The following is a 72,089-nucleotide window of genomic DNA, read 5'->3' as shown; positions in this document are numbered from 1 at the left end:
AAACGTGTAATAGACGTTTTATAAATTGTACAGAAAGCGTTCAAAATAAATTTCCCTATGACTGTAGCTTCGCGTTGATGATCGATATAAAGGGGTTTCGAATAAATCTGGAAGATATATTTTAAGCTACAAGATCAGAATTTTAATAGAGTTTCAACTTGGTAGACCCGTAAGTAAGCTCTTTACTTATAAAATGGAATCTTTTGTTTTCATACTGTTAAAATAAATATCGGTTTTGTTTCAAATGGAAAATAGACTCACTAAATAGACTTTACTTCCTTGTTATATTGAGATTGCGTAAGATAAACTTTGCTTCTGTAAAAAGGATATTTAATAAAAGCTTTACATCAATTTAAGAAAAATGAACTCTTGCTGGACGTTCATTGAAATGCGCTTTACATTTGGATGATGGCCAACTGAAACTTCGTAATTATAAATAAACTTGCACTTTAGTGATTTTATTTTTTCTGATATGAGATTTATAATGCATAAGCCAACCAACCAAGGTTTAAAAACTTAAAGCCCTTGTTAAGAAACCCAAAAACTATTTTGACCTTTTTCACTAGCCAAAATATTTTATTTCATCAATTTGCTTAGTAAGTTTTGTCCAAAACCATAAATGTTCGCTTAGATAATTTTGGTAAAAATGTGTATTTGAGAGGATACATGTAGTCCGTGTTGGTTCAATTGGTTATTTCAAAAAGTGATATGGGTGGGCGAATTTCGTTGAAATTTTGTACAAATGGTACAATACCAAGATTAACTTTCAACATAAAGTAATTTATAGGAGGTAAGTTTTTTTTATTAAAAACTGATTAAAGATCTGATTTTATGTTTATTTAATCTTATTTTCCGTAGGACTCCAAAGTTTCAAACCTGATAGAATCATTTTAGTTTTACCTTTCATACTTTTATCAATGTATGTATATGTATGTTTATTGAGAACGCTCCCTTATCTATTTTGATATTATTCAAAAATAACCTTTTAATATAGCTTTGATGGGGTGTTATTTTGGTTGATTTGTTATTGGATGTGTTATTGAGAAACCGTTGTATATCATTATATGATATTTCACAGGGTAAAAGCCGGAGTGATAAGGATTATTCTTAATGCACACGTTGGTAAAACGCGCCACAGTTGGTAACATTAGTCATCTTCGTTGGCAAAAGTTTTATTTGCGTATTAAGATAATGTAATATTTTTTTAATAGTCAGTGTGATTAAGAAAGCCATAAATATTTGTTTTATGGAAAAGCTACTCTACAGTTAATAATTCTTCGGGCACTAATTTTATTTAAAGGACATTCTGATTGAATACTTGTTTAGGGTGGTGGAGATAGCTCGGGGATTGTGTGTACTTAAATGCTCACGGAATCTTGTTGAGCTAAAGCTTGGGTCAATTGCTTAATAGTATTAATGGACGTGGCTACGAAATCTTAGGATCTGCAATAAGGATAATTGAACATGAATCTGTACGTGTTAGTTACAATCAATAGATTATAATGAATAAAGTAATTTCAGAAAATATTATACACTAAATATAATAATAATATAATATAATATTTTATAATTTTATTATAAGTTATTCAAACTCTTTGTCTTAAAACACTCATGCTCAATAATTAGACAGAAAAATATTGGAAATTTCGGACACACTAGATAGCCACCTAATGCTACTTTGGCTTATTAGGATTTGTGATGATACTTTTTTGTTGAACACTATTGTTGGAATGATTATTTTTATTTCTTTAATGGTACTTCTACCGATGAGTTCACGACTTGAACAGATATTTAAATGACTCAGTCTCAAACTGTCACTAAATTTTACTTCAGAAAAAGAGGCCTTTAGCTTTATTATAAATGTCCAAAACTAGCAGCGATTTACTTTAACAAACTGGCACAATTTCCGACACATTTTGATATTTTTAGCGATAATTTAAAAATATACTTTCGTAACTTTAACGATCATACATTTTGAAACTTTGTTTTTGTAGCTTGAACAAACAAAATATTCTTCAATTTGAAATATGAAATATTATTAAAATCAAAACGCTGTCTGTCTGGTTTTGAACTAAAATTGTTTTACAACTCCGTAATAAAATAAGGATCTACTGGACGTCCAAAATTCAAAATTAGTGTAGGTTGTGTGGGTCATAGTATCTTTCATTATTAAAATAAATTATTTAAATCGATTTAGTAGCCATGTCACCCTTAATTTAAGCTATTATGCACTGAGTAAATAAATAATTTAAATATTTTTTCTTAAATTTGTTTAGCGAATTAAGAGGCAATTGCCTACGGAAGCAAACCTTTGGAGATAATTTTAGGCTATTTTAATGTGAACCAGATACTACTAACTCCGGTGGCTGTGACGTAGAAAATATTTATAAGTTTTTACATTAAAATAATTCTTTACAATTAATTTATATCATTAAAACAGTTTAAATTTTAGTATATGTTTTAGGAGAAGATGCGATCGTAATATTAAACTAGATAAATAAAAAAAGGAATTTCAAAATGGATTTAAGAGTCGGAGTTATTCAAGTAAATATATTTTAAGAAATTTTATTTTCCCAAAAAGGAAGTACACTTGCATTTATTTTTCATGACACGAAATAGGTATTTAAAAAGCCAATTTAACTTACCAAACAAATAACGAATAAAAACAAATAAACAAGAAATATATTATCGTGAGTCAAAAGGCTAAGCCAATTACGTGATCATTGAACGATGACGGATATTTTGGATCAATTACGGAATGATTACGTATTGACTACCTTCAACATTTGGTTCGGAGTGTACACTAATTACAGCAAGTGGTCAGCTTGCGTTAATCGAGTATGATAACAGAGAGTATAAAGATTATGAGAGGCGTCTCTCTTTCAAAAAACCGCACTAATTTTTTTTCCCCAAAAATGTCCACTACTACCGTAAGAGCGAAGGCGCCACCAGTTGGGTTTAAAAGAGACGCAAAAACTTTCCAGATTGTTAATGCTAGTTTTACAAGGTTTTTAAATAGTTTAATATGCCTGGGGTATATTGTTCCGTTTTAAATTGTCAAACATCGAAAACAAGAAATCCTCGTTTATATTTTTTTAAATTTCCAAATATAAAAGACCGGTAAATTCGCATTTCCATTAGATAGGCTTATTGGTATATTAACTTATTATAAATTTTAATTCCATTTTGTGGCTGAAAAATGTAAATAATGATGGGCTTACAAATTAAACTACGGAATATTTACACGCTGACCATCGAATTTGCGCGAATCATTTCATTGATGAGACTTTTATGAATATTAGAACTAAAAATAGGCTCACACCATCCGCTGTTCCAACAATTTTCAGTCTTAATGAAAATAGTAATTCAAAAGATACTTTGTATCCCTGATAGCTATCAGATTTTAATCAGAAAAACATTACAACGCCTACAGTGAATCAAAATGGAAAAAGAACTTTGGATTTAAACCCGGATTTTACAGAGACAGCTAAACGCGTACAACTAGATCACATTTATAGAGTTTTGTCATCTGAAACCGTGCGACGTCACCATTGTAATTTGCCTATTGATAAAAAACGGCGACTGTCATGGCGGCCACTATTAACACTACAGCTGTGACGTTACAAGTTTTCAAAATCGTATCAGACGACAACACTCTTTAGCTTTAGCAATCCAACCGAAACAAGTGATCCAACAAAAACAATCAATACAAACAACACCTACGTAATAAATAACCACAATAAATATGGTATGATACATATAATTTTTAAATTTAGGGTAATTAATTAAGGGCTTTTCAAATTAGTTACAGCACATCTAAATACGCTACTAGATACTTTTCCAAACTGTAAATTTAAATAATCCAATAAATCGGATAGTATTGTATTAAAATTGTATTAATGGAATTATTTAAAATAGGACTCAAAATAAATGTTTTTTAAATTATATAATTAATTGAGTTTCAGTGAAGCAAAGCAATGATCAGGCTGTCCAAGAAAAAGGATTGCAAACAAAAAGAAAGTCAAGACTTATTAGAAAAAAATTAAGCAGGACCGGATGAAGATTTATCCAATTTTGAAAATCTTGTAGTCTTGCAAGGCCAGGGGCAATGTTCGATGAAGACTTAGAATTTTGTAATTCTATTGAAAGTCCAAACCGGCTAAAACAAAATGTTGTTAGCTACATTTCAGGATATCTAATTTACCGCTGCTACTCAACAAAGACAATCCAATTGTTGACCCAACAAATCTGCTCTCTTACTTTAAAGCGTTCAAAACATCAAAGAATTCTTCTTTCGGCAGCCTCATCGTACCAACTGATAGTTTCCTCAAATTTGTAACGGAGACAAATGAAGTATTTGACACCAGTTTTAAGCTTTTATCTCACATGACAAATATTAAAGGACGTTTGGAGAGATTCATCACCCAAAGAATTGACAAGAAAGCTACCGAAGATCCTCCAACTTGTGCATGTGCAACTGCATTCCAAAACATGATATCTTTTTTTCAAAGAATTCTGGATACATAGTTTCATTAAAAAACAAGATCTTGACCTTACGCTCTCAAAACCTTGTACGAAATTTTTACGTTATGGGAACAGGAAGAGACGCCTCTCCTAATCTTTACACTCTCTGATGATAAACACGTATTAAAATGAGGAAAATCATAAAATATTAAAAATTAATAATAGCAAATTAGATAAAAAAGTCGATTTTAATATATATTTTAAAATTATTTCTAGCAAGCATTGTATATCGAAGCAGGACAAATATATAAGGACTCTAAGAAATACATTGAAGAGTCAATGCATTTAAAGTATGTCGTAAGAAACAACTAAAAACATTCTGCATGTATTTAATTCATAAATTGGTTCTAGCGCAACCTACGTCATGTTAGCAGTCGAAGATATAACAAAATTCACAGGAAACACTATTTTCCCTAAGGTGTATACTTTTATATCAACTTACAATTATAATTGTTATCATGCTGTTTGGACGGAAAAGCTTTGGTATTGTTTAATATGGATTCAACTGGCGATATAATAACTCTTTGGAAATTAACATTCATGTTTAATGGACACGAATTGCACAGGGTTTATTTTACTTCGTAAACAATACTGGTAAGACAGATGGCAACAACATTTAGTCTTAGGCAGCGATAGTTTCAGTTACGATGCAGGGAATTGTTGACCAACGAGGGTGCATTCGGGGGAAAATGTTGCTCCTCCCTTGAAAACGTTTATTTTTCTCTTTCTCCTACTGCGCAGTCGCGAGTGACGTCTCTGGAGTTCGTGTTTTCGGGAGATCGAAGTAGAGGGGGTTTATAGTTTACTTCCATTTGTCTGTCGTTTCTTTTTTCTTTTTAAATATTCCCAAACGATACCTTGAAGTAAAAGTCGCTCAATTTTAAATTAGATAAACCAGCAATTTTCAATTTCAGTTAAATTTAATTTAATTTATATCCTTTCACTTTTCATTATTTTTTGTAATCTATTATATTATAATAGCATTATTTATGTAACACGGTTTCTCAGAAACTACTCCACCTATTGTAATGAAACTTCACACACACAAAGATCTCAACAGCCTCTGTGTCCTAACGAAGCCCGAATTTAGAATTTTTTTGATCAATTAATTATATAATTTAAAAAACATTTATTTTGAGTCCTATTTTAAATAATTCCATTAATACAATTTTAATACAATACTATCCGATTTATTGGATTATTTAAATTTACCGTTTGGAAAAGTATCTAGTAGCGTATCTAAGGATCCGCAGACCCCGTGAGGGTGGGGGGGGGGGCATGAATTTTTAACTAAATAGGGGCCCTTTCGTTTTAAGTATTAATTTTTAAATATATTTAAAAATTAATCTTCAATTATTGGTAAATATGTAGAAATCTGGCAACTACACCCAATATTTTCGGAGAAATTGTGCTCAACCTCACTTAATATCCTACTGCGGGGGGCCCAAATTTGGTCGTTACGCCACTGAAAGTATCTTGTATTGGAATTTTGATCAGTTTCTTAAACAGTCAAACTAAACGGTCTAAGCCTGGGACAAAAATTATACAAAAAATCGTCTTTACTCTGTATTCATTAAAATGTTCATGAATATTTCGACGTATTAAGTGACTAGCTAAAATAGAGAAGGGGCAGCTGGGGCCAATCATTTCATTTGAGGGAGAAGGTTTTTTAGGAGGCAGGCTACGGGCCTGATCACGATTAAATTTATTTCAAATAGATCTACCATGGATCCACTAATAGAGAAAATTATCAATACCTCAAAATTGTTATTAGGAAAATTAATACTCACAAAAACATCAATTATTTCTTGAACAATATATTTCGTTTGGTTTTTTTTTTATTTCCTAACGGCAACAATTTACATTTGCCGTTGTTTTTTATCGCGACCAGTTAGAAGAAAAGCCTAAAAGGGAGTGTTTTTTTTTCGTTTCTCAACTTTCTTCGGTCTTCACAATAAAGCACGATTCTTTCTCTAAATTTCAATACACGGTTAGCGTTTGCGGTAGTAAATCTTACTGTCAGGTGACTTAAGCTAGAGGTATCCTAACCGGATAATAGATAGTAAGCGCGGTGTGCCTTCATTCCTTACTGAATAAACAAGTGAAACAAAATAAAACTCCAGCGACTCCATTCGGGTTTGCGCAGTGAGATAAATTTTTATACTCGATTCTCACGACAAAAGGGAGAGCGACGACTTGTTGCCTGACATCCAGTGACGTGTTTTTAGGGGGGAAACCGGATATCTTTCCCCGTTTGTTTTAACGGGAGTGTTTGGTTTTTTTTGTATGAAAAGAGCCTGTATGTGCCAACCTATATAAGAGATTTATCTAGGAACCTTGATTGTTGACCAGTCGCCCTTTTTTCACCTCTGAGACTAAAACTTTAGGAACTTTTTGGTTTTCAAGTTTTTATTTTTGGATAATGTAAAAGTAGTTGTATCTTTAATTATTGTCCCTGTAATTAATTAAAAAATATTATTTTACTTAAGTATTTAGCTTTTTGGGAACTTTATGAATGTGTTATAAACGTACCTATAAAATATTTATACACGAAAGGTTCAAATTGCTATTTAAACTTTAAACCGTGTAAATAGAACCGCGTCATTTACCAAAGTGAGTAAATTTTTAAATTATATTTAAATCTTGCGCCAGGTACTACTCTCCCTGGGCTTGCATCTTATCTGAGAACAACTAAAGCTCTAAAAAGTTTTCCCTCCGTAAGAGAGAAAAAAATACACCTTCTAATAGTGTCCAACGCTAACAATTCCAAGAAATTTGGCCCAGTAAAATTAGTAAACAATGAGTAATGAAAGTGATTATATCGTGTGTAGAATTATAAAGGAAGAAAAATAATGTATTCCTTACTGTCGAAGAAAAAGAGCAATGAAGATATTTTTTATCAACGAAATCTTATCTTTCCGTTATCTCCTTTAGATATAAGATTTCGATCGTATATAAAACTGGCTGGCATTTGACTAAGGTGTGTCATATAGCTTATGCAGTAATATCGCTACAGTACTAATCTAGTAATATTCGTTAATTGTATATAATTTGTAAATATTCTTTTAAATCCTTTATTAATAAATTACTAGTTAGTTATATAAAACCCTCAAGCAGCTATGCCCCGCGTGCGCGTTGTAAACTTCAACACTAATAAAATCTAACATTTAACAAGGGACGTCCTATCATGACATTAGCATTCGCAACTCCCATAGACGCCTCCCAAAGTTGAAAACCACTTTTAGATCAATTATCACTTGCCTAAATGAATTCAATTTTTAATTCTTCTCAAAAACTGCTATATTATTAATAAATTTAACTTTGTCTTATACTTCTCCATCTAAATATTGTAGCCACTAGACTTGCTTTTAGTGCCAATCGTAACCGAGAGCAAACTCTTCTCGAGAGAGTTCCATCACACTGCTGTCGTTGGAACAATACACGAAATAATTGTCAGTGGCCCACCGAAGTCCACGTCAAGAATATCCATCGATAACATGATCAATATGGATGAATTGGTAAGCGATGGGTTTTCCGAATTTAAGAGCTTTAAGTAGGACATTTTAGATTCGAAGGTTCACGGCCTCCAAATCAGAGTACGCTTCCTCAAAATACAAACGTTGGGCCTCTTTAATGTACGTGTGATTTTGTTTAACCTGAATATAATACTATACAAAATAAAAATAAATATCAACGTTTCTTACTCCGCCAATCTTGCAAACTCAAACGTTCATTTTTTCTGCGCTGAAACTGCTCTTTGAATAATATACATTCAAATTAATTTTCTTTAAATATGATAACATCAAAATCTCTATCAACATCAATTCAAAATAGGACTCGCGAAGGGGTAAGCCAATATAACTCGCTCGCGGATTTTTCGTCAAAATGTGTGGCTTTCTTTATTTTCATTCCGCTATCTCGGTAAATTTCGTTTGTCGAAAGCCTTAACCTTCATTTTAATGTATAGAACTTCTTTAGCGGTCCATTTGTTTTGTGATTATCGTGTCTCTACTGTTTCTCACAGCGTGGCTTTACAGCCTTGGCCACTCTTTCTTTAGATTTTGTTGTCCCCTGTGGTACGTGCGGCTTCGCGACGCGTTGCTTTAGTGTTGGTCACAATTGAAACTTTCGTCAACTTTAGAGAACTGTCCGTGCCCACGGTCCCTTTCTGTTTTGGGCAATACTACTCTTTTTCTTCGTTATGCCTTTGCAGCCAGTCTCCACGACTTGCCTCCAGTGCGGTAGTTCCTATAGGCGAATTAATTATCATTACAGCCGCAATTCTTCTAACTGCGTCAAATTGTCGGAAGGGCAAGATCCATATGATCGTCCTAACTCATCTTCAGATAACAACCCGAGCTTCATCGCGCAATTGCTGGGCATTTTAAAATCAACTCGTCGCGTTCTCCGTCGTGTTCCGAAGGTGCCTCGAATTCGGCTGCCAGTTGCCTTTCGTCTATTGTACGTACGGTCGTCCGCGAAAACTCGGCCGCTTCATGGAACGTTTTCTTTTGCTTTTCCGCAGCTTGTCTACAAGTTCTCGCAGCCGCCGAAGGGAAATCAGTATCCCTTGCTTGCTACACGGGTTAAAGCCAATGTCAACCAGTTTCGCGACGGTCTGGTCCTTCCTTCAAGATCGAAACCTTCCAATTCTTCCAAAAAGAAGCCACTAGCCCGGAATATCGGTAAGATCTCTGACGGGGATATCACCGGTGCCGTCCGCGTGATCTGTTCGAATGATACTTTTGCTCCCAACAGCCCAGCCACGCTTGAGACCCTACTATCTAAGCATCCCTCTGGGGCTGGTCACAACGACTTCTCCTTTGAGTCCGCCGCGGATCGGTCACTACCGCATTTAACTGTCAATGAGTGGGATGTCCGTAAAGCATTGGCATCTTTTCCAGCAGCCGCCGCCGGTGGCCTCGATTGTTTGTCGCCCCAACAAATGAAAGACCTCACGGGCCCTGGTTCCGGCGACTCAGGTGATTGCGTGCTGAAATCACTCACGTCCCTTTGTCACCTGATGCTGGGTGGTCTTGTTCCTCAAGATATTTGGTGCCTCCGTTTGCGCTCTCAAGAAAAATGACGGTGGGATTAGGCCAATCACTGTCGGAAATACCATTCGTCGCCTGGTTGCCAAGTTGGCCTGCTCTCATATAGGTTTCGGTACCGATGGAGGAGCTGAAGCCGCAGCACACGCCGCCCGCCGGTTCATCAGTCATCCACATCAAGATTCAATGGTCCTATTTTAGGTCGACTTTCTCAATGCTTTTAACATGGTTCGTAGAGACCGCCTCCTCGCATGCGTTCGCAACGAAATACCAGACCTCTACCTCTACTTGCGCCAATGCTATGAAGTCAACACCCATCTCTCGTACGGTGAATCGCTGGTATCTTCGGAACGGGGTGTTCAGCAAGGAGACCCGTTGGGCCCCGTACTCTTCTGTCTCACTGCTCAAAAGGTGGCTTCCCGCATGGAATCGGAGTTCAACGTCTGGTATTTGGATGATTCCTCATTGGGCGATGACCCAGACATAGTCCTTGGTGATCTGCTTCTTCTCCAAGAACTTTCCGCGGATATCGGCCTCCAACTGAACGCCTCCAAATGTGAGTTGTTGGTTCTCAATAAGGGTGGACTTGACGAGGCGCACTGTCTCAGCCTTTTCTCCGCGGTGGCTCCGGGTATTACAATTATTGATCGCGCAAACTACATTCTCCTTGGAGCTCCCCACTCAGCCGAAGCTACCTCCGTGTGCCTTTCCAGCAAAATCGACGAGAAAAAACTATGGCTGGATTACCTGTGTACACACGGGTTGAGTTGCAAGAAAAGTTCGGGTCGTCTATCGCGTCACGGAGCCGTCAACGACATCTAGAAACGCGCCCTTGTGTCCGCCGGTGTCACTTTCATCCTGGAGCCGCCGGGTTTATCACGCGATGATGGAAAACGGCCACACGGCCTGTCCCTTGTCCCGTGGTCCGGCGGAAAGTCCGTCGTGTGGGACTTTACTTGCACCGATCTCTTGGCACTATTCTATGTGGCTTCCTATTCCTCAGCCCCTCTCTGGTTAGCTACCCAGGCTGAAATAAAGGAGAATGCTAAATACGCCGGCCTTGCAAACCGTTACATGTTTAAAACTGTGGCCATCGAAACTTTGGGCTCAATCGGCCGGAGAATTCGAGAGGTATCCGGAGAGCCTCGTTCTGCCGAGTATCTCCTGCAGCGGATCGCAATCGCCGTCCAAAGAGGAAATGCGGCCTCGGTACTGAACACGTTTCCGCCGGGTGCCTCATTAGTCGACTCCCTTTCGACCTTACCTCATTAATTTTTTTCATAGCCATTTTGTTATAAAGTCATTTATTTAATATTTAGAGCTAATTAAATTTAACTAAGGTAACTTAAAAACTTAAGTTCAATTCAATATTAAGAAGAGATAATTTACAAAGTTTCTCAACTGAAACCACTACAAAATATATGTATTAAAATTGAAAGTTAAGCCATCGAAGGTTCTTTTCTAAAAATAGTAAAATGTTACTCTTTTGATGATTTTGAGGTGTTTAAAAAACGTTTAAATACTTAGATGGTAAAAAAAAATACGCCGTAAAATTAACTTTACAAAACAAGTAGAAAAATAGTTGTCCCTTCTTAAACAGACACTTCAATTAAAATTACAATTTGTTTCGAAGATTTAATAAAAGCCAATACGCGAAAGCAACCCTTTTTATATGTTACTGATAAGTGCTGGTTTTCAAATGGCTATAAACGCCACGTACCCTAAATTCTAAATCACAATCTCGAGCGTAGTCGACAGCCTTTACCCACTTGCTTCCAGAACTCTGACAAAAAATCATTTCATAAGCGCACTAGAGCAGCCAATGGAGATCGATTTTTTAAGGTGGTGGACGGTATGTGGGCCGTGACTAAATCGCTAATCAGAAAATGTGCTTTAGAATCTAGAAAACGATGCTTAATAATAATAATCTGCTAGGCTAATAACCAAAGCACCACCTTAGGCCTAAGTCATCGAGTGACTTTTAAAGCCTTTAATTCAAGTGGCGTAGGAGGGTGGTGGCAAGCCACGCGAGCCAACAGCTCCCTACACTAACTATTACCGTTATCCTCTACCTATATCAGTCGCAATGGAGATTTTCAGCTAAAAATGACTTTTTTTATTATTAAATAGCCTATTGTGCTTTCTAAACCCTTCCTGGAGGCGTTTATATGCGTGTTTTTTTTTAATTCTTTAACAATGTGTATTAAAACTACAGTAAAGTATATATGAAATTCAATCTTTAGCAAATAAGAGATATTGCCTAAAGTCATATAAAATATTTTTCAAACTAATATTTTGGGTCTAATTTTGGCATTCTGATATAAATGTGTTGAAATCGGTTCAGTAGTTGACAAAACTATTTTGCACTCGACAGCAATGAAACTTTCGTTAAAGTAGATATTTAAAAAGCACAAAATTTATTCAATTTACCTTTCTCTTCATATTTTAGATTATTCCTTGCTTATTTTTAATATCAGTATTTGTTTTCTGGTTGAATAAAATATTTATAAATAACAAAACTAAGGTTATAAATCAAGTTGAAAATAGTGAAATAAAATATAGAGAATCCTCAAAGAAAGCTTCGGTTTATGTGTGGCCACATTATTTTAAAGGAGGTTTTGCAAATCTTTTGCCACTCATCAGACAGCGTGAGTATTTTAGGAATTTTCATAATTCATTATCATTTCAAGCAATGTACAGTAGTGATAATTTGGGTTAACAGTGAATTTTTCGTTTTCAAAATCTTTTATATCTTTTATAAATATATATTTACCTACATACATTTCTAATTAATCAAGAAGTAAAAATACTAATAATTATTTTTAAAGCCCAATTGAATTGAATTATGAGCCCCAAATTGAAAGTACGTAATCTATTTATATGGTTAAATGTTGTTCTAAAGTCCTCAGATATAAAATTGGTTTTTTAAACAAAAGCAAGAAATTTTAATCTTGTTAAGTTTTACTAAGAAAATCTTTTAATTCGCAAAGTAAAATAAATTATTAATTTGAATAGCAGCACATAAAAAACCCAAGTTAAATTATAAAAAGCATTTACGAAACCGACAGTGCAACTTTTTTTGTCATTTCGCCTCTATAGGTATTTGCCGAAAAAGGTATTAATTTCACCTTGGATAAATAATAGTAGTTCCTACTCTATAGTTCCGCGTGCATTTGCTAAGTGTTTGTTACGGGAGTTTCGGAAATTCTCCGTTAACTTCGCCAAAGCGGCGCTGCTGTCGCAAAAGCCATTTGCTGGTTAGGTTTTTTTTTCAAGTGATATTTCGAGGTAGGAACTACTATTTATCCAAGATTTCACTTTATAAATCTTTTCTTTAAAATCTGTAGCAATCCCAGAGTTCTTCGTGGGTGAATCGACTTCAGCGAGAATAAATTTGTGTTGCTGGCTCTTAAGTCTCAATTATCTGTTTTTTCTGATCTCGTGTTACTTCAAAGCCGGTGCTTCAGTGTCAGAATACAGCGAAGTGAATTATATTCCTGATATACTAAAGTACCCAGGTTGTGTTCCTAAAATTCTTCATCATGGATTAAGTCATAGATGGATCAGCGAAAAGGTAAAGTGTTTGTGATATAAAATCAATTATTTCCTCATCATGGAACAAGAGTTCAAGATTAAATATTTTTTAAATAAAGTTAGAATGTGTGATTTCACTGAGTGATACTTTTCAAAAATTATCTTCTGAATTATTCGTTTACCAGTACCTGTCCTGGAACAAAGACATCACAGTAGAACACCAACAGATCCTGTTGGATAAATTGTCATAAAAACACAATGGGCGTATAAATGTCATGGCTGACATGAACGCGTTACAACTGCAGGAAAAATAGGGCTTAAAGAAGAAACTGCCAGGATTACTTAAGTTTAAAGCAAGTTAAAAAAATCATATTCACTAAACTTTAATTTAAGCATAAGGACGTACGCCAGGTCCTTATGTAGTTTGATTCCGATTTTGATGTACCGCCTCAGACCACGGCTCCTATTTTAATGGGTGGATTTAGAAAGCAAATTAAAAAAATTACGAGAGTATATTGTCGCGCCAGTGGACAGACAACGAGAATACCGACAATAGAAGCCTCCATGCGAGAAAGGGAGAAAACTCGAGCATCACTAATGAACAAAGGGACCCTGGGGTATAAAAGGTGGCCCAGTCGCGGGCAACGCAGAGTTTTATCATCAGACTTAGTGGGACTATCAATGCAGCAAAGGCGCAGCCTACCATCTAGGAGCAACAAACACAACACCCCACACAAGGAGAACGCAAAACGTCAAAAGTCGTGGATTTTCTTGTGTACATTTTTCATTGGCTAGACGCTTTAGCGCCTGCTGCCGTCGGAAGGGGAAAATTCGGAAATTGTCTTCCCCTCCACCCGTAAAACGTTCAGCGTAAAGGCTCGTGACGCTCGTCCAATGAAATACTTACACAACCCTTCGTTAGCGTGTTTAAAGGCTAGCTGCGTTCTCCTTGTGTTTGTTGCTCCTAGCTACCATGATCCGCTAGAAACCCGGGACGCATTAAGCTGATAAATCTTGCCTCAGGTTGACAGCGTTTCCTTCGTGAGGAACCAATCAAGACTACGTTGTGCCTAAACTAGTCGGGTTTTAATTATTAAAAACGTACGCAATAATTTCGAGAAGTTTGTTTTTATTACCGAGGGGACAAAGTCCCTTAGGAGGGGTTATACAATCACCATGTCTGTCTGTCTGTCAGGCCTGCGAACGCGTTCGCATTTTCGGGGCAAAGGGTAATCACTGCGTACGCAATTTCTCGAAGGGTTGGAAAAACTACCGTGTGACGGTGAGCGTTAACGGATTGATTTGCGGTTGGGTTTGGTTGGTCTTTTTTCGTCAACGCTCACCGGATATTTCGTTATTGTTATGTTGTAGGTCGTGAATGTTGAGTTCGTGTTGTGACTGTTGTGGGTGTTGAGTTCGTGTTTAGACGGTTGTGTTTGTTTTATGATGGTTATGGATGTTGAGTCTGTTGTGTTTGAATGGGCGTTTTCTCTCCAACTTCTTCTTAATGACTTTGGGACGGACCGAGTGCTGAGTGTAATGCTACCTCTCAACGTCCAAAGGCAGGGTTTCCACCAGTTGCACACGGTATTCGTCTTAGTATAAATTTGTGAATTTTAGGCGCCGGCCGGGAATCGAACCCGGGTCTGCCTCGCGTAAGAGATGTACTCTAACCACTCAGCCACCAACGCTTGTTAAGTTACGGTGTTTTTTTTTTAAAAGAGCTTTGGCGAATGTCCTTTACAAAGTTATAACGTTAGGTACTATAATTTATTCTACATCATTTTAAATATTTATCAATTAAATTAATCTTATATTTAATTAAATATTTATAAATTATATTAATCTTAAATTTAATTAAATATTTATAAATTATATTAATCTTATATTTAATTAAATATTTATAGATTATATTAATATTATATTTAATTAAATATTTTAGTATATTAATGTAAAATGTGATCACGATCAGGAATTGAACTCGGGTCGCATTGTTACAATGCGGAGAGTTCACCGCCGAGCCATTGACTTCCTTAGGGAAAATATTCAAGTAAAGGAACAATTATGATTATGAACTAAACGGATTAATACAATATCTGTATATATTGTTTATTGAATGATAATTATTCAAAACTCCCACGGAAACTATATCAAAGTAATAATATAGCGCCACCGTGTGGAGAACTATCAAACAAACCGGGTAAAAAATATAATCTCTTTAATTTTTCGAACTTTAGTCAAATCTTGACGGGTCTAAAAAACGCCAAATTAACGTATATAAAGCCGTTGCCGTCAATAAAGAAAATTGTCTTTCTGAGTTCTTGGCTGTCAGACGAACTACTACAGGACGGGGTCCTGGTGTCGGTCTAAAGTTATGAGGTGACTTTGCGGGTTTAATTAGTATGTTCAGTCTTCGGTCAAGAAAAGAGTTAAATTGTGTTTCGCGTTTGGAACGTGAGTGAATGGACTTAAGTGTATGAACAGTGCGTGTTTAAGACTGAAAGTGTTAAAGTAATTGTGAACTAACTCAAGTCAGCTGTAAGAAAAAATTTATTGTTTTTATTTTTTGAATTGGAATAACCTAATTATACCCTTGAAATTATCAACTCAACCTGTGATGCTAATTAAGTAGATTGGAAGTAATTAGTAGCGAACAGCTCTCAGCTGTTAATTAAGACAAGAGTTTATAGTAACGTAGTTTGAATTTAGTTAAAATTACTCAGTATAATTTATGATATTTACTTAAGTGTAAGTATGTTTTGGTTTATTTTTCAATCACGATGAACTAAAACAAATCTAGTCTTAGACACTTGAGTACGAGTTCTGTACAATTACGTAGAAGTGATATATATTGTTGGGTTATTGATGAAAGTTAAATCTAGAACGTTCCATAGACTGTTCTGAATAAAAATAAACATTTATAATTTTGCATAATTCTGGTTGCCATTTTATTTTCTAATCACTCGCCCACAACATTACAGTTCTGGCAATCCCGAATCAACTAAATTTTCGATATAACGGCGACGGGAAATAATTATCGTAAATTTATCGCGCGGCCTTAGGGAATATTCTTTTAACAAAATTTCGATAAACTATCGTTTAATTAAAATCGGCCTGATTCCGTTAAAATTTTAAACCAAAAAGCGAACGGTCGTTATAATACCCTCTGTAGATATTTCTTTCATTAAAATTTGCTTTGTGGGTCATTCCATGACAAAACGACCTAGTTTTTTTTAATTTTAACACCCGACCCCTTTCGATTTCGCCAAAATTTTGTATACAAGGTTTTTTGGGCCTAGGAAAACGATTTTGACAGTTTCATAACGATCGGTTCAGCCGTTTACGAGATACAGCATACGCGTTTTTTCAAAAGTTCGCCTTGACCCCCTAAATGTTTTCTAGTATATCTTATGACATAATTATCGCAAAATCACATGTAATACCTCATTTTAAAGACAATGCGCACCCTAATATGAATATTTAATCAGAGTTGTCATTTGACGTAAATGTCATTAAAATCTGGGCCTTTAAATAATTTGACCTTTGACCTTGCCCAGACACCTCAGTCGTAGGTCAACGATTTTAGCATTTTTAAAATTCCCACTATCGAATACATAATAATCACTCAAAATCTCAAAGTAATATTTGTAGTTTTCGAGATATTAATTTTTGAAATTTACCCCACCACACACAAAATGAAATACCAAAACCATTTATTTTTATAGTTTACACACCAATTAATTTTTTATTTACACAAAACAGCTTAAACTTCTTTATACATGGAAAAGGCTTTGGTAATTTTATTTTTATCGTGTTCTTTGATTTGATAGCCTTTCGAATTTGGTAAACCTACAAGAATTTCAATTGCACATAGAACATTTTCACTTGACACCCAACTGCTATCGATCCTTCTGGGCCATGTGTATTTGTCCGAAATACCAGGGGGACGCAAAAAGTTTACAAAGAAGTCTCCAAACTCTTCTGATACTTCCTCAATTAATCCAACGTAAAGTTGGCCTTTGTAGACGCTGGCTACCAAATTTCCCACTTTAAAGTTTTCAGCCTCTTGATTTCGAGTATCTGACAATTCTAAAGTCGAAACCTTAACTGTGGTTAGCGAATCGTCATTAGATAACTGATAAACCATGATTTCATTTAACGATTTCGGAACGAATTTATGAAACCCTCGAGTTCCTTTTACTGTTATGGCTTTAGAAAACCTTTCTTTTAAAAGTTCCTTTTGTCGCTCAATTTCTTCGTTTTTAACATAGATGAACTTGATATTTTCGAAGTTTGATAGGCAGAAATTAAACATATCTGTTGGAGTCAAAATCTGTCCAGTCACTGGTCGCTGAAGACTGACTCTTGCTGTTTTACGCTTCACTGTTCCGCCAATTCCGTCACAAGGTCCCTTGCCATGAGATGTGGCAAAAAAATGCCATTCAGCGTCCAAACCAAAATCTTGTTTGTGGCAACAGAGATTAGAAAAGTTGTATTTCTTTTTATACTGTCCAGCACATCCATCCGTAAAATAAATTAGCTTTCTAACATTAGGAACATGTGTTTTTATATTTGGAATTAGATAAGTTAAAAAACTGTGAACAGTATTGGTTGTATGTGTTCTGGTATCCAGGGGCGGCTCAAGGGCCGGGCAACCCGGGCAACCGCCCGGGGCGCAGGTTTGAGAGGGGCGCCGAAATTGAGTTGTGCGCCTTTTTGGTTTACCATGAATTGGATTGTTTATAAAATTTTTTAATGAAAGCGTAACGTAATTTGAAAAATATTTATCTAATTAGAAATACAAATCGTTTTCCCAACCAAAATGTCCAACATCGTCGATGAACGTTTTTTTGCGACTAATTTATTTTACAATAGTAAATAAACCATAAAATTACGGTGCATAGTTCTGACTGATGAAGCATTTTCCAGGTATTTTCATTATAAACCAGGGTATATAATATGAAGAAGAAAAAGTGGTCGGGCGACACTACAAAAATAGAAGTGTGCCAGAATTTCTAGCCCGGTGTACCTAGCAACAGGGGCGATACCACTGGGGCCTATCATAATAGTGCCCTACGCCAGCGTCCCAAAGCTCGGACAGCTGGCACCGTAGATCCCGGTGTTTTCCAAAAGGCCGGGAAACAGGACCACCGTGCCCTCATACGGAGGCCCGCCACCCCACAGCAGGCTACTCAATCCGCCAAGGTGGCCAGTTTGCACGGACCCTCTCCATTAGCCTGAGCCGAAGCTCAGTTTCCAGTGCGCCACCACCCTTATGGGTTACAACAGACGGACACCAACTCCCCGGTAAAACCACCAATTATTGCACACTCTAACCCATTTAGGCCCACAAGAATAGAAGAAAGCCCAAAGTAATACAGTACTTCAATGAACTTGCTTGCTATTTCGTTGTCGTTTATCCATCTTTATGATAAATAAACTAGCAGACCATCTTCAAGAATTATATTTGTTTCTTAGGCTATTATGAAACTACATTTAATATTCTAAAATGCATTTAAATCGTTTTCGATGGCTAGATGTTTTAATAATATTGTTAAAGCAATTAATGTAAGGAATAAAAGAATTAAGTTTACTAAGAACAACCCGTGAGTTAAAACTAAAAATATCCATTATTTTTATCTTAAACTCACGGGTTCTTTGTAAACTTAATTCTTTTATTTCACATACAGTTTGTCTTAATTTGATCGGACCAGGCGTTTTTCATAAAAACTATAGTTGCTAGAAATGTGAAATTATCAGGATAGACTCTCTCGGGGAGGACCATTTTCTTTTGAAATTTTCAGAAAAATCGTAAAATATTTCACCGTTTTGAAGTTTTTATTTTTTGAACGATAGGTGGAAAACGAAAAGTTTCAAACAACAAGTTGTAGAGCGTACTCGAAAACCTTCAATGAAATTGGTTTGGTCAAAAACGGACAATATTTCATTGAAATAATACGTCATGAAAAACAAACAAGTTGTTACTACCCAAAAAGGTTTACGTCTCATGAAGAAGAAAGAGAAACCTATCTAATTTGAAATGATCGTATGTTTGTAAAGATAAAAAAGGACTATTTTTTAAGCCAAATCATTTTAAATAATTTTTTAGAGAAAATACAATTTACATAGTAGAATTCCAGAATTCCCGCGTCTTATTTTAGATGAGGTTCAATAATTCCACCGTCCGCTGCAATACAAATCCGTGCGCGATGAAGCCTATTTTGAAATAACGCACGGACCATCTCGGGAGTTACGAGTTAAGCTTGTTTTCCACTTGCGCGCGTCATAATGTTATTTTCTTTAAGCGCGTAAAAACGTTTGAACGTTCAAAGCTGAAAATCGCGTCGTTGCGCGCGCTAGTGGAAAACAAGCTTTAAGCCCCATTTTCATGCTCGCTGGTAGCGGGTAAAAATCGACAAAATCCGCTTCCGCTACACACTTTTTCACTTTCCGCGTCGATCTGTTTCAAACAGATATTTTAGATTAATTTTCACGCTTGCGAGTGGCGGATGCGAATTTTGACGATTTTTATCCGCTACCAGCGAGCATGAAAATGGGCCTTTAGAACGCTGCGATGATTCTCTGTCGTAGATCTTCTTCGTTAGTGGCCTGCGTTTTATACACTTCCTCCTTGACGAATCCCCACAGGAAAAAGTCAGGCGGTGCGAAATCTGGGGACCTCGGAGGCCATCGTACTGGACCGTTCTTGCCTATTCATCGCCCAGGGAACACGTTGTTAAGGTAAAGCACGACGTGTCTTTCTTGGTGGGCAGGGGCACCGTCATGCTGGAGCGAAAGGCGTGGGACGTTGACTAATGGCACATCTTCCAACTCATTTGCGACTTTATTTTGTAGAAAGGCCAGGTAGTCGACGTGGAAGAAAAATGGCCCAATAACGCGATTTCCCAGAAGACCAGCCCAGACGTTTAAACGGAATTGTACCTGATTGTGGTGAGGAAATCCCCAGTGCGGATTTTCATCACTCCACATGTGGTTATTTTGGCTATTTAACGGGCCGTCTCTCCCAAAGGAGCACTCGTCGGGCACAAGAATCAAACGGAGGAAATCTTCGTTTCCGTCGGCCATAGTACAAAACCAGTTACAGAAATCCAGCCGAAGTCGCTGATCACCATCGTAAAGTGCTTGGTGGAGCGTGGCACGAAATGGGTGATAGTTATGACGGTCAAAGACACTCCAAACGTAGTGCTTTGACTAGTCCAAATCAGAGCAGGCCATTCTAATGCTTGCTTGAGGGTAGGCGACAAAGTAGGCGATGACTGTGTCATGGCCAGGTCCGCGGAATCTGCGATTCACGTTGCCTTCGTTTTCAAAGTCACGGACAGCACGGAGAACAGTGTGCTGATTTGGATGACTGTCAGGATACAACATCTGAAATAATCGATTAAATTCACGTGCATTTCTTTGACAATCTCCGTAGTATAATTCGACCATCCTAAACCGCTGTTCACAGGTATAACGAGGCATCTTTTTATTTTACTGGAGTGCGTTCAGTGAATGATTTTAAAACGAAGCTGTGTCTCTTTAAATACTAAAATGGAGCCACACTTTAAGCGACAGAGTAGTGCAAAATGAAAAACACGTGGGAAATTCAGTTGGCATAAATTAGACGGTTTCGTGGACTTCTTTCAACATTCTTGCCCCAAATAAGACGCGTGAAATCTGGAATTCAACTATGTAAATTGTATTTTCTCTAAAAATTATTTAAAATGATTTGGCTAAAAAAACAGTCCCTTTTTTATCTTAACAAACATACGATCATTTCAAATTAAAAGTAACCCTTTTTGGTTAGTACCAACTGGTTTTTTTAAATGACGTATTATTTCAATGAAAAATTGTCCGTTTTTGACCAAACCAATTTCATTAATGGTTTTCGAGTACGCTCTACAACTTGTTGATCGAAAATTTTCGTCTACCGCCTATCGTTCAAAAAACAAATTCAAAGCGGTGAAAAATTTATCGATTCTTCTAAAAATTCCAAAAGAAAAGCGTCCTCCGCGAGAGAGTATATCCTGATAATTTCACATTTCTAACAACTATAGTTTTTTGAGAAAAACGACTGGGCCGATCAAATTAGGACAACCTGTATATTAACCGTGATACTATTCAGTATGGACATAATAATTAATGTACTTAAGTTATACTATTCTTGCCACCTTACCTAGTGTTTCAAGCTCCATGTAAAATGACCATGTACCATAAAGAAGGTATTAAAATGTTTACAAAGTATTTAGAAAGTGATTAAAGGGATTATTTATTGTTATGAAAACGGTAAATTTATAACATGGACATGCTAATGTTTTTACGGGGGGGAGTAGTTTAATTTAGTCTCAAAATAAGAGGGGCGCCAAAAATCCCCCTTGCCCGGGTGAAAATATTTTCTTGAGCCGGCCCTGCTGGTATCACTGATAATACAAAAATTTAAGTTCTCTGTTTTCGACTACCCTGAAGTAGATTACGAAGGGATGCACTGTCGCTTGAGAATTGTCCCAATGGAACCCTTGTGCTTCGTCTTGAATTACGAAGGAATAGTTCTCCGCAAAATCACCGAGAACAATTACGTCACCAGGTTTTAGAGTTTTTTTGAGGTTTTTAAGATAATTAGATTGCGACTTAGATGTGTAATGATGACGCGTTAGTTCAAGTAGTTTAATGGCCAAAGAGTCGAAAAAGTTTTCAAAACTCTCGCTCAAGGTCATGAGCTTTGTGCTGTCAGTTGTCACCCATTGCATGAACTTTATATTTTCAAAATCTTCTAAAAGGTTCGTTAAATATTCATTTTCAAGTAGACCATTTTTCCCAGGACAGTCCTTGCACACCCTCATCATACAATTCCTGTTTTGAGTGTCACACACGGTGAGCGCCATGAAATCGATATCACATTTTAAAGGACAAGGAGACGGTAGAGCTGATATCATTAGCTTGACACTTTGGTGATAGGTGCAGACACACACTGAATGTGTACCTGACGAACCTGCTAATACACACCAAGGTGGTCGTAGATAACAAAATGACGAAAATCCTAACGTCAAATCATGCTCTTCCTTGAATTTGTTATAGAGCTCTCTCAGGTTCAGCAGTACAAGCCTCTTTTGATGATGTTCTTTTTGACCTGTCTCGTGGTTTCTAACTGACACACACTCCTTTTGTCCAGGTGTCATACGACTGTTATCGTCATTTTCGTAAAATTCAACGACCTTTGATTTAACGTCTTCTGTCAATATTAATCCCTTCGATTGTTTCTCTGGTAGCGAAAGAATTCCTTGACTAGATTTAAGATTCCTGCTTCGTTTGACCATGTATTCTGGTGCTCCAAATTCCTCCATTGTGCGTTGTATTCCAAATGGTGACAAGGTCAGGATCTGAAGCTTTTCGCCGTATGATGTCTTCGAGTTATTGAATTTCTCTCTCAGTTCGTTCAAAATATTATCATATAATCGCTGTTCTTCGAGCTTTCTAAAAACATCGTCCGTAACCATATTATCGTCTGTTTCATCAAGAGAAATTTCCATTGACTCTTCTAATTTGCGTTTCATTGAATTGTTCACAGCGTTTAACTTAGTCCTGCTTAGAATTGTTTTTTGGCGAGATGACAAACCTTCTGTACAAAAGTTAAAAAATATATGTATTTATATATGTATACATATATAAATTCTTTCAAATTGAATATATTTCTTACTTCTTTTAACAGGAGATTCTCCCAAGTTTATTAGAGTTTCGTTAACTGCCACTAAAGCTATAGCTTTGTCGTCTTGCGTCGCATCTCCCGATGAACAAGGTTGACTAAATGAAAAAGAATCGCTTTCTTGTGATTCTTGTGCAGTGTGAACTTCTGAAACGTCCAACTGTATTTGGAGTTCATCCTTTACTTTTTTTCCAGCAGACATAAAACACTGGATGCACAACTTATTTCCAGCGATAACTTCAATTCCTCGTAACTTTAATTTTTTGAACAAATCCAATGAAATAGTTTTTAGTCCACTCTTTTTTTCAGCGTCGTGAGTCCCAAAAGGATTCATACACTTCTTTTGACTCGTTGAATACCTTTTCATAAAAAGTTCTTCATGAAGTTCATGGTGACGACATATGTTTCTTATTTTGGACATAGGTATAGCTGTTCGGCTGCTAAGAACTAATTTGTCATCCTCGGACAGATGGTTGTTGATACCAACTGTTTTCGAAAGTGTTTGCAAATGACATTTACTACTGTCTCTTGTAACCCTTCAGGTTCATTTTCCCCCGTATACTTATTTTTTTTTTACTTTTTCTGTGTTTTATTTACTTTTGTTATTACGTTTTCCCCGCACTCTTGACCCTCTAAATTTACAGTTTTTGTTAAGTATTCGTAAAGCCCCATACGTCAAATATCTTAGAATTCCGAGCTCTATTTAATGAAACTAATCCCCGTGTTAAATATAAATTTAATTTAATGATAAACTAAAAACTTAAATAACTTTTGAACCATACATACAAATTAATTAGTGTTTATAAGCCTTATAGAACTCGATCAAACCCCACGATAAAATATAAAATTAAGATAATTAATTAAACCATTCTCTCAATATAAATTATAAACTAAATCCCTGCCTTCGGCAACGCTAAAATTAATCCCTCGCTAATTAAAGTGTTTTTATTTCGGTCACAAGACCATGGTGCAATACATTAAGCAAACTTTCCCAGCCCAGATTTCCCTAAAACTTTCCGAACTAAACCAGTAAAGCTCCCTCAGCTTACAGCGATCCCATGAAGTCATTTTAAGTCCACAAGCTTCATATTAACTATCAGGTAGCAAGATCCCAAGAAAAGCGGACGTTTTCCAAGGTTGCCGCCATAGGGTCAAGAGGGCGCCCGGACGTTTCCGCTTGGAGACAGAAAATCGGGAACCTCGAGACTCTCTGGCATTTCCCCCCCGCAATCCCAAGCGAACTTTCGTAAATCGGACAACGTCACCACCGCATGACTAGACACGAGTCTTAAATACACCAATGACCTAGGTAAAATGGGAGGTCACCAGTTGCTTTTTGTTTCAACCCCGCCCCCCAATAATCCGAACAAAACCAAGAGACAGAGCCCCAAAAGGAGAGAAGTTGAGAATTCTGGACAGAAGTTTAGAAAGCTTGACAGGACGGTAGAGAACTGGAGAGAACTCTGCTTTTGGCAGAACTCGACAGAACTCAACTTTTACCAGGAAGGAAGTCCACCTGCATTATCCGGAGAAACCATGTCGAAATAAATATAAAATAATGTGCGATGAAGTCGCGCTTAAATATTAATTAACCCTCAACGCAAACCACATGATCGGAACAACCCTCCATGATTGCCTAGATGACCCACAGCCAGGACATTCCGACCGGAAGAGTATAAGCCGATCAGTAATGAATCCGGGAAGCGTTATGCCCTCAGCATCCTCGAATCACCTGTTGATCACCCAAAATCTAGACGTACCGAGGGAAGAAAACCAGATGACCGAGACCGATTCCCTAGCCTAGCCGGACATTTCAGACCGAAACCCGAAGTACCTACGCCCCCGTCAGCTTGTGAAGTAAAATAATATAGGAAGAAACCCGCAATCCGGCCGCCAAACCGTAGACGAGTAAATAAAGAGAATTAAAGAAAAGTGTGAATAAAGAAACGCGTAAACAAGCAATCCCCAAAGACGTCCCGTTCTGTGAAGTGCGTGTGTCGGGCATCTTACGTAAACCGAGGAAAGAGAAAACCCGTAAACGGAGAGACGACAACGTAGCGGAGGACACCGAAATAGAATGATGAGTAGAATTTCCATCATAACCCCCCTACCCCCCATTGTAGAGTACCCAGGGTCGAAATACGAAGTAGCCAGTGAAAGTAGAGAAAAAGTTTTAGAAAGAAAGTTTAACCCCACGCTATTGTTCGAGAAAAAGGTTTAAAGCAAGCCCCCTCGAGGTTGAGAGTTTATTTCGCTTCGTGTATCTATACAGTTTGGACTATATATTTCCGTTCGCATTGTACCCTCGTTGTAGCCATTTTTGTTTTGTTTTATTTTGAGTTAATATTGCCATTGCTTAATTGTCGAATCTCTAATTTTAGTAATTTAATTGTAGTGTTTATTATTTAGTATAAGTGTATATTTGTTTCTGCCCCCTCCATCCTTTGAAACCAAGATGCCTGAGAGTAGGGATACCGGAACTGATCCCATAGAAAATAGTAAGAGATAGTTTCATTAACAAATTTAAGGTCAAAGAGTGTATTTTTAATGTTTAAATTCCCCTCGTATATTGGAAAAAGCTAAAAGAACCATAGTAGAGATGGCCTAACCATCACTAGAAGCGAAGTTAGATTATCCCCTCAGTTCCCCCCGCAATTTTGTTCATTTGTTTTTGTATTTTAGTGTTATTTATAAATTTGAGTGTTAAATAAAGATTTTGTGATTGATTAACGACAAAGGGTTTCCATTCTGAATTCGAATCTCCCCCTCTTTTTTATTTTTTTCTTTCCCCTGTATGTAACCCCCTCTCTCAGATTTAATTCACTCCACGATAAGGCCACGACTCGCATTTTGTCGCCATCTTCCCCCCGCCTTGGTGAATTAAAATCTATGAGCAAGGGTTAGGAATATTTACGTCCATCAATTGTATGACGAATTCTTTAAAACCTTACATAATGGCGCAGTCGGCAGGATTCAGAATAAAGGGACATTTGTCAGTCGGTTGATCACGATATCTCCTTTTTTTTCACTGTTTTTCCCCCAAGAGTGTATTTATAAGTATTAGCATCCGTAGTGTGTTGCCAGAAGCGTATAATACCCTCCTCGATAAAATCTCTTTAAAGAACGCGATATGGAGTCTCTCAGATTTATCGATATTGTCATGGGATATCCCGCGAGAGACCTTTTAATGCTAGGAGCGCTTTTGTTTTTTTTCCTTACCTTCGTATACCAAAATAAGGCTAGGATAATTAGACCGTTTATATATGCAGGAAGAGGGGTAATAATCCTGAGTAGAAAATTGATGTATAGATCTCCTCCCACGCCCCAGATTAACCCGGAGAACAATTTGATCATGCAGATGATTCAGGCGCAAGGTCAGATGATGCAAGAGATGACCCGTGCCCTACTTGATAGGTCCCCACCTTCCCCTCCACCAGATAATCCAGCGACTACCTTGCTCCTCCAAGCGGTCCAAGTCCAAAGTAACCTAGTTGGTGAGCAAGTGGCCGCAATACAAAATCTAGCCCGCACGATGCTCAATAGATCACCCCCGCCCCCAGCCGATAATCCGGCGACTGATTTAATAGTAAGAGCTATCCAGGTACAGGGTGAATTGATGAGAGACCAGGTAGACGCCGCTAGAGGCCAAGCCGATGCAATGAGGGCCTTGTCGGAAAGGATAGGGACCGTCGATGCAGTTATATCAGGCGCGATAACCAGAAATTTAGCGCCGCAAAACACCTCGACCCCCATTAGTGGAATTCAAGGGCCACCCCAAAATTATGTTACAGTAAACGAGAACGATCCCTCTCTTTCGCGCCTCTATCAAAATCCCGTTAAGGTACCGCCCCAAAATCCGGGGACAAGTCAAGAGACCCCTCATAACCTTGGTCATTTCCGGTCACAGAATATGTCTTTTCGCCGTGGACCTAAGATCCCCCCCATAAAAGCCCGATTTAGAGGCGATGACAAAGCGAACCCCCTCAATTTCATTTTCCAATTAAAGGAATATGCCCGCGCCTCCGAAATTGATTTAAACGAGATGTTGCCCCTTATACCATTGACCCTCGAAGACCAAGCTAGTGATTGGTTTCGCGATAATTCAGGAACAATTCAAGATTGGGATAGCTTCGTTAACCAATTTAAATTAGCATATCTTGGGGTTGATTATGAGGACCGGATATGGGATCAAATTCAAACATGTAAACAGGAACTTAATGAGGAGCCCGAGGCCTATATTCGCCGATTAAAAGTGTTTTATGCCCGCCTGCTATGTAGACCTAGCGAAACCACCGTCTTACGCCAAATGAAAGCCGGCATGTTACCAGAGTTTGCCGCCCTGCTCCATCTTAAGAAATTTTCCTCGGTCGACGAATTGTTGCATGTTGTCACCCAATTAAAGCCGGTAATAGGTGTTTTCCAGAAGAACAATAGTCCTCCGGTACAAGCTCCCGCTCACCCCTGGTCTAGCTATTGCCACCTTTGTAAAAGGTCTGGCCATACCGCGAGCGTTTGCCGGACCCAAAGATCCTATCAGCCCAATAATTATAGACAGGAAATCATTCCTACCCCCATAGCACCCCCGCCCCCGCAACCTCCTTACGAAAACCGTTGTTTCCATTGTTCTCAGACGGGACATTTTGCCCGCGAATGCCCCAATCGTCCGCCTTCGCCCCCGCAATTACATGGATATTTTGACTCCACCACTACCATCCCTAAACAAGTAGTGGAATTACCCCCAAATAATGTTAATTTGATTTAACATTTTACGCCGGGTACCCACAAACTATGGTAACGACCATCAGATTATTTTTTTTCTATGCAGTATTTTCTTTATATATATATTATTGAGTTATAGTGTTTGGTTTTTTTTGCGGTCATCCAACAATCGAGTGTTTTTTTTTTATATCTCAAGTGTTTTTTTTTCATCTAACAATTCAAGTGTCGTGCTTCTTTCATCTGACAATTGGTGTCGTGTATATATACATATTTTTAATGTCGTACCCCTAAAAGGTTTTAAGATACTAGCGACACCTTACTTACTGTATAATTGAACTTTTGCATTGTCCGAGACGGACACTAACGAAGGGGAGGGATATGTAACCCTTCAGGTTCATTTTCCCCCGTATACTTATTTTTTTTTTACTTTTTCTGTGTTTTATTTACTTTTGTTATTACGTTTTCCCCGCACTCTTGACCCTCTAAATTTACAGTTTTTGTTAAGTATTCGTAAAGCCCCATACGTCAAATATCTTAGAATTCCGAGCTCTATTTAATGAAACTAATCCCCGTGTTAAATATAAATTTAATTTAATGATAAACTAAAAACTTAAATAACTTTTGAACCATACATACAAATTAATTAGTGTTTATAAGCCTTATAGAACTCGATCAAACCCCACGATAAAATATAAAATTAAGATAATTAATTAAACCATTCTCTCAATATAAATTATAAACTAAATCCCTGCCTTCGGCAACGCTAAAATTAATCCCTCGCTAATTAAAGTGTTTTTATTTCGGTCACAAGACCATGGTGCAATACATTAAGCAAACTTTCCCAGCCCAGATTTCCCTAAAACTTTCCGAACTAAACCAGTAAAGCTCCCTCAGCTTACAGCGATCCCATGAAGTCATTTTAAGTCCACAAGCTTCATATTAACTATCAGGTAGCAAGATCCCAAGAAAAGCGGACGTTTTCCAAGGTTGCCGCCATAGGGTCAAGAGGGCGCCCGGACGTTTCCGCTTGGAGACAGAAAATCGGGAACCTCGAGACTCTCTGGCATTTCCCCCCCGCAATCCCAAGCGAACTTTCGTAAATCGGACAACGTCACCACCGCATGACTAGACACGAGTCTTAAATACACCAATGACCTAGGTAAAATGGGAGGTCACCAGTTGCTTTTTGTTTCAACCCCGCCCCCCAATAATCCGAACAAAACCAAGAGACAGAGCCCCAAAAGGAGAGAAGTTGAGAATTCTGGACAGAAGTTTAGAAAGCTTGACAGGACGGTAGAGAACTGGAGAGAACTCTGCTTTTGGCAGAACTCGACAGAACTCAACTTTTACCAGGAAGGAAGTCCACCTGCATTATCCGGAGAAACCATGTCGAAATAAATATAAAATAATGTGCGATGAAGTCGCGCTTAAATATTAATTAACCCTCAACGCAAACCACATGATCGGAACAACCCTCCATGATTGCCTAGATGACCCACAGCCAGGACATTCCGACCGGAAGAGTATAAGCCGATCAGTAATGAATCCGGGAAGCGTTATGCCCTCAGCATCCTCGAATCACCTGTTGATCACCCAAAATCTAGACGTACCGAGGGAAGAAAACCAGATGACCGAGACCGATTCCCTAGCCTAGCCGGACATTTCAGACCGAAACCCGAAGTACCTACGCCCCCGTCAGCTTGTGAAGTAAAATAATATAGGAAGAAACCCGCAATCCGGCCGCCAAACCGTAGACGAGTAAATAAAGAGAATTAAAGAAAAGTGTGAATAAAGAAACGCGTAAACAAGCAATCCCCAAAGACGTCCCGTTCTGTGAAGTGCGTGTGTCGGGCATCTTACGTAAACCGAGGAAAGAGAAAACCCGTAAACGGAGAGACGACAACGTAGCGGAGGACACCGAAATAGAATGATGAGTAGAATTTCCATCATAACCCCCCTACCCCCCATTGTAGAGTACCCAGGGTCGAAATACGAAGTAGCCAGTGAAAGTAGAGAAAAAGTTTTAGAAAGAAAGTTTAACCCCACGCTATTGTTCGAGAAAAAGGTTTAAAGCAAGCCCCCTCGAGGTTGAGAGTTTATTTCGCTTCGTGTATCTATACAGTTTGGACTATATATTTCCGTTCGCATTGTACCCTCGTTGTAGCCATTTTTGTTTTGTTTTATTTTGAGTTAATATTGCCATTGCTTAATTGTCGAATCTCTAATTTTAGTAATTTAATTGTAGTGTTTATTATTTAGTATAAGTGTATATTTGTTTCTGCCCCCTCCATCCTTTGAAACCAAGATGCCTGAGAGTAGGGATACCGGAACTGATCCCATAGAAAATAGTAAGAGATAGTTTCATTAACAAATTTAAGGTCAAAGAGTGTATTTTTAATGTTTAAATTCCCCTCGTATATTGGAAAAAGCTAAAAGAACCATAGTAGAGATGGCCTAACCATCACTAGAAGCGAAGTTAGATTATCCCCTCAGTTCCCCCCGCAATTTTGTTCATTTGTTTTTGTATTTTAGTGTTATTTATAAATTTGAGTGTTAAATAAAGATTTTGTGATTGATTAACGACAAAGGGTTTCCATTCTGAATTCGAATCTCCCCCTCTTTTTTATTTTTTTCTTTCCCCTGTATGTAACCCCCTCTCTCAGATTTAATTCACTCCACGATAAGGCCACGACTCGCATTTTGTCGCCATCTTCCCCCCGCCTTGGTGAATTAAAATCTATGAGCAAGGGTTAGGAATATTTACGTCCATCAATTGTATGACGAATTCTTTAAAACCTTACACTCTCCAAAACGAACAATTTCGATCCATTTCAGGGCTTTGTTCGAGAATATACAGTTAAATAAATTCTATTTAGCTACTCAATTATCGCTGTTAATATATTTAACTACTCAATTATAACTATTATATATTAAAAAGATATTAAAACATTTTTACGTTATTAAAAACGTAATCGATATGACTAAGAGCAATATTGGGTTTTCTTGAGATATCTAGCACATTTCCATTTTAGGGTGCAGTAAGATACGCTACAATAATATTGAACGCCAGACTATACTAAGGACAAGCAATTTAGTGATGTCTTCTGTCTACAGATAACATGCAAAACTAAAAATAATATGTAAATAACTCAACTTAATTTAAGAATTAGTGTATTTGATATTCTAAACTCAAAATTACCAAAATAATAATATTTTTAATTTATTTAGTAGGTCAACTAGTTTCGTGTATAAAATAGCATTTTCATTAATTTGAGGGGTAAATTTCAAAAATTAATATCTCGAAAACTACAAATAGTACTTTGAGATTTTGAGTGATTATTATGTATTCGATAGTGGGAATTTTAAAAATGCTAAAATCGTTGACCTACGACTGAGGTGTCTGGGCAAGGTCAAAGGTCAAATTATTTAAAGGCCCTGATTTTAATGACATTTACGTCAAATGACAACTCTGATTAAATATTCATATTAGGGTGCGCATTGTCTTTAAAATGAGGTATTACATGTGATTTTGCGATAATTATGTCTTAAGATATAGTAGAAAACATTTAGGGGGTCAAGGCGTACTTTTGAAAAAAACGCGTATGCTGTATCTCGTAAACGGCTGAACCGATCGTTATGAAACTGTCAAAATCGTTTTCCTAGGCCCAAAAAACCCTGTATACAAAATTTGGGCAAAATCGAAAGGGGTCGGGTGTTCTGTGGCAGGCGTTTTGTCATGGAATGACCCTTGTATTATATTCAACTGACAAACTTGTACTGTAAAAAGGGTTTAAATGATATTCTGAATAAATTAAAATTGGTCGTTTCGTCTCAATTATTTTAATTATAATTAAAATTTTATACCGGGCGGGATAGAACTGGGATAACGTTTTTAACAAATAACTCTAAATTGCGGAGATATATCTTTAAGGGGCGTCTCGAGAAATTAATACCACTAGGGACAATTCTTCCGAGGAGAGGTATATTTTGGCTTGCCAACTTGTTTTTAATAATATTGAGATTTTATTATGGCAGGTGATAATAGATATCCGCTTTTGCCCTGCCTAATCACCCCCATTGTAAACCCATCGGCAGGTTCGCCTGAATAGCGATTCTCTTTGTGCCGACAGTTTGCACGATCTGTTATAGAGCGGTGTAATGGGGTATTAAAACAGCGATTCCGCTGCTTATTGAAAGACAGGGTGTTGCATTACAGCCCAGAGAAGGCTTGTAAAATTATATATGCGTGCATTGTTTTGCATAATAAATGCATCTAAAAAATTATAATTACGGTACGCATGATTGGCAATCATGCGTGCCGTAGTTATATTTTTTTATTCGTTCTTCTAAAAGTTTGAAATAAATGTTATCTTCCAATATTCTAAATGCCTAAATCTATCAATCGATACCAAACTTCGCATTTCTAGTTGAATATGTTAAGAATAGGGGTTATTCGATTTTTTAAATAGGTTTCAAATAATTATTTAAGTAGTAATGCTATGGTTTTCTTTTCACAGGCACCACTGAATATTCTATTCAAACGAGTGCTTGAGTTACTCAAATTTTACCAACCTGACTGCTTTATTCAAGCCTATAATCTATTAGATGAAGAGCCTTATTACCTCGTTGCAAAAGGAGTTGACGTGCTCTTAGTCCCCAACCTTCTCTACGAGGTTGTTGGGAGTTTAATACTTCGAAATATTCCACGGCAAAAATTACACCTTTTTATCTCTAAAGGAGATTATCTCTCATTTACCGTTTCTTACATGGTTCATCGAAATAAATCATTAGAACTATTTGAAAATATTAACTTGAGGTAAGTCCTGGCTCAGTTTATTAAACACTAAATCACTAAAAATTAAATAAATATACGTAGAAATATTTTGGTGATAAAAGTTTTTTTCCCGTAAGCGTAAAATGGAGTCTTTGCATAAAGCTAATGTTCATTTTTGAAGGAAGAAATGTTTTCACAACTGACGCTTTATATGACAATAAATATACCAAAAATCCCTTAACGTTTATGGAGAAACCGAAACTATAACATGGACATTATAAACACCAGAATTATTATCATCTTTGGATAAGAGATAATTTACTACTGTAAAATTTAACTGCTGAAATAATTATATATATATATCAATTTAATTTAGTTTTAGAATCAGAAATTTAAATGCCTAAGGGAAGCAGGTTCTATCGAATATATTTCAAACATTTAATTTTACTTTTCTTAATTAAATCAATAAAAATAATTCGAATGCAAATGTAGTTTTGCTAATAACGTTATATTTTATTTTAATTTTTGAACAGAGTTCTCAGAATTTTTGAAGCGAGACCATTTGAATACAACTTTATTGCAACAAGATACATTGCTTACACCAAACATAAATGGGAATATCCACTACAACATGACAAGTCGCTTAAAATTTCAGACACGTACTTTACATTCATGTTGATCGTTACATTTCTCAGCGCAAGTGCAATGGTTTTGGGATTTGAAATACTTTTAAATTTCGCTATTAAAAAAGAAGAAAACTCTAAACTTCTTAAAAAGCAAATTCGTCGGTGTAATAAGCTTGCAGGTATTAAACAAATACCCATCGAGTCCTTAGTCTTTAAATGAAATCATTTATTTGATTTTCATTCCAGTTTAAATGACGCTGCAAATCTTTAAAAAAAATTATTGTTTTTGCCACGAACCGCAAAGATTCTAGAAAATTATTTAATCTATGGGTTTTAATTTTCAACCCCTAAGGTCACCTATTTCTACTTTTCGAAAACTTGGCGTCTGGCATTGCGTTTCAAGCCTAATAGATAATATTTGGGATACGGTTTCACTTACGTCGTTAGATAATGTATAAAAAATTAAAATTTAATACAAATGGAAAGTGGCAATCACGTGAAACTAAATCGAGATTTATAAATAAGCAATTTGCTTAGCTATAGCAATTGGGTAATGTTATGCTGTATTGCTGTTGTTATGAAGAAAATTAGTGTTTTGTAATATCTCTGTAAAATAACCAATGGAAATTGTCTTACTTTAGAGATTCTACTACTTTATTCACTAATAGAAACCATTTATTTGGGGAAATTGTGGTCACGCTTTTAAAAAGGATATTAAAAACCAACCTTTTTTTGTTAGAAATAACCGAAATGTTTGAAGAGGTCAAATAAAAGAATGAATCGTAAATAATTAGAACCATAGTTTAATATGATAAATGAAAATGATCCATAGAGGGTTATTTATAAATAATTATAATTATTAAAATTCAGAGAGTCATAGTCGCAACCTTAAAAACTTGTCGCACGTAATGGTTCGTTTTTCCCCTGTACAGTTGGTTTTAAAAAAATAGTGTTTTAAGATAACGTTTGTAACAGCAATGGCAGAATGTTATATTTGAATATTTAAAGAATATTTTTAGCTTTAGTTTAGTTAAAGTTTTACCGCTGCTGATTTTCAATGCACGTATGGCACGATTTTACATGTAGGGTATATTTAAACCATTGTTTTTATTTTTTTGGTATTTTAAATTTCAATAAACTTCGACTGAAAACGCATATTGAGAGTCAGCTTTGTAATCTAGTATACATAACGTACCTTGACTTTCAATGCCATCCATCATGTACCATATTTTTGCGATTTTCATGAATTAAGGTCGGTTGTCCATTTCTACATCAGAATTATGTTCACCATTAAAAAGCTCTGTGCTAAATTACTTGGTCTTATTTAATATCAACCGTTATAAGCATATACAAACAATCACTGCAATTTATATATACTATAGGAAAATTACCTTACACCCTAACTAGCGTACAAATTTGCCTATGATTAATTAAATGTTTTTCTAGTGTTTGGGTGAGTAGATATGAATTAAGAAAAGTATTGCAAGATCAAAAGGTACAGCAGTTACAATAACAAAATAACATATATTTTTACACATCACTTTTAATTATCTACTACAACCATATCGAGTCAACTTTTTAATAATCAGAGCTTTCTCTGATTCCGATTAGCAAAGGTTTATTTGGCTTAACTCTTATAAAAATGATCGACTGAAAATTAGCTAAACATAGGCGGTTTTTTGGATAATATGCACGAAAGTTTTTTAATTAATATTAAAGTTCGACCTTGCGCGGCAGAAGTTTTTTAATTAATATTAAAGTCAAGATTCTAGTTCTTCTTAAATATTAAACTTAACTTTAATGTTAATTAAAAAACTTCTGCCGTGCAAGGTCGACCATTTTTTATGAAAAGTGACGTGATATGTGGGCACAATTATATTCCATAACGTTGTAATAAATATTCGTATATTGTGCTATACTTAATCGAAAACATTGCTTACTTTAATTATACTTGTGAAATGCGATGTAATTGAACATATGTTATACTAAGCGTGGGTAAAAAGCATTTACCACCAAATCCTCCTATTGTAAGCCGGTTCTAAAACCACGTTTGCACGCTCATTTTCTCTAGTAGGGGGTAAAACACCTCAAAACCTGGACCAGCTACAGCTAAGTGTTAAAATAAACCTCAACACCAATAGCGGACAATTTCAAACTTTGCACATATCTGTTTGAAACATAATTGTAACATTCTCATTCTTAACAAGAGGCAACGAAATTAGGGATTAGATCTTTTGTTTTTCCTCTTTGGGCATATGAAAGAAGGGCTTAAAACGAAAAAAAAAACAAGTAAAAATGTTTAAGAAACAAAATAGTTATTAACTTTAGCTATGTGTATTTTCAATATAATACATGATCCAATATTCCATATTAATCTATCTCGAAATGAATAGTTATTTATCATTGCTTCTTTATAAAAAAAACATAATTAAATGGGTTAAAAACTACAATAATTATTTTTCACAATGGTAAAGCATAGCACAAATGAACCCACAGATGATCTTTTTATTCAATCCTAACGAAAAAAAACTTAAATTTACAAGTCTCCAGTTCAATTATTCCTCCGTTTCCGAACGATGACGTATGGGGTTGAAATCTTGAGCAGCTCCGAAAGCGGTGTTCTTTTTGGAAAGGGAATACGTAATAACTGAATCACTCTTGTAGCGTTCCAAATAGCTTCGCCGTAAGACAATTGAACAATTAATGCACGGTGATCGTGAGAATAAAGAGGTATCAAATTCGACTCCAGGAAAATGGAATAATTATTTTACATTACTAAATAATCTGAACCCTGACCAAAATTTGAGAAAACTTGCAAAAATCTAGTAGGTCTGTTTTGTTTGAATTAAAATAAAAATTTTCGATTCATTTTTGTTTGGCTTTAATGATTTTTCTTACAGCGGTTGAAAAAGTTAATTCTTCGTATGAGTAATTTGTTATTTTTCATGAACTCATATCGGTATGAAAAATCAATCATTTTGGACCAATTCCATTCTATTTGACCTTTTTGTAGTATGCTCTACAACTTTGTCTCCTTGTAAATAATACCAGGTGAAAAATCCATAGTTTCATAAAAGTAAAAAAACACAATTCTGATATTTTTGTTACGCTGACAGAATACGGATAAATGAAATAATGATGCCTAGATTTTACGCAGCTCGTTTAATTTTTCCACACATTTTCACGCTGTTGATTGAGTTTCAATGGATACGGACACTTTTAAGAGCTTTAAAGTTTTAATCTGGTATTCTTTCTATATCCAGATAACCAATGCTTTTGGTTAAAACCATTACTTGCTGAAAAGGTTAAGTTGCTATATCGTAGGTTACTAAACCAAAAAACGTCGGATCGTGTCTATCGAAATAGAATACCTTACATGATTAAGTTATTATAGTTCTGCCTTGTGTACATTTTACTATGTAATAATCAGCTAGGATATTACCCAAGGCACCACCTTAGGCAAAAATCAGCTAGCAACTTTTAATGCCTTTAACAGGTGGCCGGGTGACAATGCGTCTGAAGGTCGTGGCAAGTCTTTCATCCCTCGCAATCCAACAGCTCCCTACACTCACTATTACCGTTAGTCGACCGCCAAGTTCTCACTCCGTCAAGGGCGACAATGCCACTAGATATGGCTCTGATCATTCTCTTGGACACCGTAAATGAGGACATCGTACCTAGTAACCACCTATTTAGTGGCATAGTACCAAGTGAATTATTCTAGTGATATCGTACCTAGGGACATCCCGTAAGTGACATCCCCTTAATGAAATATCTTCAGGGAGATCACCTTAGTGATATCTTACATAGTAACATCAGTCTTAATTCACTAAGTGAAATATAGTCTTTTGACTTATTGAATACCATTTTGTAACACAGAATCTAGTGATAACCCCTTTTTGAGACCCTACCTATTGACAACTCTCGTTTTTAAATCATAAATAGATACATATTTCTTAATTTTGTCGTACGTTGCGACAATATTCTTAGGGATCACATATCTTGGGAATTATTCTCTAATGACATAGTAATTTGTGACTCCCACCGGTGTTATATATTAGCTTTTAACACCCCTGTTAGTTACATCGTACCAAGTTGCATCTTCCTTAGTTACATCGTACCTAGGGTCGTTTACGTACATTGTAAGTGATATCGGGCCTAGTAACATCCTCTTTGTGACAAAGCTAGTGAGATTCACCTAAGTTACATCCTACCTAAGGTCATCTTACTTTTGGACATTATGCCTTAAGACATCTCATTTATTGACATCCTCCTACAGCCATGTGCAATCTTAATAATTGAGATGCTTCTTATAATATTAGTGATTCCAACTTAGGTATATTGAACATTTTTTAAATCGTGATAAGTGACCTCTCCCTAATTTGGGGCCTATTATTTCGAACCTCTTGATAACAAACAGATATGGAAAATTTATTATGGGAAAATATTTTGTATCTACTACAATTCTTTTATCCATTCAACGAAAATACAATCTTTCATTATTGAAGTAACAAGAGAAAAATTACTAAGAGGTAAATACAAAGATACAAGTACCACGGATTGAATTAAAAAGTGCTTTGCTACGTCTGTTCTGATTACCTTATTTATCTTTCTCAAACTAAACACTTATTGAGTATGAGTTTGACAAAATATTTTAAATAGAAATACAGATATTTTGTAATCCATTTGGAAATAAGATTGAATTGTTTCGTTTGGTAAAACATGAACGACATTGTGCGCTCTAGGTTTTTAGCGATATCGAGTCTTTGGTTAATCCTTTATTTTGTTTATAGACCAAAGGGTGGGCAAAAAACTAAAAAAAACAAATATTTGTTAATTTTGTGTTTCGCTCATCTTTCTAAATAGAGAGTAATAAGTAAGTAATTATTTATTTATTAGTTATGTATTAATAATAAATGTAACAAGTCTACCTGGACAAATAGACAACGACCAAAGTAAGACATCGAAAAATCCACTGCTTACATCATTACAATTATATAATGCAGCGCGATCCTGTTGGGTATTACATCGTGTGATGAGTTTTAAAGACGCGGAATCATTAAAGTTAAACAATTCAAACAAATCAAAATATTAACCAATTGAACGCAGTGCCGTACGAGGCCCTATCGCACACAACAATATGTACGAAGTAGGAATCGGAAATAAAGATAAAAACTGGCCCTTTAAATACGACAACGACACTGTTTGAGGTAGATACTTATAGGGGATATCATTGGGATGAAAGCCATGTTTATAAAATAATTGAATTAATTTAGCTGCTCTTGAGGCTGTTTCGTAAGGGCACTAACGCACGGTGCGAAAAACGTGCCTTAAATTTAGTTCATATTCCAGGTTCGTGACCAGTTAAGTTTGTCGCTAAATCGCAGCTAATTAGTTTTAACTAATTGAACTTGGTTTGGCAGGTGAAGGGAATTCTTTAAAACCATTTCGAAAAAGGGAGGTAACGATGGGTTATATAAATACTTTCATAGATGTTGGGATTACTAACGAAATTTCAAAGAAACTAAAACTTCCGCTTCGAAATATATATTAAGTAGAATTCTGAATTATTTAGATTATGTTACATTTTGTATATGGTTAATTAAAAAAAATAAAGATTCTTAATGGTTTTCAAAGGATGCTACTATATTTTTGATAGTTTATCCGACAAGTCTTATTACAGGGGACATTACCATGTTATATTATATAAGAGAAAGAAGTTACAAAATATTTTGTGACATTGAAATTTAAATAAACCAGCATTGCAAATAATAGATAACTTTTAAATTAATCTCTATAAAACAACAAAAGATAATTTTGTGATTAAACCATATGCGTATCATAAGGTACTTTCATTTAAAATTTTTGTTAATAGTTTTCTATCTCGACTGATTACCTCTCCGAGGGGACAAAGTCCCCTAGGAGGGGTTAAACAATCACCGTGTCTGTCTGTCCTGCGAACGCGTTCGCATTATCCGTGCAAAGGTTAATCATTGCGTACGCAGTTTCTCGAAATTACTGCGTTCGCAGTTTCTCGAAGTGTTGGCAAAACCGCCATGTGACGGTGAGCATTAACGGATTTATTTGCGGTTGGGTTGGGTTTGGATTTTCTTTATTTCGTCAACGCTCACCGTCGCGACAGTTTTAATTCAGTTTGATTGGATATTTCGTTGTTGTAATGTGTAGATTGTGAATGTTGAGTTCATGTTATGACGGTTGTGGGTGTTGAGTGTGTTATGATGGTTGTGGATGTTGAGTCTGTTGTGTTTGTACGGGCGTTACCTCTCCAACTTCTTCTTAATTACTTTGGGACGGACCGAGTGCTGAGTGTTACGCAACCTCTCAACATCCAATGGCAGGGTTTCCACCAATTGTTTACGGTATTCGTCTTAGTATCAATTTGCGATCGCACCAGGCGGGATTTAAACCCGAGACCCCCTGCTTGACAGGCAGACCTTTTACCACAGAACCACCGACACTTGTTACGCTTCATTAAAAATTAAACCTTCAGCTGTATCGGAAGCGTATTTAATAGAGTACGAAATTTTTGTTTAAATTAAATGGAATTGAAATTATTGCATCGAAGAAATTATAATTTAGCGTTTTCTCTATCGATTAAAAACAAATGCGCCACCCAGGTTTCGAACCCAGGCCATTCAGCTTGGCAGTCGAGCGCTCTATCACAGAACCACCGATAGCTGCTTAGCTTCACTGAAAATAAGACACTCATCGTAAGCATAATAGGTAATAAAGTCTTGAATTTTTTTATTAATGAATTTATGAGGGCCTAATCTGGTTTTGTTACGAATGAAATTATGTTGATTTAATCTTTTTGTTGTGTTTTTAACTGATCGAGATTACGTTCTTTTTTGTCTAATATTTGTATCTACTTTTTTAAAGTTTATTTCCTTTTTCCCGCAAAACCGTCCAGTCTTAGAGGAACCTTTAAGAGCGTAAGTCATGCCCAAAAGCTTATCCGGTTTCATTATAACAACGTGAAAAATCGTATTTGTGAATGGTAAGGTGTTGCGCTTCTTGATATTATATATTCTATGGCTTGATTTCTAAGTATTTAAACTAATTTATTGCTTGACTGCGTTATAATATTTTTCTATGAGTTTTGTTTCTGAAGTCTGATTGATTGGGTTGTTATTGTGTATTTTTCTATTCGTTATTTTTATTTTTAGATACTCTAATATTTTAAACTGAATATAGTATAACGTTACTTCTGCGTATTTCGAATGTGCGTGACGTGGAGGGTATTTTAACGTTTTATTAGGATCAGTTTTTTAATTTTAAATATCTTTCGTTTTATTTGTATTTTATTTTGTTTTTTCAGTCGTATATTTTTACCGAGTTGTATACATCGTGCGCTTACACTTATGTTGGTCTGGTTTGAAACTGGGTCGTCATTACTTCATAATTTATTTTAAACGTTTTCTCGACTGATTAAGATGTTTAATTTGAAATAAAATGAGCGATAAAGATGCGGCAAGTATTTCATAAGCGAGAAAAATACAAATACCCTCTGTAGATATTTCTTTCATTAAAATTGGCTTCGTATTATATTTAACTGATAAACTTGTACCGTAAATAGGGTTAAATTCAATTGTGCAATGTTTTAGTACGTCTAACTCGCTGTTGTAACTACTTAATTTATAATATTCTGAATAAATTATACTCTGTTGTTTCTTCTCAATTATTTAAATTATAATTTAAATTTTACACCGGGCGGGATTGAACCGGGATTACGTTTTTAGTAAATAACTCGGAATTGCGGAGATATATCTTTAAGAGTCATCTCGCAAAATTAATACCGCTAGGGACAATTCTTCCGAGGAGAGGTATATTTTGACTGGCCAACTCTTTTGTTTTTCTGTTCACTGGTTACACACAAGGTACATGATAAAATCTGTTTGTGGGCCAATTTAAGGCACGTCACAATTGGTAAGGACACGTTACACATAATTTTTGTACTCATCATTAATGTCGTGAGAAAAAACATCGAAATTTATCACAGTGTGGGGACACTTCATTATTTTTCTGCTAAATTTAATTATACTTTCACTGGGGCTGGCAATGAAAAACTACCATATTTATAAACTTTACAGAATCGTACAACATTTCTGATTTTCAGTACACATTCTTTAGACAACCACGAACATGGATCCAGAGACATAAGTTACGCTATACAATGATGACGATATTATTTAAATAACGTTATTTTCTTATTTCACAACATCGCGTAAATCTTCGTACACACAACTCTTAGGTACAGAAAGCTATGCTCGAAATGAAAGATAGATTGCTTCAAAATTTAAAGCTTTCTAGTAACTTTTTTAAGAAGAATTGGATCATTCCACGACTTTAAAACTCTTTTACAAATATTTTATTTAACACGTCACTTTTGCGCGTGACAATAAATACGCGTTACTTAAGTGTTATTTGTTTATTATGTCTTAAGCTTGTGGTGTCCGTTTTAGTGTTATTGAATTGATTGGGTGGTTGGTATCGGCACATTTCCAGATCATGTCGAACATTGTTTATTAAGACTGACTGCACATGAATGATAGCCGACGTGTATTTTAATTAGTTGTTAAGTGTTGCGTACTTTTTTCGAATTGCCTTTCTATATACTTGTGGATATGTTTCTTTTCGATTGGTGATGTTGAACAATATTTCTATTCCCAACACTATGGCACTTGCGCTGAGGAATGTGACGATGAACAGAAACGTAAAGAAAACGTCTGATAATGTTATAATTATGTCATATTGCAAAGGCAATTCCCATTTATGTTTGACGTAAACATTATATCGCAGATCACCAAAAATGTATTCGAAAGTTCTCGTTTCAAAAATTCTTAGAACTCTGTTCAGAAAATTCAATGAATATTCTTTTATTAGGAAAAATAAACATTAAAATAAAATTAGATAAAAGGTAGTCTTGTTAACCTAAAATTTGCAAATGGTTAAACTATTGTTAGTTAATAATAATAAAATAATAATCAGCTAGGCTAATACCCAAGGCACCACCCTAGGCCTAAGTCATCGAGCGACTTTTAAAACCTTTAATTCAGGTGGCTGGGTTACAATGCGTAGGAGGGTGGTGGCAAGCCACGCGAGCCAACAGCCCCCTACACTAACTATTACCATTAGGGTATTTAGTTTTATTTCTAAAGGCCCTAAAAATGAAATATTTGAATCGCAAAGAATAATGCGCATGATTCTCAAACATAATTACGGAAATGAACGCGCAGAAAACGATCTTATGACCACTCGGTTAGTGCTCATGCAGGTAAAACTATCAAATAACAGTTTCATAACATCCACGAAGTAGAGTACATAAATTTCCATTAACTGTCACAATAAATCAGGAATTTAAAACAACTTCTCATTATTTTAATGAATTTTTTTAAATATCTTTCATTCAAAAACCGATTGAATTTTTTAAAAAAAAAACTCCTTTTTATTTCTAAGATGAAATATTTGTTTTATCCTTAATGTTTTTCTTCTCTGATTTAGGTGTTTTGAATGATAGTCTCTAAAAATTACAATGACAAAAGGGTCCTGTACACCCAAAAGTATATCATGCTTTTGATAGTTACTCCATTCTTTATCAAAATAATGACATATTATTAAACGATCCGTCTCTAGAAAAAAATGTACAAAAAGAATCAACTGATCATTCCTGAACACAAACCCATACCTAGAGTTAATATTTTCCAAATATTTTAAAGATTTATTTTGATGCACCATGTAAGAGTATGGATTTGAGATATGTCCTTTAGATATAAATAGTTGTAACTTTTGGCGTTCAATATCTTGAAGTATTAAACTCCCAGCTATTTCGTAGAGAAGGTTTGGGGCTAGCAGAATTTCATATCCGTTAGAAATGTTATAATAATGATCTTCATCTAGTAAATCCGTGGCTAAAATAAAACAGTCAGGCTCGTACAGCTCGAGTACCTCCAACACACGCTTCAAAAGTGATTGCAATGGCGCCTGTAAAAAAAAATTAACTATGGCAAATCCGGCTTTCTAACTATGTGGATACAATTTCATTGTAATTCTAAAGAAATAAAGATAAATTGAAAATTTACTTTTTATCTTTATTTAGCAAAACAATAAATGATAAAGCATGTTTAATTTAGGTCAATTAGAGAATTTAAAACAAGGCAATTTTGTAAAACAGTTTAAAATAAAATTGCAGCAAAATTTGAAGCTCACTAATTTGTAAATCCTTTCATAAGGTGTTATTTTAAAGAAGCAAACCCCTTTTAAAGTGCTTTATATAAAATTATTTTAGTAAAGCAGAATAAAAATTATCTGAAATTCAAGCCTAGATCACCTTGAGTGATTGACCTCTTGACTCTCCAAATATAGTGTTTTGATAAGATTTTATTTAAAAGAAGTTTCAACAATCATGCGTATTTGAAACCAACGATAATTTACTTTCAAAATTAAGAGTAAATCGATATTTTGATAAGGTATTGTTATTTTAAAGCATTACGCAAACTGATAATTTGTATCGTCTTCACTTTGGTTTCACTGTTCTTTTATGTTTACTTGTATTTTCCTTGGCTCCTAATGTATCGATTCAACTCGTATTTTTTTTCCACAGTTGTGGTTTCAAAATATTTTAAATTTGTTACTTACTATAACTCAAATTCATTACCTTTTCTTTAATATATTTATGACTTAATCCATCACGAAGCAGTTTAGGGACATACCCTGGGTACTTAAGTATATCAGGAATATAATTAATTTCACTGTATTCCAACACTGAAGCGCCGACTTTGAAGTAACACGAGAATTGAAAATACAAATAATTGAGAACCCAAATCCAGCAACACAGGATCACTCTCGCTGAAGTAGTTTCGCCTACGAATACTTTTGGGATTGCTGTATATTTGAAAAATAAATTTAAGTTAGTGAATTTAATCAAATTTCGCTGTCTGATGGTAAAACCTAATACACTTAAAATTTTTACAAATGAAGATATTCTTTTGGATTGCATTTATGATTATTAATTGCTAAGTATAATGCGAGTCATGATTGTAAGAAAAATTGGACAAAAGAAAAATACGAAATTATTTTTTACCTAGGTAATTTTGTACAAAGAAAAAATTTCCAAAAAAAAGGTTATAATGTTCAATTGCTTAAATCTAGAATCTCAAATTTACAAGAAATTCGTATCTCTTGCAGCCAGCTTGATGGTGTGTCATTGTAACCGATCTACCTTGTCGAACAAGGAATGAAATTTTGAGTTTAAGTATTTTGGGAACTCAATAATTAAAATTATTAAAATATAAAAGCTTATAAATAAGAAATACTCCAAATATCACGAAAATGTATTTAAATTTTGTTATATTTTACTGTGGTTATAAGCTTATACGTGTAATCAATTTTTCTTTAACCAATTATCTAAATTTCAACTATATATTTTTTCTATTTAAAAGCATATTAAATACCCACGCTTCCTACGCAATTTAACCCGGCCACCTGAATTAAAAGGATAAAAAAATTGCTAGATGACTTGGGCCTAGGGTGGGGCCTTGGGTATTAGCCTAGCTGATTATTACAATAGTAATGGTTTCTATAAAAAAATATTGACTCTCGAGGCCTTCCGCGAGCGAGTAACCGGGCGGGAAAGTGTTTTCAACGGATTCTGCGTTCCCCCGTTGGAGAACAATCGCGATGCGTTGAGTCAAAAATGCTTTTCGGAAATAATTATCCTACAACCAATGAAATGCACCAGGGCCAGGCTATCCTGCCCGGGAAATCTCAGAGAGTCCACGACCCCCGTGATTATCTGTTTTTCAGACCCGAATATTTGCTTTTATTTCTTCCACTCAGCCTGGGTAGCGGCCCCTTAGTGGAATTGGCCAAATACGACGGAGGCAGAGGGTCAGTGCAGGTAAAGTCCCATACCACTTTTGTTATATTTTTCGACATGTTAAAAGGAAAAAGTATCTAATAGTAAAACTAAAAGTATTTTGCATTAGCCGAGTTTAAATAAATAAGCATACTTAAAAATGCGACTTAACAATGAATTAAATTTACAATTTAATTCAGTGTTTGTGAACAATAATTAAGCCTTATCTCAAGTATTTTTTAAACAGCTGAACTAAATTGTTTTTACAAATAGCTACTTTTGGACAATAGACACTTAAGATAAAAACGAACACAGAGTGATAACGATATTTTTTTAAATATTGAATTACTCACGTTGTCTGATAAGTGGCAGCAGATTAACAAAACCTCCTTTTATATAAAGTGAAAACGCAGAAACAACTGAATTTGAAACTGATTTTGTACTTAAGTCTTCATTCATTTTAAATTTATTTATTCGTTTAGTTCTTTTCTTCGCAAAAATTATACTCAACCAGAATACTAAAATTGCAAGAAGGAAATACCTAAAATATGATCAGAAGTGTTAGGTCAAATCTAATTAAAAACTTACAAAGTAGTTTTTTATATAGCAGTTTTTCCAATTTAATAAACGTTTTATTTATAGGTAGATGTACATGTAAACAATATCATATATTTGTACACACGTCAGTTTCCCTTTTTACACTATTTTTAAACCATGATATTCTGTGTATTTGGGACGTTTCTTGTTACTGCTGCTCGGCAGTTGAGAACGTCAGTATAATTAGGAAGAAGCATGTCTGATTAATCTCAAATATATTCGGCGATATAAATTCGTCAGTCACCTGACTTGATTGGCTTATGCACTAACATAGCACCGTTTCGAGTTATTTGTGAAAATCACTTGGGTTACACTCGGATTCACCCTGAAATTTACTTGGCTCTCTCTATGCCTCACCAAATTTCGATAGAAAAGCCAATAATTTACCATAATGTAAAATTCTACAACATTGCATAAAATATATATTTTTGCTTTCATTTATTTTTGTTTTTAATTCAACCTTTGATAAGTCATGTTAACTAATTAGATTTACTACAGCTTTGAATACTTTAAAGAAACTGGAGTTGCAATTGTCATTTCAAACTTCAAGAAGCTCGCTTTACGTCGGCGATTAGTGGTTGACGAACAAAGCACCTTCCGCTGAGCCGTAGCTAGGCCTTGGCAGTGACCACCAAGGGCGCTGGATTAGTGCTCGGCGATTAGAATAATGAAAAATTATTGGAAGTCTATCAAATTATTTGTTTCAGTTATTTTATTCGGATAAACAATTAAGTACAGTTAACCAATAACTATTATTATCCGTATAGATAAATCTGTCAAAGAATATTTTTTTAGATACCACAAATGTTCTTTCGTAACAAAGATATTTGAAAAATGAAAATTTGCGATTATTTCATTTAATGAAAAAAACATTCTTTATCCGTCTTATCAATTAACCACTTTCTCGCAAAAAAAATTTTTTAAAGAATATATTTTTATATTTTTTGGTACGATTAATTTAAAGAGCTGCTAACCTCTGAAGATTGTTCGTTTTTTTAAATAGAATTTTTCCTGAAATATTATCATTCGAAAATAAAACCCATTAAAAAAATAATTCAATTGCTTTGCTAATCTTAAAAATTTAGTACTTTTTAAAATAAAATGAACAATTTCAGTTCGGTTAATTTTTTCTCTAAAATATATCATTATTAACGACCGAAAATTATAATTTTTCCCCAGGGAAGGGAATGTTTTGATTACTGTTGATAGCGTGAGTTGGGACGAACCAGACGACCAGATCGTGTCATGAGGGGTGTGAGACTGCAAAAGTGACTGTTGGAGGAGGAGAGGCTCTCCGGAGATCTTGTGCATGACGTGGAGAGTGAGGTAGTTGAGAGATGAATGTTGTTTGTGGTGGAGCAGGCGGAAACGGTGGAGGAGGGGGGCAGCGCCGTAGGCCAGGATGGGATGATTGGGGGCGATCGTGAACTTGAAAGTCTTGAAGCACAGTGGTAGCCCGAGGGTTTATGCTGTTGTGCGTGTGTCTAGAAGGAGAAGGTAGAGTGAGCGCAGGGGTAGAGAGGGATAAACGTGGAACCGAGGATGAACTCGTTGCAGATGGTAGCAAAATTGCGTCCACGAGTTAAAGAAATATGTTAATTGGTATGAACAAGCTGTGGTACACTTGCAGCTTGGAAGTGACGAAAGTTGGGTGTTTAGTGGAATGCCGTAAGGTAAGAGAGAAGAATGCGTCGAGGATGGTGAATGATTGGCAGGTGAAGTGATAGATCGATGAAAGATACGAGGTGAGTGATGAATAGTGCGATAAGGATAATTGTAGGCTATGGATAAAATAATAATAAGTGGTTACTTTTATCCAAACGCCGAGCTGTAATCTCCCATGTACCTGGAGTCAGCGATCACGAGATTCGCCTTCTCAGAATCGAAGTGGTTCGCCCCCGGACAGAACCCTCCCTTGGAGTTTTAAATCCAATGTTAATCAGCAGAGCTACCCTACACTAACTAACTAATGAAACTAGTAAGAAATCATAACGTAGTGATTTAAAAAAACAAACGTTTATTAAGAATGAGTACTTTACAAGATGAACGACATATTAGGAGTGACGGCAATAATAAACGCTGTAAGCGAATATATATACACTTAAGGTTAAAAAATAGTAAGATAAGATTAGTGATTAAAAATATATCTTATTTACAATAAACATTTTTTAACCTATTAAAAAAACTAAACGAGAAAAGCCGATAACGCTTTTTATCTTCAACACTCGCCCTCGTTGACGACTTTCTCGTACTGCCGTAAACTGAGATTCTGACGGTGGCGGGTGAAGACTTCTTTAGGTAGTGGCTTAGTGAAAATGTCGGCCAGCTGTTCTTCACTCGGGACATACATAACGTCGATGACGCCCTCTTCGACCAGTTCACGAACGTAGTACTGACGAATACTGATATGTTTCGTTCGGCGATGAAACTCAGGATTTCTGATGAGTTTAATGGTCCCTGCATTGTCGACTCGGAGTACGGGTACATCATCGTCTACGTTGAGACCCAGGAAAGACTTGATTCGTTCAATCCAAACGACATCTTTCACCGCTTCAGTGGCAGTTACTAGTTCAGCCTCTGTGGTTGATAGGGCAACGGATTGTTGCTTTCTACTCGCCCATGTAACTGGAGTTGAACCAATTAAGCATACGAATCCAGATGTTGAACGTCTCGTTTTTTCACAGCCGGCGTAGTCAGAGTCGCTGTAAGGATTTGTTGTCATAGAATCGCCTGCCTTGAATAGGAGACCAAGTGTAGAGGTCCCTCTAAGATATCGAAAGATCCTTTTCACCCAGTTCCAGTCGACGACTGTGGGGTTGGCCATAGCTTGTGACGCTCGATTGACAGCGTACTCTATATCAGGTCGTGTTCCTGTGGCTGCGTATCTGAGACTTCCGATGGCTGAGGCATATACGGTCGTTGACTCGAAAAACTCTCTGCTCTGATCGGTAGTGTCTGGACTGCTGGTGGGAGTTTTTACTGGTTTGCAGTTCTGCATGTTAAACCTCTCCAGGATTTTTTCGACATAGGCGCTCTGGTGTAGAAATATAGACCCGTCTTTCAACGTATCAATTTTCAGCCCAAGATAGGTTGACGCTCTTCCTGTGATGATTTCAAATTCATCACTGAACTTGGAAAGGAACTCGTCTACAGCTTCGGTAGTATTTCCAGCAATAAGACCATCATCGACGTAGAGGACGAGAACCAAGAAAATGGCGTTGGTGGACAGCACGTACAGGCATCGGTCTCCATCAGCGTTTTTGAAACCATGGTCACGTAAGGACTTGTCGACTCGTTCATTCCAACACCGTGGGGATTGCTTGAGACCATAAAGACTTTTCCGTAACTTCCAGACTTGTCCGCTGCCATCGTTGAAACCTTCGGGTTGACGTAGGTATATTTCTTCAGATAGCTTGCCTTGCAGAAAAGCCGTCTTCACGTCGAATTGCCGTAGATGAAGTTTTTTCTGGGCGACTAGGCTGAAGAATATTCGTAGAGTCTCGAATCGAGCGACCGGAGCGAAAGTCTCGTCGTAATCGACACCCTCTCGTTGCGTAAAGCCTTTAGCTACGAGTCTAGCTTTGTACTTGATAACTGTACCATCTTCATCATGCTTCGTACGAAAAATCCAACGATTTCCAATGATTTTTCGACCAAGTGGAGGATCGACCATTTCGTAGACGTTGTGTTTCTTCATTGCTGTAAGCTCGTCTGCCATTGCCTCCTGCCATTCTGTGGACTCGTTACTGGAACGTGCTTCGCTGGCAGTCTGTGGTAATGTGTCGCAGATCAGGAAGGCTTTATTTGTTGGATGACAGGTATGACACGACTGAACTTTATTGAGAGTTGAGCGATCTCTGAGTACCGGACCACTCTTCTCAGAGCGGTTGTCTGACATTTCGTCAGAGACTGTTGCCTCATTGTGTCCGGTAGCCACGTCTTCCGACGCTTCGACGGATTTGGTTGTCTCGTCGTTGGAGTAGTCGGCAGCTCTGGATGGCATGCCCGATGGTACATTAGTGGCTCTGGCTGGTCCGTCTTTTGATGAGTTGGTGGCTCTGGTAGGCCAGTTTTCGCAAACGAAATCGTCGGTCAATTGCTCGCCCTGGCTGGAGGACTCCCCAGAGACAGGAATCCAGGAATCAGGAACGCACGTCTCGGGATTGAATTTCACATCTCGAGATCTTAGTACGTCGTCCAGCTCTGGAACATAAACTCGATAACCGTCTGCATTGTCTTCATAGCCAACCAGGAAACCTTTATACGCCTTCCGAGACAGTTTCTTTCGCTTCTCTTTTGGTATGTGGACAAAGCACTCAGTGCCAAAGACACGCAGATGCTGGATCGATGGGTTTGTCTTCCCTGTCCACAATTCAAATGGCGTCTTAACAGCAATGCATGTAGGTGCTGTTCGGTTCAGGATATAGACGGCCGTGTTCACCGCTTCAGCCCAGAGTTTCGGTGGTAAGTCCGATATGGAATGCAACATGGCCCTTACAGACTCCATAATCGTACGATTTTCTCGTTCAGCGACCCCGTTCTGTTCGGGCGTGTATGGCATGGACTTGCGGTGATGTAACCCTTCTTGAGACGTCCATTGACGGAACTCTTCGTTGACATATTCAGTTCCATTATCCGTGACCAGCTCTTGTACTTTGTGATTGCGGGTTCGGCAAAAGGCAAGGAATTCTTTGAAACAATTGACTACTTCGGATTTCTTCGTTAGGAAATATACGGCTCGAACACTGGAATACTCGTCTTTGAATAGGAGGTAGTATTTCTTCCCTTTCATGGACGGTGTTGGTGATGGTCCCCAGAGATCTGAATGGATCCTTTCACCTGGTTTCGTAGCCTTCTCCAAACGATTGCCGAAACTGTGCCTAGTCATCTTGCCGTAGATGCACCCTTCACAGAGTTTGTCAGACGTCTGGTTTAGAACTTCGTATCCGAGTCTCCGTAACGTCGCTGCTACATGCCGTTTATCCTGATGACCCATGCGTTCATGCCAGACTTGGAGATCTGCTTTCCGGTCATTTCTCGGATCTGCTGCGATGTGAGCGGAGCATGATGGCTGCATGACTTTGATATCCAGACGATACAGACTCTCGACCTTGCCAGGTACATAAAGGTTCCTTTTGCCTCCGACAACTTCATAGAGACCGCAAGAATTTGCTGTGACCTTGAACTCCAGATTCTTGTTTCTCTTCATGGCGCTTTTCAGCGAGAAAACATTGCAGGCAAAGTCATGGATGTGCCAGACATTGTGGACTACCTCTTGATAGAGTTTCTTTCCGATCCGGAACTGAATCCTTATGTCTCCTTCACCATCCGCTGTCATCTGCGTCTTGTTTCCAATCTGAAGAGTTGCTGGAGTAGCGAACTTGCGGAAGTTTAGGAGCTTTGTGGCGTCGTTCGTGATATGCTGTGTAGCACCCGAGTCAAAGTACCATGCTGCTTCAGACGATGAGCAAGCAACGAGACCGTTTGCTGCGATCAGACCCCCAATGCTGGTGCGATTACTTTCGTCAACGCTCGTCCTTCTAGGAGTTTTCCTTTGTCCTCGACAGTCTTCTGCTATGTGACCAAACTTTCGGCAATTGGTGCATTTTGGCTTACGTCCCATGCCTTTCGTCTCGTTTGATGAGTGACTGCGATGACCTCCGGCATTGCGTTTCGCCATCAGACCAGATGAATCTCTGAACGAGTCACCTTCTCGAGTTGCACGGCCAATCAATAAACGTTCCAACTCTGCGACCGTCTGTTTTTCGGTTGGCAGCGTGTCCCAGAGCATACCGAATTCTCGATACTCATCCTGAGGTAGAGACTCGAAGATGCAGGCAATCAGGATGCAGTCGTCGAATGTAACATTCTTCTCTGTCTGTGCCGTTGACAAGATATCTGACCAGAGAGAACACATCTGGGCAATGTGGGTGGCCATGTCGACGTCTGGTGACTTCGTAGTTCGCATGAGCTGCGCCAGAAGCTTTCGGAGACGATTTGAAGACTTCTGCTCGAAGATTTCGAGCAGCTTGTCCCACATTTCCTTTGGTATCTCGCAATTGGTAATCATGTTTTGGACCTTCTTGGATAAGGTTGACCAGAGGATACCACGGACCGTGCTGAACGCCACTCGGTACTTCTTCTTGTTTGAAGTGTATTCAGACTTCTCTGCTGCTGTTGCTCCAGGTACCGGTTCCGTAGGTTCAATCCATTCGCCAGTAAGAATCTCGTATACGTCTCGAACGGTTAGGATGTCGACTATTTGTCTTTTCCAACTCCTCCAATTCTCCGGACCTGATAGCTTCTCGACGTCTTGACGAAAAAGACTATCCATAGTTACTCACGGGAACTGTTGACAGGATACGGATTACGGTGATGGTAACTGAAACCGGGATACAGCAGACTAGATCATCAGCATAGTAGTGGCGCAGTGGGAGCGTGCTGGGCCCATAACCTATTGGAGTTTTAAAACTCCAATACCCATGTACCTGGAGTCAGCGATCACGAGATTCGCCTTCTCAGAATCGAAGTGGTTCGCCCCCGGACAGAACCCTCCCTAGTTCTGCCCTGACTTCAACAAGACCAATTTCGTTGCTATGGAGAGGTAGCTGCCAACTGTTAACCTGACGGCCACCTCTTCTATTACAGAGGCGTGTAGCGCACTCACTCCTACCACCACCCAGGCGATTCCTGCCCATGTTCCGATGAAGAGGCTCTCCTCTCGACATAATCTTCCGGAGGTCTGTTCATCTCTCCGCCGCCTGATGAGTATCACGAAGCGACGCTATAATCGTTCTCGGCTATAGCCTACGGCTGTTAACATGCAAGAATTCACTCGACATCGTGTCATCGTCAAATACGCCCGCCGTGCCGCGCTTACCCATCATGTCGAAAATTGTCTTCTGACTTGACTACCCACAGGAAGCAGTTCTATCAGCGCGTCTCTATGAAGGTGAAAGTGACTCGTCCCTGACCTCTCCTGCTCAGGGCAGTCATACACCACTCCAGAAGCATGAGCTCCTCAAGGACAAAATTTACTCCTACGCGGTCAGGGGTAGGACCCTGAACGGGCGATCAGCTTACCTCGAGAACAGGGAATTTCGAGTGGTACTCCCCGGTGCCATCTCCGCCTGGCTCCTTGCTTCCTCCGGCGTACCGCATGGATCGTTCTTGGGGCCTCTCCTCTTCATCATCTACATCAACGACATATCGGAGACAATGTCGTCTCCCAACTTTACATCTTCGCGGATGACATAGCGCTCTCCAGGCCTATCTTCTCGACACAGGACTGCGTTGCTCTTCAATCCGTCCTCGACACTATCGGCAAGTGGAGTGAGCAGTGGCTGCTACCGCTAAACTCTGCTAAGTGATCAGTTAACTCAGCGAAATATATCCTTCACACAGTCTCCTCTCAAAAATATCTCGGAGTGACCTTAACAGACACCCTGGAGTGGTACACCCACATCAACCGTGTCATTGCTCAAGCCGCTAGGGCCTTGGGTTTCATCCGCCAACACTTTTCCCACTGCTCCTTTGTGTCGAAGTCGTTAGGAGTTAAAACCTACGTCCTTCTGATCCTGCACAGAAAAAACAATGTTTAAATTCTAGACGTTTTTCTAAACGGGAAAATGCAACGCTCTCACAGACATATACTATACCAACACGCGTTGAGTAGAAGAAACGTTAAGTCTTTTTGCGCGTCGAATTACAAAACGTTTTCGTTTAAAGCATGTTAAGTTCTAGAAATGATTGTTTTATGCGTGTTGAGGTCTTGAAGTGCTTAAAATGTAAACTCGTCTATTTGACGAAACGTTTAAGTTTCAAACGCGTTGAGTTCTCCAATCATTTAAGTTTCAAACGCGTTGAGTTCTCCAATCATTTAAGTTTCAAACGCGTCGAGTAGTCGCAACGTTTAAGTTTCAAACGCGTCGAGTTGTCGAATCGTTTAAGATTCAAACGCGTTGAGTTCTTGAAACGTGTAAGATTCAAACGCGTCGAGTTGTCGAATCGTTTAAGATTCAAACGCGTCGAGTTGTCGAATCGTTTAAGATTCAAACGCGTCGAGTTCTTGAAACGTTTAAGATTCAAACGCGTCGAGTTCTCGAAACGTTTAAGATTCAAACGCGTCGAGTTCTTGAAACGTTTAAGATTCAAACGCGGCAAGTTCCCGCAACATTAGAATTCCAAACGTATCGAGTTCTTGAGACGTTTCGGATTATTCAAAGAGAAAATTGATTATAAAGAAAATTTTTATTTGCAATAAAATATTTTATTGATTATCAAACATTTTATGTCAATATGATGTTCTTCCACAAATTTTAAATATTTGGTGGTTTTAACAAATGACGATTTTGGGGACCGATTATTAAGTACGTACTCTTGCTCTGCTCCGCAGCGCTCCCCAGTGGCCAAGGGGAAATATAATCGTGCAAAAACGGACACAACCGTCTCTTAAAAATAAAAAGGTATCATATCGGCCTCGTTACAAAAATATGGTCTCAGCCCGGACTCGTAGTAGTACATTATATTGGACTCCGCTAAGGGTCACTGCAATTTACTATATTTTAATGGTATCATCTCGAGCTCACAAATATACGCTGTATTAAAATAGTTTCAGTTCGAGCACACAAAAATACGCTATAATATAAAGGTCTCATCTCGGGCTCAAATTAAATGACCACAACGTTTTGGTCTCTTCTCGGGCTCGTATCATTCTCATAAAAAGGCTGAGCTTAGCTTCAAATCGAGCTCGGGCTCTTGTTGTGAGACGAGCCCGTTCCGCTATGTTCTTTCCTAAAACTGAATTTTTTGTTTTTCTTTATTATTTGACCCAACCAAACTGAAGTGAAGTGAAGTAGAGCTTATAAAGAAGATTTTGAGCTGCGTGGACAATATTTAGTAAGTTGTGTGTCGACAACGAAAGATGCCCAAGAATCATTTATACGATAAATTTGCGTGTTTACATATAACACTATAGATTCGTAGCGCCAAGTATACGATTTAGTTCTGTGACGTAAATAGAGGTTTTGGCGCCCTGGTCTAACATTTAATTTGGCCGGCAGTTATAATACCAACATACAGGGCCGTTCTTAAGGGGGGGGGGGCGAGCAGGACGGTCGCCCAGGGCCTCTAAAATTTTACCATAGGGCCTCTACACTCAGTTTCGCCCATGCATTTCGCCCGGGGCCACGAGCGCTCTAAGAACGGTCCTGTACCAACGCAAAATACGTTGAAAATGAAATTGCCTCACGTTAAAAATGCAGCCCAGATCGAACCGCCCCCTCCGCAATGGTACTGACTTTATTTATTACCACCATGTGTTTTTCGACAATAGGAGTCAGGGGGTCAAGTTAATAAGAATTTTGTCTAAACCACATTGCATGGCATTCATGAGTTCTACTTCACTTCAATAATATCAATTTGCCAATAATTATATTCTAAGCTTAATTTCTAGACTAACCCCTTCCTACTTTTAACCTCTTCGCTAGTTTAACTTTACCTCCAGCATTTATAATTAATGTCTTCCCTAAATTGTTATAACATTGTTGAATTTAATATTAATTTTTTGATCGAATTAATAGTTAGCTTAGAACTAAAATGTTTAAGTTTTTATTTAATAATCGTTTGGCGATTTCATTAGGCAGACTAGCACTGGTATTCATGATAATAGTACAATACTACATCCAAGCTTAACTTAGGCCTAAATTTTCGTTACGCAGATATTTGAAATTACATTAATATACAAGAAGAAGCAAATCTTCTATATTGCAAGTAATTGTTAATAAGAAATAAAATCATCTCTCACGTAGACTTACTTTCAAAGAAAAACGTGAGCAGCGCGGAATCGTCTTGAAATGGAAGTCAAGCACAAATAACGCGACTATGCGAATATTTCCAAGGAACAGCGTTGCCAGATGTTCAAAACATATTAAACGTAACTAAAGCCCAGTTCACACTATACAGTTAATTGGCCACTTAATTGTATTCAACTAATTGTAAGCAAGAAAATTGTATAGTGTGAACCGAATAATTGTAAGAATTGTTCCACTTTTTCTGTTTACACTATATGTCACCACTTTTTCTGTTCTTGCTTACAATTAGTTGGATACAATTAAGTGGCCCAATTAATTGTATAGTGTGAACTGGGCTTAAGTAGTAAAATTTATAACACATCAGACTATCAGTAACGCTAGATTTCGCTCTCATCTAGGGTAGGAAGACAGCGTTTCAGAATCAGCTTAAAAAATATTTTTTAATTTAATATGTGGGCCCTGGTGGCCCGCTACCCCCGTTCAATTGATTTATTTTAAGGGGCCCCTGATTTATTTAAGGGCCATTGGCCCCGGGACTACCGCTGTTTCCAAGTCTGCTAGCAACTATAATAATCTGGAGCCATGCAGACATCAGAGCCGCCCCCATTAATTCTATTTTGTAAATGTAGGGAATATTAAAAAAGAGCACCTTGTGATGATGAAGGAATTAGTTTTTCAGATAGGTTTATTTTTATTCCTTGGCCTAAGACCTTGGCCATTGGAATATTGAAGATAATTAAACTATTTAAAATACATGACAGCGATGATAATCTAGTGATATTTACTAATTTAAGTCATTGGAATGATATACAGGAAAGTAGTTTCCGAATTAAATCACCAAATTTCAAGCCGGGGGACGCGGTGGTGGCTTGTAAACGAACGTTTTTCACGAGAGGTATAATAAAATATACGGCTGCAAACCGTCCCTATAGCTCAACGGTAAATTCGCCCCAACTTGCAATTTGGCCTACTTTAAGGATGATGAGTCCGCAGCGATGCGGGGTGCAGAACATAGTTTAGGGGGGGGGGCAAAGGAGGCAATAGGGGGCAGTTGGCCACGAAATTTGCGTTCAACGAATTGGACCGCGTATGGTGTTGTGCCCGATGATAATTTTAACGCTGAGTCGAATGAGACCAACCACAGGTCTGTACGATGAACTGTTTCCGAGTAATTTGTACTGAATTACGTGGTCGTTTTTCTCTGATATGAAAAAACCTTTTAAATTTAGAACTCTGGTCGAGTTGGGTATCGTTCTGTAGTATGTGTTAACGAGGGTCGCTAGTACTAATAGTTTCCGAGTTATGACCAAAAGTACACTCAAAAACGTGATTTTCTGTAAATTTCACTAAATATTAGACAAGACCAACCATACTTTCGGATGTTACGTATTGTTTAGTACCGAATTTCACCGACCGCAAATCCGTAGGATAACTAGTTTACGAATTATAACTAAATCTGTGAGGAACATTAGAATTTGAAAGAAGCAAAATAAACGGTTACATCGGCGCAGTCGGATCTAACGCGTTATTAGCGGAAACTTTGGCTTTTATAACAGAAGCCGTTTCAAATCTATATCCCAGAGGAACCATTTTAAACACTTTAAAACACAGGTGTTTAGGTTTATGCTTATTTTGTTAATCGTCTAGGTTTCAAACGTGTTTCTATAGATTTTCGATTCCTTCTCGTGTTTAGTTGTTTAGCCATTTGGTCAGTTTACATCTATAACGCGTTACATTGCAATTCAAGTGTCCAAAAGCTAAACGTGGTTTTTTCTGAGTGGATCCGTTTTGAACACTTTAAAACACAGATGTTTAGATTTATGTTGATTTTGTTAAACGCCTAGGTTTTTTACGCGTTTTTATAGATTTTCGCTTGCTCCTCGTGTTTAGTTGTTTTGCCATTTTTGATTTAAACATTTTGGTGTTTAGTGAATCAACGGCAAAAGTAGCCATTTACATTTATAACGCGTTAAATTGCAATTCAAATGTAGAAAAGCTAAACGTTGTTTTTTCTGTGTGGAGTACTGTCCGGCCGTCTGGTCCCCATTAACTGCAAGTGGCGTCCACGCGGTTGATAGTATCCAGCGGCGTGCCCTTCGCTTCGCTACCAGCGTTGGATAAGCGTGGAGTACGTCGATGACAAGCGTGCTCAAGAAAAACAAATGTGACACCTTAGCTTTGCGCTGCCGTCTTAAGCGTCTCATTATCATAAATAGCGTGGTTCATCGCTCCTGTGGTGCCCTCATCCCCCCTCTCGGCGGTCTTGTCCGACTGGTTTGGCCCTCCAAGAGGGAATAGGGTGGCCTCTAAGATCCTTCCGGGCTTCAGACTTGTCGTCCGCAAACATTAATTTCTCCCCTCCATACAGGAGAGGAATTCCCTTCCGGAGTACCTAAAGGACATTCACGGCCGTGCTCAGTTCCCGAAGGCCCTTGCTACGTACTAGGACCTGTACGATTAGCACTCCTGGGTTTTTAACCCTTCATCGGGCTTTAGTCGAACTAAAGAAGCTTCATAGCGTCAAGAAAGATAATAGTTCAAATCACCACTAGTATTGGTAAGTTGTGAAAATGAAAATTATTTATTATTCCCAATGAAAATAATGCACGTAATAAATGAAAATTATTTATTATTCCCAATGAAAATAATGCACGTAATAAATTACATATTGGATATTGGAATTTTTTAAGTAGTATATAAATGAGAGAACGCTCTATGGGGCATCGGGCATCATGCCCCATAGAAATAATATGGGGTAATATTTTGACGGAAATTCACCGAGCATGATGCCCCATAGAATAAACACGGGGTATTATTTTGACGGCATCTAGAAAAAAGTACCGGCTCAACGTTCGAAGCGTTCGCCGACCGTAAATGTACTGCGAGCGGGTGCCGTACCCCGAGAACGATCTATGGGGCATCGGGCGTTATGCCCCATAGAAATAACATGGGGTATTATTTGGACGGTATCTCACCGGGCACCATGCCGCATACAATTAACATGGGGAATTATATTGCCGATATTTGATGTGTTCACCGGTCGTTATTGTACTGCGAGAGAGCTGTGAGCACCGTATCTCATAGAAAATACCTGGGGACGAGGATTTGAATATTGACCGTCAATTGTTTAACACGTATTGCGCTGATATACCCTTAAATTTCAAAGCCTGCTTAATCTACTGTTTCGAACGTGGTGGCATAATCCTAATGGTTTAAGGCGTGGTACAAAGCGCAATAAAATTTACCACATAAAGGTAAATTTTTCCTCCAATATATCATTCTGAATTAGGATCCCTGAGTCTCTTACACCTTGGAATTCAAATACTAAGAAGATGTAAGTATAAACTTTTCCGCATTAAAAATAGTGATTTCTAAAAATTTCGATACCCCTTTTAGCAACGTCGGTAAGGTTTTCCCTATTTCTACTACGAAGGTGGTATTGGTAACCCCAGACTAATATTCACGTCGGTACTTTGGATGGTAGTGTTGGAATTGAGTTGACGGAAACCCAGTTCAAGCAACTACGGACAGCGAGCGGTCAAATAACAACGTTCTTGGAAGACGATTCGATCCCAAACTCTACCTGGTTCTTTGAAGGATCAGAAATGAGACGAGTATTTTCCAAACGCGGAAGGTAGTGGACGCGAGAGAAATAATCCTTGGAACTGGGACCAACTTCGGAAAGTGCATCTTAACCAAACAGGGCTTTACTGTCAGGCAATACCCCTGGAAGACGATGATGGATAAATGCGACGAAGTGATGACGTTTAACAATGAAGTAAAACGCGTCTTCAATGATATTAAAGGAGCCGTACTGACCGCGATTACAGACTACGTGCATAAGCAGTGCCAAGGTTGCCACAATGATCATCCCTCACAAAGGCAGCACGATTGTCTGATTATTGATTGGAGCTCCCGTTTAGATATACATTTGTTTGACACAATGGATAAAATTAGTTATAGTCCAGTAACTTTAGGATTTAATTTCGGAAAAATTGCCCCCGGGCTGAATTTTTGCATACACCTTTATTTAGCGTCTATAAACGTTGTGTCAAAAATCCCCATCATTGGGGTGTATGGAACCTTTTTTTGGCGGGAAAATGGCCGACAAAAATGGTTTTTCACCAACATCTTCGTTATTATTACTTTTACAGCTATACTGTCAATTACAAAATTAATGCTGAGCACGTTTTTGACAAGAATGGTCCTATTTGAATTTAGCGTCTGAGCAGTCGTTTCTGCGCAATCGTAGTGCCAATGTTTTTAGTACGGCTTCCATGTTTTTTTTTGTGGAAAAAAATATGCCATACCTAAAAATTTCACAATCGAAAGAGGTTGTGGTCTTATAGAACCTCCGCAAAGTCCTAAAGTCTGCAGTGCCAACTTTCAGCGCCATCTTGGAAAATGGCCGCAATTTTATAATCGCTTATAATTCAAAAATTATTTACCCAAACTCAACATAAGAGGTGTCATTCTTCTTCAAATTGTCTTATCCTTCTTTATAAGCTCTTAAAAGGTCGATTTTATTAAAAGGTCAAAGGTCATGAGCTAAAAAAGGTAACATATCTTTAAATTATAACGAAAAACGGTATATTTCTTACAAATTGCTTATTAATTAAAACTTCTAATAATATTTCAAAGTAGCCCTGTTGCTCTGGAGAAGGTCAAAGTTTAATTGGATTAAATTTATTAAGTATTTATTTTAATATTAAATAATAACTGATACCCCACCCTTCGTTTTCTTATAAAAAAACGTCCTTGGTTTAACGCCAATTTCGAATTAAAAATGTTCTGAGGCGAATTCTAAGTCAAAATGTTGCGCTTTGTTCGAAAAAAATTGTTTCAAGACTGCCCGACTTCACATTTAACCACCAGGGGGCATTCTAGGTCGTTACGACCACAGCACTTGCAGTTTCAAAGCGAACGGTACGAAAGATTTTTTGAAAACCAATTTTATAAAAATAAAGTAAATATCAAATATTAATTAATAAAAACATTAATAAATACATGTAGAAAGATTAAAAAAACGACCACTCTTGCATAGTAAAATTTAAAAATGTTTCATTAAAAGACACGACTTGTTTCGCTGCCGTTCGGTAGCCTCATCAGAAGCACATCGCACCTGATGATGCGACCGAACGGCAGTGAAACTAGTCGTGTCTTTTAATAAAACATTTTTAAATTTTACTATGCAAGAGGGTTCGTTTTTTTAATCTTTCTATATTTTAATACATAGGTTTATTTTTACCATATTAATAAATACATAAATTAAAAAGTAAATAAAACACAAATAAATAGATTTAAACTTATTATTCTTCGCTTTGAGCTTCTTGTTCTTCGTTTTTATTTTCTTATTGTTCTTCGTTTCCAAAGCGCAACATTTTGACTTAGAATTCGCCTCAGAACATTTTTCATTCGAAATTGGCGTTAAACCAAGGACGTTTTTTTATAAGAAAACAAAGGGAGGGGTATCAGTTATTATTTAATATTAAAATAAATACTTAATAAATTTAATCCAATTAAACTTTGCCCTTCTCCAGAGCAACAGGGCTACTTTGAAATATTATTAGAAGTTTTAATTAATGAGCAATTTGTAAGAAATATAACGTTTTTCGTTATAATTTAAAGATATTTTACCTTTTTTAGCTCATGACCTTTGACCTTTTAATAAAATCGACCTTTTAAGAGCTTATAAAGAAGGATTAGACAATTTGAAGAAGAATGACACCTCTTATGTTGAGTTTGGGTAAATAATTTTTGAATTATAAGCGATTATAAAATGGCGGCCATTTTCCAAGATGGCGGTGAAAGTTGGCACTGCAGACTTTAGGACTTTGCGGAGGTTCTATAAGACCACCACCTCTTTCGATTGTGAAATTTTTAGGTATGGCATATTTTTTTTCCACAAAACAAACATGGAAGCCGCACTAAAAACATTGGCACTGCGATTGCGCAGAAACGACTGCTCAGACGCTAAATTCAAATAGGACCATTCTTGTCAAAAACGTGCTCAGCATTAATTTTGTAATTGACAGTATAGCTGTAAAATTAACAATAACGAAGATATTGGTGAAAAACCATTTTTGCCGGGCATTTTCCCGCCAAAAAAAAGTTCCATACACCCCAATGATGGGGACTTTCGACAAAACGTTTATAGACACTAAATAAAGGTGTATGCAAAAATTCAGCCCGAGGGCATTTTTTCCGAAGTTTGGTCGATTTATTTCCTAAATTTACTGGATTATTATTCCGAAATCACTTTAAAACTTGACACGTTTTTAAGTGAGCATTTTCGCGATACTATATTGACTTTCTTAATGTGCAACGCTAAAAAATGTTGTATAACACTGAAGACTTTTGAATGTATCAATAAAAAACCTGAGTATTAGAAACTGGGCTCTTTATTTTGTAGCTCATTTAGAGACATGGAACCAGTAATGAAACATCCGTTCACCGGGCTTGTCGCTGGGCCCACGCAATGTGGAAAGTCCCACTTCATCGCCAAATTAATTAAACATAATGAGTCGTGCATCTCTCCTCCACCTCAAAGAATATTTTGGTGTTATACAGGGTACCAAGAATATTATTTAATTTGGTTTTGGAACATAATCCTACCGTAGAGTTTCACGAGGGTTTATTAGACCCAGTATATTTAAATCCGACGATTAGAAATGATGTAATTACACTCTTTATTGGGGTCGTGGCTTTCGGGGATGTACGGCTTATTGGCTTCGGCGTAGCGGTGACTAATCATCGAAACTCCTTCTCGAATGCCACGTTCAATAAAAAAGTGCATGTCAATATCAAGTGGTAGCTCGAACTTCACTTTGTTCATGTGTTGGCGGACATTTTTGTAACTCTCACCCGTTAAATGTTCGTCAATAAGGGTGTTAAAAATGCCTCTTTGGGGGGTTGTGCTGTCTCTTCAAACTTGTCTACGTCACTCATGTAGTCGTAGAAATACGTTATTTTTTTGACCAAATATGGGGTTTGATGAGTTGGATAGAAAGTCTAGAGCTCAAGATGGGGAATTTATCTTGACCTCCCGTTGCTAAATTTGAAATTAAAGTTTCGAGACTAGCGGGCTTAAAGCGAATAGAGTCGATAAAACGGAGGTGACCGAAAGTGAAGCTGATATACGTTTCGGCGTTAGATGGAATACAGGAAATGTTTTCCCTTTTTATGAACCCAATCCTTTGCGTGATAAGATGGGCATCGTATCTGAAATTGTTTATAAGGAAGTTATAGTTTCGTAAATATTGTAATGAAAAAATACAATACCGTGATAAATTACGCATGATGACAGGCGTTAACTTTCCTACTCTCAGCTTTAAATTACAAGAATTATGCGCGACTCACCGGAAACATCCTAATAATTATAATTACGTGTTTACTTATTTATGTCTTAAATAATTAAATACGTAAGTCGTACCGGTATAATGCCAATGATCTCTGACTGCCGGATCATCTTGCGTAAGAATATTCAGACACACGTAACACTGTGTCGTGGTACGGCACAATTCTTCTTCGACTGGAGTGAGATTCATTGGAATATTTTCTTTCAATAATTCGGTGATGGTGCTCCGTTCCATCAACAAACGTTCAAGAAAAATTTGGATAGCGTCGGTTCCCCTATATGTCACAGGGGCATTTGGCTTTCCTTTTATAGTGATAAAAGTCGTAGCGAAAATATTCTTTTTAAGGAAACCAAATATAAATACCGTCGGGCCCTATTACGACGTAACTAAAACCACAAGATACGTGCTCCGAAAGTTTCGTTGTTGATGATAGTGGGGAATCCGGTAAACAAATCTGGATTCTGTCAATTATAGATTCAAAATCCGCGTAAATAACGTAGGGATCCTATAAATAAATGTTTTAAGCACGTGAATTCATGAAATTTCGAAATGATTTCTTACCTTTTGAAGCCAATCAATTTTTTCGTATTTCAAAACGGGAATTCTGTGTGGCATTTTGACAAGTTGGGGGGCGTGAACGTTGCAGGTTTTCACCTGTTCACTATGGTTTCGTGAGCCGTTTTGTCCTGAAAAGCGATGTAAGCAATGAGGACACACGTTAATTTTCCCGTTATGGTTTGAGAAATGACTTAATAGTCGGCTAATATCCGTAATTAGACAAAAATGTTGGTTTCCTTTTGACTTGATATAAAGCAGATCTATTGGCCGATCTTCGGGGGCTCTGTTTTCGTTTACATGTAAAACTCCTTTGATAGACAATTGTTTTTATTTTCAAATTTTTAAAGTTTAAAATGATTTAATTCGAAATGAAAGGTAATGCCACTGCAGTCTAATTCTTTTTCAAACATCACTTATTTATTCCGATTATCGCGATGGGAATTTGAAGGTTGTGGATTAAGTTTAGCGAGGACACACCACAAGAAACACTTTTGGTCTTTGGTTTTAATATTTTAGACTCCTTTACCAGTATTATCGAGCTCAAGGGGGAGATTTATATACGTACCCCCGACCAGCGGTATGTACGCTATATTATCGATTTGAAAAAACAAGATAAAGTCTATGGTCCAGCCACTGCCCATATCTTCACACACGAGTCTATTCGTCCTGGTACTAGCTCTGGTAAAATTGTTGCTTGAGTTTTGCACCGGAAATACGGTAATGCCTCGACTTCCGCACCATCGTTCAATTCGCGTACGTATCGCACGTGAATAAAAATGTTCCACTTCTTATTTCAGAGATTTTTTAAATTATTAATTAATGCTGGTTCTAATGTTAAAATTAATATTTCGAAATCTGTTTGGGTGGTTTTCGGGGTATACCGCGAACTGACGATAGCGTCCTCAAGAACGGAGACTTCTTCGATGATTTGAAAAAAGTCGTCCGCCAATTGCTCGGATACGCCGACTTTTAGGAGATCTTGAAGCGGTTGGGGGTTGTCTTGATATCGGGGACCTGGACTGGCTGAAAGTGGGCTCCTCTGATGAACTCGCGAATGTCGAATTAATTTGTATCTTCGCGCAAAACTAATGTCACAGGTTGAACAAACGTATTTAACATTTTCGTGTTGTTCTCGTTCGTGGCGATTTAAAATGCACTTAGAAAACTATTTCGCGCATACGGTACACGGAAAAATTTGTATTGTATTATCGCAACTGGTAAAGAGCGGAGGTCTGACCCGATCTTTTATACCCTCCGCTTTCATGACTATATCTGATATGTGTTAGACTTTGAACTCCATATATGCGAGAGATTTTAATTTATAAAAACTATATATCCCACTGTAGATTATTATTCAGCACTAAAATATGATATACGTCTTTTATATGTACTAAGAAAAACATTGTTTTTTTGGAGTTATTTTTTTTAATTATAAATTTTCTCCGACTTAAATTTGCTTTATGACTTCTTCTAAAGCCAGAAAAGTGTCTTAATCATCGTTATGATAATATTTTAATTTTTTCGTTGTTATTGAATTTTTTTGGGTTTTTTAATCGACTTTTCCACCGGTGTGCTCCTCTTTTTTACGTTTTGAGAGGTGTTCACGATGGAAGAAGTGGGGGGTAAGGATGTCGATGCTTGAGGTGGGTGATACTGATGGGAGCGATGGTGAGGAGGTTGCTGCCGGAGATGTGAAGGGCAATTGGATGGAGTTCATGACCGAAAAAAGCGTAGAGGCTTGGGCATCCTCCTCCACAGGGATGGTCAAATCCATCTTCTCCAGCTTATAAAAAAACACAATAAAATGAATACAGAGTCTTTTGTAAATAAAAAGGTTTTCGAAAAATAACCATACTTATGATACCTGAATGATTCCCATCATCGCTCCGAAGACCTGTCTTATTTTTCCAATATTGGGGGTGGTAGCAAAGGTAGACTTTGATGGTGTTGCTTTCTGGATCGGGTTCAAAGTGGCACCAAAATCCTTTATGGTACTTTCGAATAATAACTTCGAAGGTTCTTAAATTTAAATTAGGGCGACCTGATATTTTAAGGCCGCAACTACTACTGTTTTGCCTAAAGATGCCATGTTTCCCGGTTATACATCAAAAGTCTGTTTGACTTTGACTAACGCGGGACGATCTTACATTTCGAAATGCGTTATCTCTGTGTTTGTTTGGGAACTAATTTAATTTTAAAGCAAAAATGTGTTTTTAAAGTTCGATGTACATTTCTTACATTTCGAAATGTTATCTCTGTGTTTCTATGGGATCTATCCGGATTGAAAATGGAATTTTTATAGGAACGTGATAGTGTAATCGATAAAAATTACAAATGTGATATAGACTCAGAACAACAAAGGGCTTCACATTCGGTTATTATAGTATATCATTAATTAAATATTCTTATATCATATTGAATTATTGATTATGATAAGACTATCATCGACGTAGCTAAGAACTAATCATAAATAATCATAACAATAAATGGTCGGGGATTCTACATGATATTTACACACTATTGGACAGGGATCAGAAAGTTCTTGGTACTTAGAACACCCTAATTTTAACAGGATCGCAATTTTGCGATTCAGATTTAGCGAGCTGTTTATTTTGCGATCCTCGCAATCGCGGTGCAGAGACGTTTTAGCGATTCCTGTTAATCGGCGACGCTGTTATTTTTCCGAATTTTTATACCCAAGTCACGGACCAATAGGAGAGCTCGATTTTTGACGCAAAAAGCTATCAAGTGGTTATGGTTGGCTTGCATTTTGACGATGAAATCATGGATCTTCTAATTAATAATTTTCTTACTCTAATTATATTATTAGGTTTTATAATTTCTATAGTTAAAACCGTTATTTTAATAAAATATATTTATATAATATAGCCACGAAGGGAAACCAAATCAGTTTCTGAAGAATGAGAGGTTATCCAAAATTTTTTTAAAGCTATACAATAGTGCATGAAAATTGGTTCCTTCTGATTATATAATTTTCTTACTATTATTATTTATTAGATTGGTTGCATTTACGACACAGTTTAATGGTTTTGTCATTTTAAAAATATATTTTTATAATGTGGTTGGTACACCAATAAAATAACGAATGAAAATAAGATTAATTACTATTATAAGCCAACATTTTCCGAAAATGATTCTCTGTTAGAAAATGAGCCGTATCATTTGGATTTTAGGAAAAAAATTATTTAAAAACTTAGCTGATAGCAATTAAAATAAATCTAGCTATAACATACATCAATAAATAAAAAACAGCAATTTCACGAGTGTGCAAAAATTGGTAATTGTCTAAAGCAATTTCTAGCGAAATATCCTATATTGATCACACGTAAAACAATTGTCCTGCTTTTTGATATAAGTTGTTTTTTAATTATCTGGCATTTACAGGTATAAATTGTAACAAATGATATAAGCGTGTAGAATTAACTAACAAACACTTTTAAGGTAATACCGAGGGGTCGGACATTTACCAAAATTCCGTACTTTGCCTAAAATCGCTAATTCTTTTAACTCTCTCTATGGTAAATTAACATTGAAATCCCAATATCACTTCAAAATTGAATGATAAATCGCCAAAATCTCTACAAAATTATTGTACAAAATAATGGAAAGTGTCCGACCCCTCGGGTAATACATCAAATTCGCTCGGTAAGCTCTTGATGCATGCCAAATAAATTTTAATATTCCAATACATCTTTTATCGCAACTCTTAGTCTACCTGAGGAAAGGTTTCTTCTCGGTAGATGAATTGGTATAAACGCTGGTTGATAGCTAAAGATCTTTGATACACTGAACAAATTCACCATGTCATTACTGACTCATTAGTTAAAACCCACTGCATACACTACCAGCAAATAAGGATCTATTAATAAACCAAGGTTTAGAATACACCCAAAGTAGTAATGTATAAAATTCCCTATTATAATTTATTATTACCTGTAAAATTGCTAAGAGTAGCCACTCTTAGCAATTTTACAGGCTTATGTTTCGTAAATCATGATTGTGGTTAGGCCTTGGCTCTGACAATAATTTGACAAAAATATTATTCGGAAAGCGATAATGAGCTAGAAACTCAAATTTTAATAATTTAAAAGATTCTGACCTACCGTGTTGTATTATTATGTATCTTATTAAAGTAGGTAAAAAGCGTTTACTTCTCAATTTATTTCCCGAGCTCTTTGCGTACCACAATCCGCCATTGTTTTAGCGAGCTTTGGGGCGGCTAGCGATTGCCGTAGACCACTCGCCAAATAAACAGAACGTATTCCTGTTAATTTTGCGATCGCGATGTCTCTGCACACCGATTTGGCGCGAAGCTCGCGATTTTCCGAAACCACGCCCCCTTTCTGTTAATTTGGCGATGAATCGCAATTTGGCGAATCTTAAAAACGTCTCTGCACCGGGCCCCAAGAACGCTAGTTCTTTAACGATGTATTCGCCGTTAGACCTCATAAAGTTGACTTCAATAATGTACGAGTTTCCTTCCGACCTTTAATTTATAAAATATAAGAAATGATTCCTATCATTCCTTTGGACGTTTTCAAATCTTTAAAAACCGTTTATATAACTAGCTACATCCATACTTACATTGTAATAGAATTTGAATTCCGAGGGGTAAGAGACTTGGGGATCCTAATTCAGAATGATATTTTAAAGGAAAAATTCCGGCTTTTATGGTAAACTTTGTTGTACTTAAACAATTATAAGATTATGCCACCACGTTCGAAACAGCAGATTAAGAAGGCTTTGGAAATTAAGGGTATATCGGCGCAATACACGTTTTAACAATTCACGGTCAATATTCAAATCCCTGTCTCCATGTATTTTCTATGAAATACGGTGCTCACAGCTCTCTCGCAGTACAATTAGGACCAGTGAACTCCCAACTATCTCGCAGTACAATAACAGACCGGCGAACACATGAAATACCGTCAATATAACTCTCCATGTTAATTCTATGCGGTACGGTGCCTGGTGAGATAGTCAAGATACCCCATGTTTTTTCTATAGGGCATGATGCCCGATGCCGCATATAGCGTTCTCTCTTTTATATACTACTTTTTTACTATAATATTTTTAATTCGGAATATATTGAGAGATTCATTAATATCTTGTGGAGGTTAGGGGGTAAAGTTTGGTTAGGAGCGGTATGCTGTGTTGGATAAAATTAATTTGGTTGCGGTGATGTTAAAATGGTTTAACTGACTTTCCTTTAACGGTAAAACAACTTATACTTTGACTAAAGGATAATTTTTAAGATTTTTAAGTATAGACCCGTGCGTAGAGAAAGTTTTAGGCAGAAGTGTCACCGCCTACTGGCCGAGTTTAAAAATATGAATGAAATAATACGATGCTATACGGAATATTCAAAAGTCGTGTTAATTATTCTTATGAATTTGGCTGACGACTGAAAGTATAAGGCGCTTTCTTTCCTAAGCTCGGGGCTTATATCATTTTTAAAAAAGTTGTTGATTTCTTCTTGTCAACCGTCGAATTTGCAGTTCTTATTCTGTTATATGGGAATTTGGTCGAGTGATAGGTAAGACTCGTTACTGTCGTTATTACTTAAATTATGAGCAAACAAATAAGTAGCTGATGACTTTATTATTGAGAAAAAAAAGAACCGCATTGTAGACTAATAAGCGATGAACGTTAATTCTAAAAAGTGTATTACTTCATGTTAATCATAATCAGCTAGGCTAATACCCAAGGCACCACCTTAGGCCTAAGTCATCATGCGACTTTTGAAGCCCTTAATTCAGGTGGCCGGGTTACAATGCGTAGGAGGGTGGTGGCAAGCCCTACATGCCACGAGATCGAGCCAACAGCTCCCTACACTAACTATTACCGTTAACCTAGACAAGTTTTTATGGAAGGGGAAACCGAAGAACTCGAGGGAAAACCCCTTAAACCAGTGGGGAGATAACTTGCAAACTCAACGCAGAAGGAGTTGTTCCGAGTTTTCACCCAGTGCCACAAGTTGGGATCGAACCCGGCTCCTCTTGCTGCGAGGCGAAAGTGCTAACCACTCCGCCACCCCACCACTTGCTATTAACGTAACTTACCTAAGTGAAGTTTATTATGACCATTGAATTTATCCTAGTTTGCCCCTTTAAAATACATTTTTTGAAAAAGAAGTTCCGAAAACGAAAAAGAAAATATCTTTTTTTTTGGCATTTATAGATAATTTATCAGGACTAATTATTTTTGAAGTTGTTATTCAATATATTGTCTTTTCTAAGTGAAAAATATCTAATGGAAGAATAAAAATAACGGGTTTTTTTCAGTTATAATAGCTATTTTATAAGAAAAAGGACCATCTATGGGAAAATGGCTTTCGGCAAATTTTTATAAATATGTCCTCCTGGTCAGACTGCACAAAAGTGTCAATAGGCCCAGTGTCGCCAAATCAATATCTTGGCCGCTACTGACCCTCAAAGATCGAAATAACCATAGTAATTTTCTATTGTTTTTCTAATTAACTTTTTGTCAGAAGTGTATGAGTTGAAGTATGTAAGCTCATATAGTAACAACGATATTGCTGTTATTGTACTCTGCTTGTTAGCCAGATTCATTAGGGTTGCCATTCGCCTTCTTCATTCGGATAGAGTTCCATTCGCGTGTTTCATGCGGGTAGGGTTGCCATTCGCGTTCTTCATTCGGATAGAGTTGCCATTCGCGTGTTTCATGCGGGTAGGGTTGCCATTCACGTTCTTCATTCGGATAGAGTTCCATTCGCGTGTTTCATGCGGGTAGGGTTGCCATTCGCGTTCGTCTGACTTCTTCATGCGGGTAGGGTTGCCATTCGTGTGTTTCATACGGGTAGGGTTGCTATTAGCGTTCTTCATTCGGATAGAGTTGCCATTCGCGTGTTTCATGCGGTTAGGGTTGCTATTCACGTTCTTCATTCGGATAGAGTTGCCATTTGCGTGTTTCATGCGGGTAGGGTTGCCATTCGCGTTCGTCTGACTTCTTCATGCGGGTAGGGTTGCCATTCGTGTGTTTCATTCGGATAGAGTTGCCATTCGTGTTTTTCATTCGGATAGAGTTGCCATTCGCGTGTTTCATGCGGGTAGGGTTCCCATTCGCGTGTTTCATGCGGGTAGGGTTCCCATTCGCGTTCTTCATTCGGATAGTTACCATTCGCATTCTTCATGCGGGTAGGGTTGCTATTCGCGTTCTTCATTCGGATAGAGTTACGATTCGCGTTTTTCATGCGGGTTGGGTTCTACAGTCGAGATACGACTGGCCCGACCGTTCGTGGAATCCGTTGCCAGTCGCCTGATTGATATTCACTTTGCAACCGTGTTAGTAATTAGTCTTGTATTTGTGGTGCATTGTTATTTGGAAGGGCTCTGTAATTACGTACGGTTTGTTAATAAATCGCAAACGCAGGGGGCAATAAAGGTAAAATGTTCTCCTTCTCGTCAAGATGGATGGGGTATCGTTATTCAGTTGTGGATAGAGCAGTAAGTTTTAAGTTAAGAATCAGATTGGATAGATAAATAAGATATAAGATTATATATAACTTAATTGGCTATATTACTTTTTTAATTGTATCAAACAAAAGATTGATGTACCCAATTTGGGCCTCCCTCCCCCCACCTGGGGTACATCAATTTTTTCTTTGATACAAATAAAAAAGTAATATAGCCAACTGAAAAAGCTAATTACCAGATTGATAATTGAGGCCCGTAATGGTCATATCAAAAGTAAGTTTAAATTGTTTTCTGGTACAATACCGATGGAGCACGCGCTAAATATAGGCGATTTACATCGTATTGCTGCTGCAAAAATTAATAAATACCACCCACTCATAGAAATGCAGGACGCGACCGTTGAGAGAGCGCGATTTATTATTGAAAAGACCGACAGGGTTAATATTGTTCAAGCCCGAGTTGAAGCAGAGCAACTTCAAAGAAGAAATGCACAATGGGCGCCATTAAGACCTAATCACGAGCCGTTCTTTATTCGCACTTAATGAATTGAAACCGTAATGAGGGTATCTGCCGTTGCATTCATTGATAAGAACTTGATTGGTTGCTGCACCATCCCCGATGACCCCTAACACTTTAATCCCTTATTCTTCGAGTTTCTCCACTGCTTCCCATAAAATTGAGTTAAGATCGTCACCTGCTAGTCCCTTGCGCTAATGGGTACTTCTCATGGGTCGTGGTGCCTCTCAACATTAACATTAAGACGTGACTTTTTTATCCGAAAAGTTTTCAGACTGTAGGCCATTTATCTGGTTTCTCGAGTCATTCAGCTGGCTATAACCTATAATGTTTCCAGTTTCCTTTTTGTATATAAGTTCTTCTTTTACTTTCATTTCGTATAGGAGAATAGTGAAATATTGTTAATAGGGTTTTAGATTTTACGGTTTTATGTCTTCTTTCAATTTATTGAAAACATCATCAGAAAATTCTGGCAACTTCCCATCATGGGTAGAATGTCTGAATAAAGTGTTAAAGGAGAGCAGAGCTCTGCATTTTTGGAATAAGCCAAACTTTTGCATGCATTTAAAGCTTTATGATACTGATAAATGCACCACTAGATGACGTAAGGATGCCACCTTCGTGAACGAGGGTCTTTTCGTTTGATGGCTTTGAGTTGTTCTCATACAAATAAGGCTACAAATGATTTATCCTGTGAGTTCGGTATAGACTGTTTCTAAATTTCTTCTATAGAATTGTTTTCCTCTTTGTTTTCTAGTCGATCACTAATAGTGTCTTTATTTTTCCTTGCTTTTTCGCATTCTTGCTTTTCTTTCGTCTGTCTTCGATTTCTTCAACCATATACGAGTTCTTCTATAGAGTGACTTGTATATCCTTAGTTTTTGTTTCTTCTCTCCTTCAGTAAGGGTTTATAACGAGTTACTTCTTAGCTTGGCACAGTGGATACATGTTTTATTTTTAGAAAGACACATGCAATTAATCCGAG

This window comes from Leiobunum rupestre, chromosome 3 (assembly GCF_980474605.1).
Source record: "Leiobunum rupestre chromosome 3, qqLeiRupe1.1.hap1, whole genome shotgun sequence".
NCBI classification, from domain to species: domain Eukaryota; kingdom Metazoa; phylum Arthropoda; class Arachnida; order Opiliones; family Sclerosomatidae; genus Leiobunum; species Leiobunum rupestre.
The sequence above is the reverse complement of the archived record's forward strand: the minus strand, read 5'-3'. Positions refer to the sequence as shown.